The sequence below is a fragment of the Phoxinus phoxinus genome (assembly GCF_949152265.1).
Source record: "Phoxinus phoxinus genome assembly, chromosome: 9".
Taxonomy (NCBI): domain Eukaryota; kingdom Metazoa; phylum Chordata; class Actinopteri; order Cypriniformes; family Leuciscidae; genus Phoxinus; species Phoxinus phoxinus.
Genome location: NC_136884.1, coordinates 24,445,070 through 24,517,158, shown reverse-complemented (window position 1 = coordinate 24,517,158; position 72,089 = coordinate 24,445,070). Strand labels below are relative to the sequence as shown.

At 38.9% G+C, this 72,089-nt stretch overlaps 3 protein-coding genes and 1 long non-coding RNA gene across 13 annotated transcripts; all 4 read right to left on the bottom strand.

Annotated features, from left to right (window-relative positions):
* Nucleotides 1-14,867: 14,867 nt before the first annotated feature.
* LOC307004293 (uncharacterized protein) lies at nt 14,868-44,027 on the bottom strand. 4 transcript variants are annotated; one of them, XM_079623400.1, is made up of 5 exons: nt 37,431-37,603; nt 37,231-37,323; nt 36,747-36,820; nt 36,148-36,407; nt 14,868-16,576 (listed from the first exon to the last, which is right to left on the bottom strand). In XM_079623400.1, the coding sequence occupies exons 4-5, from the start codon at nt 36,344-36,346 to the stop codon at nt 15,096-15,098; spliced, it is 1,680 nt and encodes a 559-aa protein (XP_079479526.1). In that variant the 5' UTR covers nt 36,347-36,407; nt 36,747-36,820; nt 37,231-37,323; nt 37,431-37,603; the 3' UTR covers nt 14,868-15,095. The 4 variants fall into 4 exon arrangements, with proteins under 4 accessions (XP_079479526.1, XP_079479525.1, XP_079479524.1 ...); XM_079623399.1 differs by lacking the exons at nt 37,231-37,323; nt 37,431-37,603 and adding an exon at nt 43,988-44,027; XM_079623398.1 differs by lacking the exon at nt 37,231-37,323 and having other exon boundaries at nt 37,596-37,871.
* Nucleotides 43,942-47,172, bottom strand: LOC307004298 (uncharacterized protein). Of its 3 annotated transcripts, XR_013799000.1 has the most exons (10): nt 47,155-47,172; nt 45,838-46,209; nt 45,325-45,590; nt 45,098-45,234; nt 44,853-45,013; nt 44,642-44,728; nt 44,447-44,568; nt 44,324-44,374; nt 44,156-44,207; nt 43,942-44,039 (listed from the first exon to the last, which is right to left on the bottom strand). XR_013799000.1 is itself a non-coding variant. In XM_079623413.1 (8 exons), exons 3-7 carry the CDS (start codon nt 45,494-45,496, stop codon nt 44,463-44,465), a joined length of 663 nt encoding a protein of 220 aa, XP_079479539.1. In that variant the 5' UTR covers nt 45,497-45,590; nt 45,838-46,209; nt 47,155-47,172; the 3' UTR covers nt 44,266-44,374; nt 44,447-44,462. The 3 variants fall into 3 exon arrangements, 2 of the variants coding, with proteins under 2 accessions (XP_079479539.1, XP_079479538.1); XM_079623413.1 differs by lacking the exons at nt 43,942-44,039; nt 44,156-44,207 and having other exon boundaries at nt 44,266-44,374; XM_079623412.1 differs by lacking the exons at nt 43,942-44,039; nt 44,156-44,207 and having other exon boundaries at nt 44,266-44,568.
* A 2,718-nt stretch (nt 47,173-49,890) lies between these two features.
* On the bottom strand, nt 49,891-52,142 carry LOC307004301. Of its 2 annotated transcripts, none has more exons than XR_013799002.1 (3): nt 51,261-52,142; nt 50,913-51,056; nt 49,891-49,934 (listed from the first exon to the last, which is right to left on the bottom strand). It is a non-coding gene; the product is annotated as an uncharacterized lncRNA (long non-coding RNA). The 2 variants fall into 2 exon arrangements; XR_013799003.1 differs by lacking the exon at nt 49,891-49,934 and adding an exon at nt 50,590-50,786.
* A 4,490-nt stretch (nt 52,143-56,632) lies between these two features.
* On the bottom strand, nt 56,633-69,242 carry LOC307004296 (piggyBac transposable element-derived protein 4-like). Of its 4 annotated transcripts, none has more exons than XM_079623410.1 (4): nt 68,692-69,220; nt 67,913-68,132; nt 65,081-65,315; nt 56,797-57,993 (listed from the first exon to the last, which is right to left on the bottom strand). In XM_079623410.1, exons 2-4 carry the CDS (start codon nt 68,082-68,084, stop codon nt 57,954-57,956), a joined length of 447 nt encoding a protein of 148 aa, XP_079479536.1. In that variant the 5' UTR covers nt 68,085-68,132; nt 68,692-69,220; the 3' UTR covers nt 56,797-57,953. The 4 variants fall into 4 exon arrangements, with proteins under 4 accessions (XP_079479533.1, XP_079479536.1, XP_079479535.1 ...); XM_079623409.1 differs by lacking the exon at nt 68,692-69,220 and adding an exon at nt 65,478-66,210 and having other exon boundaries at nt 57,883-57,993; nt 67,913-68,050; XM_079623407.1 differs by lacking the exon at nt 65,081-65,315 and having other exon boundaries at nt 56,633-57,993; nt 68,692-69,242.
* Nucleotides 69,243-72,089: the final 2,847 nt, after the last annotated feature.

Below are 72,089 nucleotides of genomic sequence, written 5' to 3'. Positions count from 1 at the left end.
CGAGATAATCCTTAAGGGAAATGAATGTAATTATCAAATAGGTTTTTGTCCAGCAAACGACCATAAGATTAACCTATCAATTTCTCAATAAAGTTATCCCTTCTTATAAACTCCAAGAAATATTAACTTTCCGGCCGTGAACATTAATTTTCCTGTGTTTATAAAATTAAACTACTCAATGTAGTAAATAATAAGAGCTGGTAGCTCTTGGATCGCAAATCTCATTGACTTTGTATTTACGAGCATTTAAACAGAAACAGTCATGGGAATAATGGTTTTAATAAATGCAAAACTACAGAATATACGGACTACACAATATACACTGATTATATGTCTATGTACATAACTTACAGTTAAACAATACAAGACAAAACGGATAACAGATGAGAGAGGGAGATTTGGAGAGAGAGAGGATGAGAGCGAGGGCTAGGACGCGAGGAGAGCGCGTGCGGAGGTTTGAGCGAGCGAGAGAGAGAGAGAGAGAGAGAGAGAGAGAGAGAGAGAGAGAATGAGAGAGAGGGATCACAGAATGATCTCTGTAGTAAAATCACAGACCTTGTGAGAGCCAACAACGAATCAAACCTTACAACATTAAAACTCGGGAGTTATACTTGCATAGTTCGTTTGTGTGTGTGTCTGAGACTAGGGGAGCGCGCGTTCTCGTGCTGAACCGCGTTCTCTCGTGTTTTCGGAGCGCGCTGGTCGCGGGAGATTTGAAGACCTCTTGGAAGTGAAGTTCGTTTCACTCTTAGGTGGAAGCGAACAAAAGAGAATTTGAAAATGAAAACAAAAGACTAAGATAAAGAAAATAAAAGAAGCCGGAGGCAACTCCAAAGGAGTCAGGACCGGAGACCTCTCACATCATGACGAAGCCGGGATGAAGGGCGGAACAGGGAAGAGAGAGAGCAGACAGGAAAGATCCGTCTTTTGAGGGAATCCTGTCCCCACCCCGTTTTTCGGGAAGGGCAAATCATCTGCCGAGATTTGCAAGCGGGAAGATTCCTTTGTTTGCTTGGAACATCCTTCTGGAGGTTGCAAAAAGTATTTAATAAAAAGGGTGACAATAATTATGGCCAACGTGTTTTGGAGAAAAACATTTATTTCATAATGTGATTTAGCCCCACTTTCAATTCTCTTGCTTCAATGAAAGGTTAGAATTTTGGCAATTTTTTGAATGAAAGATCAAAACGATAAACAATGCAGATTTATTTTTTACAGCCAGTTTTGATCATATTTACCAGGGGTGACATTTATTCTGACCATGCCTGTATATTGGGGCGTTAGGACTCAGACCACAGGGTGAGCGCCCTCTGCTGGCCTCACTAACACCTCTTCAAGCAGCAACCTATTTTTCCCAGGTCTCCCATCCAGGTACTAACCAAGCTCAACCCTGCTTAGCTTGGGCTATGAATGTTATTGAATGTTACTTACCACAGGGTTGTTCCATAAAAGATGCTAAGAAAAGAAGGGATTAAACTCCAAAACCCGACTTGAATAAACCTAACAAATAAGATGGGGCTAAAGCAGTTTCATAAAAGGTAATTCAAGTTCACGCAATCCCACTAAGGATTTATCTAGGTTTATCTAGTCTAGATAACTGCGTGTGCACGCGTTTCTTAAGCAGCCCTAGAGGTCGATCATAGATCAAATCGATCCACCATCAAACTGCATATATTGTGTGCTGTTTAATGCGTTTGAGACATGGTGTTTGCAAAACTTACATTTCACAGGAATATTCTCCATCTGTAAATCTTAGAAAGTTGTGCAAATATTTCCATTTTGCTGCTAAACTTACGTGTTTAAAGATGTAAAAGGGAATGATTACGTAACATTTATGTGAGACACTGTTGCTGTGTGTGGATGCAGGAAAGACAACCAAGAAACATCAATTAAACGTTAAGAATGTTTATTCTCTATGAATGAAAGTTGGAGACATGTTCATTTGAATGGAATAACAGGTTCGTTAGAATACAAGTAGTATACGAAAAAAATTATGAAAATCAAGAGTGTCGCCAAATTATTGAAATAAGCAAAACATAACTGATATCTAATTTTAGCTGTACCTACTAAACTAACTACCACAATAAAAAATAGAAACAAAACCAAGTTCTTCAGCTTATCAAAACTCAGGTCAGGCAGAAGTGCTTACTCAAATCGTCAACAATAAAGTTATAAACATGAATAGTGATAGTGGTTTCGACAACGTGCTCAGAACGTGCAAGTTGGGTGAGATCTGTCGAGGATCTGTCTTCTTATTTGTGAATGGGCCTTTTAAACCCATGGCACAGTAGTGGATTGGTGGAACCGATGATGACGCGCCCACAATGACGACCACCTGAAATCAATGAAGGGAGACACAGAACAGAAACACACACACACAAATACACGTGGAACGTAACACTTCACATTGAACGAGCATTGCTGCAGAAGTAATTCAGGGGAGAATTTTAAGAAACCAAATATAATAAAGATACAAAATATAGTTTTGGGTTTAGGACCTAAACTACTTAATAAAGATGACTTATACTTATTTAGAATGCTGAGAATTTCAGCTTTTAAAGCAACAATTTTTTTTTTTTTTTGAGAAAGCAAGTAAGTTTGGTTAGATTTAGTTTATACTGTACATTATGGAGTCAAGTCATCTTCATTTATATAGCGCTTTTAACAATGTAGATTGTTTCAAAGCTGCTTTACAGAGATAAACGTATAATTTAAGGTAACAGATTGTTTTGGCTTTATAGCGGTTCTTGAATAATGTTATTTTCCAGCTAAAGTTAGTTTTGATTGATTCACTTCCATCGAAAGGATAATTTGTTATTAAATTAGGGGCCGCTAAGACGACATCGTTCTCTCTAACCAGACTTTAAACGCGTACCTGTGATAAACACCGATTGTAATTCTCTACAAACCAAGCCTTAAACTACTTGTCCTGCCAATAAATTTGATACAGAATGTTATTTTATTTTATCACTACGGGGTGGATACGCAAAATTTCCAGAATGCTTTATCTGTAGAGTGGTTAAGGGATCCTCCATAGGGAGAGGCTAGTTGGCACTTCAGCACTGCGTTGACATCGGGTCCAGGTGAAGGTCCTTAATCAGATCTGGATACGGCCTGGATCCGGCAGGCTGCGGGAAAACCTCGGGATAAACAAAGACACTAAAATTAGCGTAGATGCCATTCTTCTTATGATGTAACGAGTACATCAGGATTTTAGGGAAGTGTCCCCAGTTCCGGCTGACCTAATCTATGCAGCCTAACATTGAGTTATAGAAGTCTATAATGTGTTATATCATTTGCATATGATTATTCATCCACGTGATAACATGTTTAACGGTACAAGACATTAGGAAAATATGAAATACGGATGTGCCGTCACATTACATTAATAAAAATCATTTAGCCTATCCTTGCCTTGTTTTTGAATAGATCAAATAGTGTAAAATACATTTCAGAGAAAGTTTTTCTCAATCTTTTCCACTGACCAAATAGTATTTTTAATTGATTTATATTTTTAATGGAAACAGATAGACCTTGTTGTGCATTGTATTTGCACAATCTGCTATTATCATAGGCAGCAATTATCTCTGTAGTTAAAACATTAAAACACAGCATGCCAAAGGAAAAGTGTTCAAAAGCATTGCATCCACGACAAATATTTATAGGCTATTTATATATATAGGCTATTTTAACTTTTCAGTAAATTTCATGTAGCTAGTTTAAGTGTTTAACTTCATTAATGAGAATGTCATATTTAATCTAAATGTAGCCTAATATGACATAGTTTAGTAATCAGAAGTAAAACAGTTTAAATCATTATTTTATTTAAACAGTTATTGTGAACATGCACTGTAGCCTATTTATGATTAGGACTCATAATGAAGATTTACAGTTTTACTTCATCTGCCGTTAGATATGCGTAAACGGCCCAACGCGCTCGCTGGCGCGGACATTTAAGGTGTGGATATTTGCTTCAAGTGATAGGCTTGGTGAGTGAAATTATATTTTAATTATATTTCTGTATATATATAATTTTATTTCGATTTTCTGTCTAAAAGTGACCAAAAAGACATTTAACTCCAGCTCACCATCAGTGTCGCCAATTCCCTTTGTCTCCAGAATCTGCGTAGGCCTATGCACCGCTCAAAGTTCGCTTAAAGGTGCGCACATTCTCCCGTCAAGTTATTTTTTTATAGATCACAACCTTTGCGTGGGAACTGGCGTACGTACGTTTCCAGCCCCGTTTTGTGCATACGCACTCTTTATAAATGAGACCCCTGGGCTTTTGATGAACTCAAAAGTGCGGGCGCGCGCAATAAAAATAAATAAAAAATAACTGAGCGCACGGGTGGCGCGTTAACAGGCTAGCGAATTACTAGCGTGTTGTGCTAGTAGTAACGAAAGCTAGCGATGTCAGGTAAATGTGTGATGTTGGGTAAGCTGTATTTAGTAGTATAATCAACTAGAAATGATAGTAAATAATGGTTCAAAACAGAAAAATATACTAAGCTAATACGAGGCTTAGACAAAGTGTACAGCCACAAACCAACTCACAGCAGCAGCAGTCACAGCAAGGCAGACAGGAGCAATCGATCGGGAGCAACCATTCTACATTCAACCAATGTAATTATTTATGGTAATTACATCATTTTGCAGTTTTTCGAAACATCGTGCGTGCCATACAGTGAAGCATCCTGAGAAGTACAAATAATTTAATTAGTAAATGTCATTTGATTATTTCACAATTACAAACTGTTCAACATTCAAACTGGAATATCATTTAGTGTTATTCAAAATATCTATAAAAAAAATCCAGACAATTTAAAAATTACCTATACATTTGACTCCAAACCACTTTAGAGAGGAGAATGGTCCATGGCAAGCCAGACATTTCTCAAAAGAGGACAGTTGTTCAGATTTAATAGTGTGTTTCTTACAAACTGAAAGAAAGCAGAAAATAATAATTTTCACTTTTGAAATTGATTGATTCAGCTAATAAATCACACTGAGAGGTTGATTAAACTCTCAAATTTATTGAACACTAGGTGTGTGAACCTTCACTGATGTCACAATTTGATTCAAAATTACGATTATCATGTCAACGATTCGGTTCAATTCGATATCACAATGCATTGATGATGCATTGCATGATTTTGATTACTTAAACTGAATTTGCGTTGCATGAATTTGCGTTGCATGATTTTGACTACATTTAAAATGGGCTGGCTCACACTCTGGAGTGGCCTCATGGGCTGGATCACGCTCTGGAGTGGCCTCATGGGCTGGATCAGAAATTGTGTTGCATGATTTTGACTAAATTCAAAAGAGGGCTGCAAACCAACATCAGGAAAAGAAAATAAGAAAAGCGGTGCTCTTACCTAATGTACATGTGCTCATGTGTTGGAGCAGATTCTACAGTATGTTCTTTGGCAGAAGTGGGCTCTGGAGCTGATTCATGGGCAGGAGTGGGCTCTGGAGAGGAGTGTTTTCAAAATATATTCAAAAGTATATTCTTAATACATAATACCCAGATAGCAGACAGACGTCGATTCAACGTATATCGTTGTAAAGGTTGGTATCAGTCGTCAAACTTTTATAAACATACCTTGTTTTTTTACTTTGCATTAACACGCCACGGCAATCCAGTTCCTCCATAATCATATGTGACTTCTTCACATTCTTTTATGTCCATAATTGCAAATAAACATAAATGAGGGAGGCCATCAACTTCAAGTTTTTTCATTTTTGCGTTGGTTTTTGCATCATCATTGACACGTCTTCCTAGGTAGGGACCCATCATCCATTGAAGCATCAATACTGAAAAGGAGTAAATAATAAAACAATCAAATAAATAAATAAGAATGCTTCTTACTGTATTTCTGAATCATATGGCTGGTTAAAAATAATAATCTTCCAATTAATTACAATCTCCTTTTAATAATAATCTTAATAATAATTCCTAAAACTCCAAGATTATATATGATAATATAACACAAGTAGGAGCGTGATATTATGTTTATACAACAGTTTAACAGTACTGTATTAAACAATGGGGTGTTTTTAAAAACTCTCTTTTGTAAGGAACTACTTAAATTAAAAACTCAAATTGACAGTTTTATTTACCACAAGCCTCCATTAATAATTTAAAAAAGTCCCTTTAGAACTAGTAACAAAGAGGGAGAGATTGTTATTAGAGGAAAATCAACTAAGCAAAGAACTTGTTGCATATACAGGTAAACAGGCATTACAAAAAAGCAGTAACATTTTACTGAAAATGTGCCCAAATAAAATCTTACATTTATGGTCAACTTTTTCACAGATGAAAATACATATACTTAAAGAAGGAAGAGGCTTAAAGGATAATTCCGGCATTTAACACCTTGAGTCTATATTGTAGTTTGTTTTGGATAAACAAGAGTGGTGGACAACATTTTTTTGACAATGGTTCCTCTCTCGAGTTTTTGACTATAAAAGAATTGGCCATGGACCCATTTAACATTGGAGTCAATGGGCATGTCCGAAAATGTCATTAAAACAACCTTTAACATTAGTTTTCAAAACTGTGCAACTCACCGAGTGATTAGTGATGTTAGTTGATGTTCCAGAAACAAAAAGTGTTGCGAAATACAGTTTCTGTCGTGTTTTATTCGTCATTTTGTAAAATCCCATTGTTGAAAAAATAGTTCCACTATAGCAAAATAAACGGATTGGAATCATATATTGCGACGATATATTGTTTATAATCATCAACGAACACCACTAACCACTCGGTGAGTTTAACAGTTTTGTAAACGAACATTATTGGCTGTTTTAATGACATTTTCGGACATGCCCATTGACTCCAATGTTAAATGGGTCCATGGCCAATTCTATTATAGTCAAAAACTCGAGAGAGGAACCATTGTCAAAAAAATGTTGATTAGATTATTTTTTTATTTTTATGTTTTGGCCTTCCTTCCATACACATTTTTTATTTGTCCTGGACAAACGAGCTGCTTGGCAGCTCGTACCCAGCAGGCCAAGGAGCAACACTGGACTTCTTGCAGAGGTACGAAACGAGCAGTTAATTTCATACATCAAAACAGTAATGAAACACTCTCTCTAGCTACATCTACATTAATCCAGACACATTTGAAAACATTGTTTTAATTTTAAGATGTTCTCAGACCACACTATCATTCCAGCATTTTCCAAAAGTTTGTCGTTCACACTAAGATGTTGGAAGACTCTTAATTCATTTTTCTGCGCATGCTGTAAAATGTAATAAAAGCTGATGTAATAGTGATGATATGAGAGACCAGAAATAGCTATGTTTTCTCAGGACAAATAAAAAATGTGTATGGAAGGAAGGCCAAAACATAAAAATAAAAAAATAAAAAAAAATAAAAAAGCATTTTCAAAAGTATCTGGATTAATGTAGACGTAGTCCCTCTCGCATACATTCTACCACTCATTCTCTTGAAAACATTCTCTTGCAGACACAGTCTCTCTTGCAAACTCCCTCCAAAAACATGCTCTGCCAATTTCCGCTATTCTGATATTTTTACTGTTAATTTATTCAGTTATATAGTAGAGTCTGTTTCATTACTTAAGTTGTTTGTTTGACAGATGCCTTTTCAAGATAAACCCCAAGAGATCAAAAGTGGAGAAGAGCACTTCAAGAAAGCAGCTGACGGTCAGTCCACAGCATGTCAAATTACGCTCCTCCTGAGTACTTTTTGTTATCCGTGGACCAACTCATAGTTAACAGCCACATCATCAGGTTGATGTTTGCCTCATACAACTGCTTGAACATCAACTTCTAATCTACACGTTCCTGCAGACCACCGTCTATAACACAGATGCTGGAAAAACAAAAGTCTCCAAGAGTGAAAGAACTGCAAGCTAAAATGAATAACGCCTGAGCTGATGTCTGAATGAAAATTATGTTCTACCTCAGATGTGAAGCGCCGCATACACTGATTTCACATTTGAAGTTAGAACATGGCTTCTATCCCACCTCCAAGTGTAGACTTGTTTTCATTCAACAAGATTGCTGAATGCAGTTTCACATACTCTGGGTTTAGGAAACATTTGGACAATATTCATGTTACTAGTTCAGATTTTCCTCATACTAATCGTTTTACTCAGCCAGATACAGTACAGTCTGTACCATCGGACCAATAATCTCTTTTAGATGCTGTTTGTTTTGAAAGTGTTCCAGTTCCTTCTAAAGAACATGTAAAGGACGTGTGCATCAATTGTTGCAAAGTTGCGCTTCTAATATCATGGTTTCATCAATTATATGTGAGCTGGGAGAGTTTACCACAGAGTTACACTTACAAATGAAGCAGAATGTTGTCACACTAGACTTCCCCGAACCTTTTACAGAGAGTTTTGAAAATCTGTTTACCGGTTTTAATTCTGATGCTAAAAGAGCTAAGTTTTTCAGTGAAAGACGGGGGATTGGGGCACCTATTACCAGGTTCCAGTTGATGATACTTTTGTGTACATCCCCATTTTGGATACCCTCAAATTCATGTTTCCCAATTCAGTTATTTGTAAGCATTTTGAAAATGGGGGTTGACATTAGTCCTGATGTATACAACGATTTTAGTGATGGAAGTTACTTCAAAGGCCACCCATTGTTTACAAAACCCAATTCCTTACAAATCCAACTGTATTATGATAATTTTGAGACAAGCAATCCCTTGGGGTCAAAACATGGAATTCACAAGATTGGCTGTCTTTACTTTATTCTGCGAAATCTTCCACCGAAATTCAACTCTGCTGTACTAAACGTACACTTAGTTTCTCTCTTCCATTCCCAAGATGTTAAAAAGTATGTATTTGATGGCATCTTAGCACCTTAAATAAAGATAAATAAAAGATCAATTATGTTCTGAAAAGGTTTATGGTTCAATTTGTCAGATTTCTGGAGATAACTTGGGAATAAATGCTCTCCGTGGTTTTCCAGAGTCTTTTAACAGTCATTACTATTGTCACTTGTGTTTAACTGAAAAATCTGATGCCCAGAATGTTTATAGTGAGTTTACCTGTTCAGCGTGATGGCGTTTAATCTCTTCGACAGCCTCTGTAATCCCATTTAGCCACTTGTTCGAGACACGTAAAAAAAAATTACGAGTGGGGTACTATTGATGTATTATATGTCGTAGAATATTTTGTGTATTTTGGCCTACAAAGGGATGTCAAATCTGCACCACTCTATACACAGAAACTAATCTAACAAGCAACTACATGAAACTTACATGATACATTTCAATAAGTTCAACAAGAAATATAGTGACATCTGTCTGGTGTTTAAGATTTTAAATGGAAAAGCTCCACCACCACTTGGTACTTTTATTAAGCAGAAAAATGTCACCAACAGAACTACAAGATCAGCTCTAAGAGGAGATTGTGTAATCCCTTTTAGGTCCAGCACGTTTAGCCAATCATGTTTTTCTGTAAGAGCTTCTCAATTATGGAACACCATACCAATTGAAATAAGAATAGAAAACAACTACTATATTTTCACGCGAAGTCTTAAGGCCTGGCTTTTGAAAAATCAAACTTGTGAACATTTTAAATAAAAAAGTGCATTGCACATTTCATTCTGTAATACTTTAACCTGCTGCTAATACTTCCCAAGTTTTCTGCCCGTTGTCAGGTAACTGTACTGATGTTTTAATGTTTCTGGATGTTTTGTGTGGTTTTATGTTGTGCAAATTGTTATGTTTTACTTGCTGTTTTATTATGTCTTGATGTATGCTGTTTACTGTATATTTTAACATTTTAAAGGCTTCAAAACATCTTGCCAAAGGACTACAGTTGGAAATTAGCCAGTAGGCTAATACTGACACATTTACTGTAATGTTGATTAATGTGTGCTGTCCTTTATAAATAAATAAAATACAAACAAATACAAGTTGTACTTTTTAATATAGCTTCTAATGTTCATTCATGTTTATTTCATGCTGAGGAAGAGATGATCGGTTTGTGAGCAGCTACAGCAATCTGTGACGCCACATTAAAGATCGCACAAAAATATTTACTGTTTGAATTTTAAGATAAACATGTAAAAAATATTTTAGAATCTAGACTGATTCTTATCAAGTAAAAAAGTTTATTGTAATATTGGACAGTAGGCACACGACAAATAATGTTTAGTGAAGTGATTCTTAAACTGAAAACAGACCAAAAGATTGATCTTGTGATTTAAAAATTGATACTCATCATAATAAAGATTTAAGTATAAAGGGTTAGTTCACCCAAAAATGAAAATTCTGTCACCATTTACTCACCCTCATGTCCATAATCCATACGACTTTCGTTCATCTTCAAAACAAATATTTTTTGAAATACAGATATTTTTTAATGAGATTTCAGAATCAAGCGAGCATGCTTGATCTTCCGTTTCCCAAAACTGGTGTGTGTGTTTATCAACAACATGAGTAAATTAACATTAAATAATTTTTGGTTAAAAATATTACTAATTCATTCATACTATTTATAATGTTGTCAATCCAGACCTAGCAGCTGACATGTTCACCTGTTGATACTTGTCCATGTGCAGGAAATAGACAGGAACACTGTCATTTCAATAGCTCTTCTCTCTTTTGGCCATTTCGATAGCTCTTCTCTCTTTTGGCCATTTCGGTCAATGATTTCAGCTCTCCAAAACCATCTCAGCTAAAATTAAAAAATGTGTCTTTCCAAAACCAAAAATGAGTTTAACCCTTGTGCATTGTTCAAATTCCCATCCTTTCGTTATGTTCGTGGCTGAAAACAGCCACTACTTTAAACTGCTGTAAAAATTGATCAGATAAATATTTTTTTGCCATTTTTTTTGCATAAATCTATTAATCAACATCAGTCCTGTTCAAAACTACTAAATGTTTTAAAAAAAATCAAGATTTTAACTCTTTAATTGCCAAATTCATAAATTATGTCACTGATTTGGGAGGGGAAAAAACACAAAATTACTTATTTTCAATATAAAATGTGATTGTGGACTGGATTTTTTTTTACCTTTTATCACAGTCTTGGACATGTCAAAGATTAGAAACAACATTGGTTTTGATGCATTGTTAGTTTTTGTGCAGCATCAGATTTTTACTTTTTCTCCCTCATTTACTGTTCGTGGCTGTTTTTGCCCCATTGACTTCCATTATAACCACATTTTTTGATTGCAAAGCCATGACACCATAAAATCATGCATTTTTGATTGTTGGTGGTTTTCCCTGTTGGGAAGAGGTAAAATTTGTAATTTTTACTGTTGATAACCAGGTGGCACCATTAACCCTTTAGATAGGCCTGTGCAAAAAAAAGCTTAGTTTCTGGCTTTTACATGGAGTTATATGGAGTATAATAGCATAATAAAGTGTGTGTGTGTGTGTGTGTGTGTGTGTGTGTGTGTGTGTGTGTGTGTGTGAGAGAGAGAACTCACCTTGATGCGTCTGAGAAAATCAAAATATGCACCTCAGAACTACATGGAGTAAACAAAAACAAAGTAAGTGTATTTATGCATCTGCCTTTTGATAATGAGAAATGCAGACTAAACAAAAACAAAGCAAGTGGATTTGAACACTTGCATGCAAGCCTGCTGGTCATTTGATGGTGAGAAGAGCAGGCAACATGAGAAAGGGCTTGACTTGTAGTGAAGTTTTAGAGATGATCATGCAGCCCGACCCCTCCAGCGAGCTGCAGGATGTATTGTCTTCTCCCTCTGACACCACAGACTCAGGAGAGGCAGATCCTGATTTGGATGTGGCACCCTCATCATCCTCTCTAGCTTCCACTGAAGGCGAGGAGGATTCGGAGGATCCTGGGTCTGGGTGGATTGGGAGAAACGGCGAAGTGTGGTTTTCCACCAACGCGGAGACAACTCCCTTTCTTCAGCCTGCCAGAGGCGTGACTCCAGGGCCGACGAGATGATTGACCTCATTGTCAGCATGACCAACCTCCAAAACGCAGAGCTCTGCTGATTTCTTGAATCTTGAGAGGGACATGGTGGCTCTAAAAATCGCACGACCACTGCGATCATCCCACAGGCAACGTGTGGACTCCCCTCTGGACCTGTAGACGCCGGCCAAAATCAGTAGCCCCATGTATGCACGGAGATCTGTGGAGTCCACCCCGGTCCAGTTTCTCATTGTGCGGCGCCCGTAAAAAACAGATTGAACACAGAATCGATGTTATGGACCCTTGCGATGGCATAGCGCGTCGGCCATGAAGTCACGCCTCTGGCAGGCTGAAGAAAGGGAGTTGTCTCCGCGTTGGTGGAAAACCACACTTCGCCGTTTCTCCCAATCCACCCAGACCCAGGATCCTCCGAATCCTCCTCGCCTTCAGTGGAAGCTAGAGAGGATGATGAGGGTGCCACATCCAAATCAGGATCTGCCTCTCCTGAGTCTGTGGTGTCAGAGGGAGAAGACAATACATCCTGCAGCTCGCTGGAGGGGTCGGGCTGCAGAATCATCTCTAAAACTTCACTACAAGTCAAGCCCTTTCTCATGTTGCCTGCTCTTCTCACCATCAAATGACCAGCAGGCTTGCATGCAAGTGTTCAAATCCACTTGCTTTGTTTTTGTTTAGTCTGCATTTCTCATTATCAAAAGGCAGATGCATAAATACACTTACTTTGTTTTTGTTTACTCCATGTAGTTCTGAGGTGCATATTTTGATTTTCTCAGACGCATCAAGGTGAGTTCTCTCTCTCACACACACACACACACACACACACACACACACACACACACACACACACACACACACACACACACACACACACACACACACACACACACACACACACACACTTTATTATGCTATTATACTCCATATAACTCCATGTAAAAGCCAGAAACTAAGCTTTTTTTTGCACAGGCCTATCTAAAGGGTTAATGGTGCCACCTGGTTATCAACAGTAAAAATTACAAATTTGTACCTCTTCCCAACAGGGAAAACCACCAACAATCAAAAATGCATGATTTTATGGTGTCATGGCTTTGCAATCAAAAAATGTGGTTATAATGGAAGTCAATGGGGCAAAAACAGCCACGAACAGTAAATGAGGGAGAAAAAGTAAAAATCTGATGCTGCACAAAAACTAACAATGCATCAAAACCAATGTTGTTTCTAATCTTTGACATGTCCAAGACTGTGATAAAAGGTAAAAAAAATCCAGTCCACAATCACATTTTATATTGAAAATAAGTAATTTTGTGTTTTTTCCCCTCCCAAATCAGTGTCATAATTTATGAATTTGGCAATTAAAAAGTTAAAATCTTGATTTTTTTAAAACATTTAGTAGTTTTGAACAGGACTGATGTTGATTAATAGATTTATGAAAAAAAATGGCAAAAAAATATTTATCTGATCAATTTTTACAGCAGTTTAAAGTAGTGGCTGTTTTCAGCCACGAACATAACGAAAGGGTAGTGAATTTGCCCAGAGTGTACTGTTAAGTTTTTGAACATTTTCAAAGCATTTTCCTAAAATATGTGTAAAAATAAGCTTTGTCACCAAAAATCATTCCATTTGCTGAAACACGGAAAAAGTTATGGCCAAAATAAGACTCAAAAATACCCCATAGTGGCTGAAAACAGCCCCAACAGCACATAAGGGTTAAGGTACTCCACTGAGGCCGAGTTGCATTAAGAACCCATGTGCAGTTTATTTAACATAAACAAAATAAACAAACCTTACTTACAGGGCGACGAATCAGTATTCAAAGCGCTATTGTATCACATACACTGTACCGATGCTTGTATCGAAATGACAATACCACGTGATTGATGACGTTTGAAGCTTCAAACTTAATGCGTTATCGGGACAGCTGGTTTAAAAAAAAAATGGCGCTTTGCAACCCTACCTGATGCATAAAAAGGAAATTATTATCCTGTCACTTCGAGGTCTGTCAGTAGGAGATCAAGACATGCAAACGACTATATTTTGAGAGAGAGAGAGAGAGAGAGAGAGAGAGAGAGAGAGAGAGAGAGAGAGAGAATAATGTCTGCAGTGAACACAAGTTCAGACACTTTCACATTTTAATCTATGACATAAAATACATCAATAGTACCCCACTCATGATTTTTTTAAAATCCGTAACGCGTCTCGTGGCTAAATGGGACTACAGAGGCTGTCGAAGAGATTAAAGGTCATCATTTTTTCGTCCTGAAAAAAACCCCAAAAACTAAAAACCGTTGCACAAGCTTCGTCCCTCAAACATCCTTGTAAAATACGCCTTTCACCTTCGCACAGTTGCAAAAGCACATGGTGTTTGACTTTAGATTTACTTTGTTGTGTGTGTACACTTATTTGGCATTCAATAGAATAGTTTTGAGTCAACTGTAACCTCAACACCAGACAGAAACTGAATGCATGTCACACCTCTATTGCATTTAATCATGTTTTATAGCTGGGGTCTCAGAGACCCCGAACAGGACACTGCTCACACAAAATATTTTTTCAACTACTCGCTTATGATCACATACATGTATTTTATATTATTAAACATGTGATTCCATTGACCAGGCTACACATGACACGAGTTGTAGTCTCATTGGCACAAATTATTTAGATTAGATAAATTAGAAAGAATTGTATTGATCCCATGTTATGGACAAGAGTTCTTCCGAAGCTTTGACTGGTCACATACTTTTTCAAAATGTATATCCTCTGCTCCACGATGATGTTAGATATGGTGGAGAAAACAAGACCGACAACAAGATCTTGCTAATGCGCACTGAAAGCTCAGAGCAATCCTCAAATGCTTCAGAAAGCCTCGATTTCTCATCACTACCTCACTTGAAATATGAAATTAACATGAACTCAACTCGCCAACACAAACAACAAAGGTAGACAAAGGAACAATTAAACATGAGGGCAATATAACACAAGGTTTAATGACTAACAAGTTACACCTGAGAACAATTAAACAATGAGCCAATGACAAACATCTGAGTATCAGAGGTTAAATTTCCTTTAGATCAGAAACTCTTTCCTCAGTTATTGATCGATCGGCTTCTCTCCAATGTGAGCAATTACACGATTCAGGATTGTTTCCAGTCTGTGAAACTCATTCCACACTGATCACATATAAAAGAGTGCTCTCATAAGTGAATCCTCATGTGTTTATTAAGGAATATTTTACGTCTGAAACTATTTCCACACTGATTACATGTGAACGGCTTTTCTCCCGTGTGAATTCTCATGTGGACTATTAAGCCTCCTTTTTGAAGGAAACCCTTGCCACACTGAAGGCATGTGTAAGGCTTCTTTCCAGTGTGAACGCTCATGTGGAGGTCAAGACTTTGTTTTTTAGTGAAAATTTTTCCACATTGTTGGCAGATGTAAGGCTTCTCTCCAGTGTGAACTCTCATGTGGACTGTAAGGTTTCCTTGCTGATCGAAACTCTTTCCACACTGAGGGCATATGAATGGCTTTTCTCCAGTGTGAACTCTCATATGGACTTCAAGGTTTCCTTTTTTAGTGAAACTGTTTCCACACTGTTGGCAGGTGAAAGGCTTCTCTCCACTGTGAACTGTCATGTGAGCTTTAAGGTTTCTATGTTGATCAAAACTCTTCCCACAGAGAGAGCATGTGTAAGGTTTCTCTCCAGTGTGAATTCTCATGTGGACTTTAAGGGCTTCTTTTTTAATGAAACTTTTTCCACATTGTTGGCAGGTAAAAGGCTTCTCTCCAGTATGAATTCTCATGTGGACTATAAAGCTCGCTTGTTGACAGAAACTCTTTCCACACTGAGAGCAAGTGAAAGGCTTCTCTCCATTGTGAATTCTCATATGGCTTTGAAGTGCTCCATTTTGAATATAACTTTTTCCACATTGTTGGCAGGTAAAAGGCCTTTCTCCAGTGTGAAGTCTCATGTGGACGTCAAGGTTTCCTTTGCTAGTGTAACTCTTTCCACACTGTTGGCAGATGTAAGGACTCTCTCCAGTGTGAATTCTTATGTGTGCCTTAAGACTTTCTTTTAGAGTGTAACTCTTTCCACACTTCTGGCAAATGAAAGGCTTTTCTCCAGTGTGAGCTTGCATGTGGTTTTTAAGGCTTTGTTTTTGAGCGAAACTCTTTCCACACTGCTTGCAGGTGAATGGCTTTTCTCCAGTGTGAATTCTCATGTGCCTGTTAAGGCTTCCTTTTGTATTCATACTTGTTCCACACTGTTGGCAGGCGAAAGGCTTCTCTCCGCTGTGAACTCTCATGTGAGATTTAAGGTTTCCATGTTGATGATAACTCTTCCCACACTGTTGGCAGGTGTAAGGCTTCTCTCCAGTATGAATTCTCATGTGGACTATAAAGCGTTCTTGTTGACAGAAACTCTTGCCACACTGAGAGCATGTGTAAGGCTTCTTTCTAGAGTGAATACTCATGTGGCGTTTAAGGCATCCTTTCTTTTTGAAACTTTTTCCACATTGTTGGCAGGTAAAAGGTTTCTCTCCAATGTGAATTGTCATATGGGCTTTAAGGTTTCTATGTTGATCAAAACTCCTTCCACTATGAGAGCAAATAAAAAACATTTCTCCATCTTCCTTTTCATTTATTTCTGGACTCTCCTCTTTCAGCTGCATCAGTTCTAAGGTGAAAAGAGACCAATACAAGTTAACCCCAGTTTAATGGCACAAAGCAACAGACATCAGTTTACACATACATGGTTATTTTGAAAAAAACAGACATTGCCCTTCGTTTGTGCCCTTCGTTTACAATGAAACTGAGTATTCGCCTCTGAAACGGATTCTTTCTAAAAACTTTGGCCAGAGTGGAAATTTTGGAAAACTTTGTTTGCATTGAAACTGAGAAAAACTGAGTTTTAGGCAGCCGAAGTCACAGAATGTGACTTTTCGGGATTCTGATGGGCTAACGTGGGCTTGAGCTTCTCGTTACACTGCCACCTACACGTTTGGCATGCTCTTGACGGCATACACAGGTTCGTGTAAACAAACACTTTTCTGAAAACTGGCAGGTGTGCACGATGTTATCTTTGAAAACGGGTGAAATGTCTGTTATGAAAATAGCCGTCCACGTGTAAACGTAGCCTATTTCCTACACATTAAGCCAGAGATCCTAGAGAACCACTGTCCTATAGAGTTTAGCTCCGACCCTAATCAAACACACCTGAATCAGCTTATCAAGCTCTTCAGAATCACATAGACAAGTGTGCTGAAGCAGATTGGAAATAAACTGAGCAGGGTTGAAGATGTTTACACTACCTATTGAAAGCTGTTGCATATTATCTTAGAACCTCTTGTAAAAAAAAAGTTTAAATATTTGTTTTCTTTAGGAGATGTCCCTAATATTTTTAAGGTGGCAGATTTTAACCCCCTCATGAAAAAGCTTGACTTAGGAAAAATGGTTAATTATGGACCGATCAAAAATCTGCCATTTATGTCTGAAAAATTAAAAACATATCATCCCTCAACTAGGTTTAATTTAGCAGAAAAATATTTATTTGTGAAAAGTTTCAGACAGGATTTAAGCTCCATTGTAGTAAATAAATTGTGCTTATTAAAGTTACAAATTACCTGTTTTATGGCATTCTAGGCCTAATCTTTCTTCAGATGCCATTAGATTTTATGAAAACAAAGACCAATAAGCATTTTCTTGGATAGCTTGAGAATTATGTTGGGATTTGTGGACAAGAATTAGCATGGTTTATATCTCATATCTGACTGCGACCACTTTGCTTGTGCACACGAATACATTGGGTCCTCTGATTTTCTCCTGATATGTTGCCTCTGTGAGACATCATTAGATTTCACTGTTACACCAATGATACTCCGTTTTAGATTTTCTCAACCATAAAAACCTGCACAACTCTCCAAGTTGGCAGAGCATTGTCTTCCTGTTCCTGGAGCCCCGAGCACTGAACATTTTGAATGTCTATAGCTCATGTTCAGCAAGAGTTCAATACTGTTGGAACCTGTCCAATAGGTTGTGGTGGAAATGAAAAACTACATAGACCAAAAATCAATGAGGTATTTAGGAGCCCGAAGATGGAAGGAAGTATTTTTTTACGCAAATAAATTACGAAAGCACGCAAAATTACGTCAATAATGTAATTTTTGTCACGCAGTTAGATGATCTTAAAAGTCGAGAGCATTTACAATAAAGCAAGCACCTGTAACTCTGGTAGACTGACATTTTTATTCAAACCTTTTAAAGTCGGCATGAAATAAAAATTGACCCTATTTTGTTAGCGGATATTACTAGTCTTGTGGTGAACAATTAATCCGTGCAAATAAATACACAGGAAAAAATTGTTTGCCGAAGTTATCTTTAATCAAAGTCTGAAAAATTACTTCCGGGTCTGGAATGGCGTTCTTTTTCTGATGACGTAGGCTTGACGACTTGGGTTGGTTAATCGCTTAACCACTCCCCTCGAACCGTTACTCTGCTGTGGGCGAGAGATGGAGAGGAGGAGCGCTAAAGTAAAACCATGCCCTCTGTTCAATATTCCGTTTCACTCGGAAATGCGTCACAATACTTGAGAAAAGTCGTTGCAACTTCTGGTTCACGCGGACTTTAACTCAATTTCGCTTCTCTCAGATCAGCAATCAGATTATTTTAAGGCGCTAAACTCCGGGAAAGTTTTCAGTCCAATTCACTGTAAATGCAGTCAGCGTTTGTCCGTGGTTCAAAATCCTGCCGCACCACTAACCTAGTTTTCTATCAACTAGCATTTTTAGTCACTCACAAAAGTTTCATAGCCCCCCCAGAATATTTTGTTGTATGAATATCTGAACATGGAATACATCAAACAGATTCTCTATTTTATTCTAGCTTCATATTATCTTTTTTTATTAACACTTGAATGTGGGTAAGTTAAATATTTTTTTAATTTTTAGCAACGTTTTAAGAAAACGGCTGAAAAAATATTTTTGTCAAAGACTAATGGTCATATTCAGAAGTATGACCATATTAGCCCGGATCTGTCAACACTGCATTGGCTCCCTATTAAATATCGTATACATTTTAAAATATTGCCGATTGCTTACAAAGCACTAAATGGTTTAGCTCCCAATACTTGAGCGAGCTCTTAACGCATTATAGTCCTTCACGTCTATTGCGATATCAAAATTCTGGCCATGTTAATAATACCTAGAATATCAAAATCGACTGCTGGCGGTAGATCCTTTTCCTATTTAGCACTTAAAGGAGAACTCCGGCGCAAAATGAACCTTTCGTCTAATTACACATTGTTACCTAGTCAACCGTTATCTGAGATTTGTTTTCACCGCCAATCCAAATGCGCTGGACCATATGAGATTCTACACAGTTCAGCGCATTTGGATCGGCGGTTCGTAGATCGACTGATAGAGTTTTTTTTTCAAAGATGGCTTCTGCCTGTATTCGTGAAGTTGACTGTATGTATAAAATATCTTCTTATTAAACTGTCTGGACACTTACACAGTTCTCAATGCTTCGGTTTGCATGTAGGGACCCTCATTATGCTACCGTGTTAGTGTGGGGCTATTTTGAGCCTTGTTAGTGGTATTAACAAGCGATTTTTATTTGTCATTACTCCATGCCCCATATACTAGCGTTATACTAGCGTTATAGGCTAAACTGTTTTTAGAGATAAAACTATTTACATTCGATAATCATGAAAACAAATCTCAGATAACGGTTGACTAGGTAACAATGTGTAATTAGACCAAAGGTTCATTTTGCACCGGAGTTCTCCTTTAAACTTTAGAACAGTCTTCCTAACATTGTCTAGGAAGCAGACACACTCTGTCAGTTCAAATCTAGACTAAAATCTTTCTTTAGCCTGGCATACACATATTATATTATCAATTTCTTTATTCAAATCAGTTAAATAATTGTTAGGCTGCATAAAATAGGTCAACTGGAACTGGGAAAATGTCCTATAACACTCAATGTACTCGTTACATCATAAGAAGAATGACATCTACGCTAATATTAGTCTCTCTGTTTATCCCGAGGTTTGCTGGATCCAGGCCGTATCCAGATTAGATGGTGGACCTGCACCTACACCTGTGTTGTCGACACGACAGCCATCAGCACTTATCCTCAACAAACTCGTCTCCATACCCACGTGACTCCTTCAACTAGATGGAACTGGATAATATTCTGATTGTTCCAATCCAATTTGACCTATAATCATAATCATACACTGTTCATTCATTGGCCAGAGGAGAACTGGCCCCCCGACTAAGCCTGGGTTCTCCCAAGGTTTTCTTCTCCATTCTGTCACTCTTCTGGAAACAAAATTGTTGCATTATTTTCCTGTTTTCTCTGTAAAGCTGCTTTAAAACAATCTGTATTGTAAAAAGCGCTATATAAATACAGGTGACATGACTTGAAAACAAAATAGGGTTCACAAGCTGTATAAATGTTTACCGTGGCCCATTCATGTTTATAATAAATAGTATAAACTATAACTGCATCTTAGTAAGATATAAGTCAACATTTGATGTAGGGTGGGCGCTATGAATCCTCCATCACGATACAGTGCCGTAACTTTGTTTTAAAGAGTGGGTGGGACAGGAGTGGGGGGTTAATACAATATGAATAACAATAGCAAAAATACAAAATAACATTACAATGTCTAGAAATCAATTCCAATAGTGCATTAAGTTTAATTTATCGGCACGAGTATGAAACTATCACGTTAAACATGACTTCTGAGTCATCATGACGTATTGAGCAGAATCTGCACATATCTAGCTAAATTGAACATACTCGTCACTATGCAACAAATAACGGCGCACTTGTTCATTTGCATTGTCTTTTCTGTTAACCAAATGCTTTTTAATCTTCGCTATTGCTTCAGTGTTATTTTCCAACATTCTGCATATTTTATGTTCTTTGTACTGTATTGATCTGTCCACCTAAAACACATTTTTGGTAATTAGGATGAAAGAGGAAGGGAGGAGATGATTGGATTAGAGGTCTGCTACCCGACCCGAGCCCGACGGGTCCCGGAAAACTCACGGGTTTCGGGTCCGGTTCAGGTTAATGTTTAATGAATGGCCTCGGTTCGGGTCGTGTTTGTAACTGGTAAAAACTATATAGGGTATACATATAGTTTGCGTGCTGTGTTGTGATCGTAATATGAGCACGCGAGAGAGAAAGTGTATGCACAGTTTCAGCCATCCTCCTCTGATTGTGACTGAGATAGTGCGCACGGGAGCAAATGTGCAAAACAGTTTTGTAAAATATGAATCATTTTTATCTTATCATTTTACAAAACTGTTTTGCGCATGTCACAACACCGCAATCAGAGGACACGCTGAAACCATCAACTCTCGATGCTGTTCTCTTCCTTCACAACTCGTACTGAGAAGTAAATAGTTGTGCAACTGTGCAAACTTTGTTTTGAAGGTTAATATAATGTTTGAGTTCCAGAGGAATTTGTGACAGTTTCACCTGGTCAACCACAGAAAAGTTTTGTAATTAGTAAGTCCGTGCTTTTTCTCTCTTTTTTTTTCTTTCTTGTGTGCTGGCTGATGAGAGGGCTGCTGTGCCTTAGTGAAACGGTGTTTGTAGCCTACATGTAGCCTATTTTTTACATTTATTATAGTTGCAAGCAATCATAAAATACAGCATATTGCAAAAAAAAAAGAAAGAAGGTATTTACTGTAAGAAACAGACATCGGGTTCGGGGGCTCAGGCTTAAAATATAACCGTAATGTTTGGGTCGGGTTCAATTATTTCTGGTACGGGCCAGGTTTGGGCTTAAGTTTAAAGCCTGTGCAGACCTCTAGGTTGGATGATGACAGGATTTTGTTTGAATAAGAAATGAATGTATGAAAATCCATATGTGTATATGTGTGTGTAAACTGTGACGTAGTTAATTTCTCTTACTTTTTTTTTTTTTTTTTTTACTAGTAGATGTTTGTAATGAAAAGTAGAAGAATGACCGGTAACTTAATTTAGTAGCCAAATTGGCCGGTGAGTGAAAGTTAATTTCAAACCCAGTTTATTATTATTAAAGTTACAAAAGTGATTCTGTGAAGAGCAGTGAGAGATTCTCTTTTTTGTTATTGTTTGATCAACATTAATAATGACAGCAGGTACATTTTGATGCTGTCACTTTAAGACCGTTTTTTATTTGTTTGAACATTTGTTCCATTAGTTGTTTGAGTAAGCGGAAATCCAATACTTGCATTTAAAAGTGTAATATGACATTCACTTTTTTGCTCACCGGCCATTGTTGCTAACAGTTTTCCAAAGTTACTAGCCACTCAGCCTGTTTCACTGCCCACAAATTTGACATCGATACCATTGGGGGAAACTGTCATATAGATATCTTTTTAATATGATCTCATAATTTGGCAGCAGATATGTTAGGCTAACTGTGCGTTCACACCGGAAGTCATTAATTTTCAATGAGAGCCGGCGGTGAGCTCCGGCGAGGGTGGCGCGGCGCGGAGAGTCGGAAGTCAGGTCAACTTTATGGTAATGAGCTATGATGCGGTTTGGCGGCAATCAATCGGAATGTAGAAGTGCTCGGTTTGAGAGGATTCCAGGGAACGCAGTCCTGTAAACTTTGGTTTCGACCACATTAGTTCCCAAGCAAAATAGAGGAGAGGTTGCAACACTATTTATAGGCAAGATTTTTACGCTCGAACGCTTGTTTTTCAGCGGGAATGCAAATTAGAAAAGCACTTAACCATGAACACAAAAGCCACACCACACAAATGGCTTTTAATTGGTTTCTTTCGTTAGCAAACATGTCACTATAATTAAGTTCTTTCCATCGATGAATTTTCTGCAAAAATAACGATCAACACGCTTGTTTGCTTTGCGGCCCCTTTAAATAAAGTTTAAAAAGACAAAGCATTCGATCTACATCAGAGCATCCACAAATCTTCCCGCGGCATCGTTGACAGAGTGGCGAGAGCGAATTTTCCACCTCAAGGAGAAAACGATGCTTGATCCTTTAAATAGTTATTTCAGCTTAAAAAATAAAGCCGGCTTTTAGTTATAAAACTCACGGGGCAAAGGTTGAAAGCTCCTGAATGTTCGTGTGCGCACAATATCTTTCCTTTATAAAGTTTCCACCTCAATAAAAAGCTGTGAGCGAGCGCATACAGGCACGTCTGCCTCATAATGCAACATTAAAAAGCGATCTCTGTGGGCAAACTTGCCGTCCTTGCCTTTATGTAAATGGATCTCCCCCATGTTAAAATGCCCAACTTTACAGCAGAACAAAACATGTTTACAGCCTGGTTCTCTATGTGGCTTTGGAGAGAACAGCCAGCGGTGTATTTCAGTTGTTCTCCTCTGTGAACATGCACTAATGGATGTCTGACAATTTCGTTGCTTTTTGGAGTTTTCAGATTTAAAAGCGTCTATAGATATAAAGGCTACACTCGTTCTGCGGTGCCGTTGCTCTGGAACAGATTATAACATGCTTATGTAACGTTACAGATGAAATCCTGCAGGTGTCGGTGCTTTCTCCGTCCATGCAATAAATGCACATCCTTGAATGAGCGTGGATTTCTAGCGCATTTACTTGAACTTCATAGGTAATATATCTATGTTTTGACCCATTTGAGAATTGAGATGCGGCCAAAATCAGAATTTAAAATGGACTGAATAATAAAGCTCTATGAACTTGACGAGCGATATCCGCGCTGACGGACCAGAGACTGTAATAAAGAGTGACTGACATGTATGCACATAATCACGGTCACACACACTCTCTCAGAGTAATATTGTAAGTTACTGCATAATATAATACATTTCAAACTAGCAGAATAGCTGTACAGATTCACGATACACAGTCTCACTTGTAGCTATGTCTTTTAACTATTATAATATTTCGAAGGGCAAAAACAGGACCTTTTAATTGGCATTCTGATTTTAATCATCAACTGTCACTTTAGCGCGATGCCCTGTGGAGTCGCAGACTTGGTACTGCGAGTAGCATATAGCATTAGCTACCAAGCCTGCACTAACTCCATAACGTCGCGCTAGTTGGGCGTGGTTTCAGATAGCCAGGCTCCTCAGCTCCGCCTATTTGCCCATATTCTGTTTTCCGGGAGTGACGAGCAGTGATGCGAGGCCAAGATGGCGATGGCCGGCTCCTCCCACTTTAGGCTTCAAAAATGCTTTTCAGAAACTTACGAGTGACGTCACGAACACTACGTCCATATTTTTTTACAGTCAATGGTTTTACCTGACAGACTCCTGTCTGCTCTGCTGAGTTGCTGAGCTGCTATGTTGGTTTGCGTATTTCTATTTTGAATCTGTTTACTATCATTCACTGTTGTTTAAGCTAAATATAACTTACTCAACATCACATATAAACCTGTGATCGCTAGCTTCAATCGAATTAATTGCTAGCACAAAACGATAGTATTTCGCTACCCTGTTAGCGTGCCATCCGTGCGCTCATTTATTTAATTGACTCGCGCCAGTCAACAAACACGGTAAGTCATGTCTTCTCCTCTTATTGTCACTTGCACTTCATGTAACATGTATAGCATAGCTTTCTCTGTCAGCATAGGATTTACATGTGATAGATGCAGGGAGATAGTCAGGCTGACAGAGAAGATTTCAGAACTAGAGACACGCATCCAAACTTTAATTGAGGATAGTAAGAGTGCAAGGGCTTTAGATACTGCTTTGGATGCGACTAGTTTAGTGAACACTGTACACTGTTCGGTTCCGACTGAAGTATGAAGTAGAGCGCGTGCAGCAGGGCATTTGGGTGACGGTACGACACAATAGTCACGACAAAACACTGCTCTTCCGTTCCGATTAAGGCTGTCACATTTGAGAAAAACCTCATTCGAACGAATATCAAATACCAAACTATATATTCGAATATCTACCGCCACTTGTCTATATCTATTCACTATATCTGTCTATATCTGAATATCTATTCACTTTGATTTGCGATAGTTTGCAGGTTGGCTTGACGCTTGATGAATAGATCATCTGCGGTGATACGTGTTGCCGTCATATCTGACAATAAGATACAGCCTGTAACTTTGTAGCATGTAGCTTTTTTAAAATAAACAAATGATCTAAACAGACTGTAAAAAATGCGCTAGACATGGCACTTTAAAAACCGGATAGTTTATTTGTAGTTCGATTATGGATATTTCACGTCATGTTCGAATGCATATTCGAATATCGAATAAAAAGTGACAGCCCTAGTTCCGATTACCACAACATAAATTCTCCCCACTCAGTGAAACACCCACTGAGAATCCTGTTGAATGTGCCCTAGTTTTTGGCGATTCGATCACACGGAACGTGAAAATGGAGACACCAGCCACCATAGTCTCATGTTTGCCAGGAGCCAGAGCGCCTGACATCAAAGCAAATTTAAAAGTGCTGGCTAATGCTAAACGTAAACTCTCTAAGATTATTATTCACGTTGGCACTAATGATGTTCGATTCCAGGTGTGTAAACTCGCAAGTACGATGTCAGGCACTGTAATTTGCTCTGGCCCCATTCCTGTTCGCAGGAGTGATGAGATGGTTAGCAGATTGTCATCACTCAATGGCTGGCTGTCTAATTGGTAAATATTATCACATGTAATTTGATGCTCTTGAAATACTGCAGCAGAGCAACGACATCTCAGATCATTATCTAGTCTCATGTAAATTACATTTAGCCATGGCTGCAAAGCCAACTCTGTGGTATAAATATGTTAGACCTATCACTTCTGCCACTAAAGATTAGTGGTGGGAGAAAAAAATTGATGCATCGTGATTCTCTCTGCAACGATTTTGGATCGATTCTGAATTCTGAAAAGTTTTTAACCAGATGAGCCATGACGCCGAGTTTGCTTTAGAAACACCCGTATTCTGCTTGCTTCCAATTCCTCACACACAAACACCACTCGAACCTTCCGTAAAATAATATTTCATAAAGTTCGGAAAGGTTGAGGCGAATTACAAGGACATTCACAGGCTTCATTGCACCGGATGCGCGCGCTTTCTTTGTTACACTTGAAGTGTGCTGTCTCGCCCGTCTGTATTTTCCTTACCAATGCTCTAAGAATTCATCATTTATGTGGTTTGAAATGCAGTGGACTTAGGCCTATATATTTAAAATATGAACCTCACTAACAGAAGGCTGCTTTCAATTTCAAATGCTGACGCGTGCTTTGTTTGTGTAGACTGTGCGACTCCGTGTAAGTGGTTTAATGTACTTGTGCAAAATTAACGTAAACACAGCCAGTTATGTCTTAAAGGACAATTCCTTTAAGAAGCATTGAGAACTTTATAAAGTATCTTCTTATTAAACTGTCTGTACACTTACAAAGACAGTACATTATCATGAAAACGCATCCCAGAGAACGATCGACTCGATAACCATACGTGTAAATTACCCCTAGGTTCATAGATAATCGTTCTGGAATCGGATCGTGAGGTGACTAAAGATTCCCACCCCTACTAAAGATTGCTTTATCAATAATCTTCCTAATCAGTTTCATAATCTCAGCATCCCGGATAGCATAGAAGAACTTAATATTGCAACAGAAACTTTTAACTCTCTCTTTCCCAGAACTTTAGACACAATTGCTCCGTTGCGCTTAAAGAAGATTAAAGAACATAGTCCAACGCCGTGGCACAACGAGCACACTCTTAAAGGGCATATTGCAGGTTAGAGTACCCAGTGCGCCAATGTATAGAACAATAATGTAGGAACTAGATTTAAATATAAACATATACTTATAAAACGCTATTTAGGCTTCTGGAGTAATTTTTGTGAGAAAATTTTACTTCCGCATTTGAAAACCGCCAAACCGGAAGTGACGTAGCATGGGGGAGAGCGGTCAAAGTAAACAATAGGAAAGCAATGGATCGCAATGACAGTTCGGACGCTGTGGAAATTGTAGCCTAAATGTTTACTCGTATGATGGACCTCAGCCATATAATTATGTGCCTGATATGAAGCCAAGAGAGTAAACAGGCCAGGATTAGACAAAACAACGGTCAGAGGAGACGTGATGTGAGGAGAACAGGGCAGGGGTCTCGGTGAGAGAACAGTGTTAGCTTATAGATGTATTCACGTTAGCCGACGATATGTATAACACTATGCTCAGATCACAATATTGTAATTATGTGTCAGGCAATAGCAAAGTATTTAGACCCTTACCTGCATGTGTATGTCAGCCATTAGGAGACAGTTTCCAGAGAAAGAGGGACATTATAAAGGCTTTGAATGGCCCCACTTGGTGATAATGATTTAAAAAAAAAATCACAATCACAACTTTCTTACTGTATACAAATTTTATATGTAGAAACAGCCAACACAAACATTAAAACTCGGAGTACAGATTGAAAATGAACATAATTATATAATAATAATAATAAGTGTCGGCTGCAGACTTGCAAGATATTACAAGTTTATGGAGGATACGTTAATGAATTAAATTAAGACAAGGCACATTTTGTAAAACAAATGTACAATAAGTGATCTCTGACGGATCCGTGAGCGTCATGTTTCCCACCGGTGGCCGACCCACATGCTGACGGCAGACCGGGCGACCCGATGAAGAAGCCGGGACAGTGTGCACATATCGCCGTAACCAGGGATGTAGTGGAGGCTAAACGCACGTAAACGCCGTTTGGGCACCTCCCAAAATTCTGAAATAGCGTTTATCCACCTCCAAAGTGCGTTTATCCACCTCTAAACTGCGTTTATCCACCTCTAAATAGCATATAGTTCCTAAGCCATTTTAAATTAAGCAGGCTATGTCGTTTTAGTTTCATATTGTTCATTATTAGTTTCATAGGTTGTTAAACCTAAGACGAAGTCTTTCATATTGCGCTGCATTACTGTCAGTAGCCGCGCGGGTTAAACCATAATAATACAGGGCTAGCCTAAGATTATCACAAATAAACAAGATTTTGACGCATATCCAAGCGTTTGTGGAGCGGAGTGTGAGCGCGCACTGCATGGCACGGACGCGCGGGCGCGAACACTTATCAACAGTGAAACAATTTAAAATACTCTATCATTTCTGGTCATACAGAAAATAATAATACATTATTCGCAACTACTTTTATTTGTGTAAACTCGCAATAACAAGAAACGTTGTGCTTTTGTCAAATAAAATAAAACAATCAGGCGCGCTTTCATGATCTCCGTGAACTGGAGCGCAAGAACTGAAACTAAATATAGCCTATGTAGGCTAAAGCTTGAAATGTCCACTTCAAAACGAACAAATTCGAATCGAAAGCTAATACCTTCTGATTATGTAATCCGTATGAAAGGTGCATTTCTCTCTAAAAGCGCACCCGCTTAACAGCGGAGATGGAGATGTTTTTAACCGACACTGATTTAGAAAACAATAGTTTATTAATAAACAATTAAAATGCCTCGTTATTTTTTCAGACACATTTATTATCATTAGGCTAGCCTATAAATCACCTTTCTGTAGGCTGTGGTTCCAGATACATGCTCTTCTCATTCAGTACTGCGGGATTAATATCATTTCCAGGTTCTAATTTTGTCTCAGAAAAATAAATCAACAACAACAAAATCCATATTAATTTGTGAATATTTTAAATGTTTAATTAAGGGGCAACAAGTAATAAACAAAAATTCGTCAATATTTATTTTTTTGCGCAGCATTTGGTGTAGCCTACAGTTCAAATTAAAATTTTGGTGTTCAACTTTGCCTTTTAAAAATACAACAACCGTTTTTGTTTTGTAATTACGGGTTAAAAATATTTTTGTTCTCTCTGTTTTGTCATTTAGTAAACTTTATAGATTTCAACCATATTATTCCTTCTTGAGTCTTTTTAACAAGAATTTAGATTAATGTATGAATTGATTAGTGATTGTGAGACCTATGATGAGGGAACAACCAGTGATACCCTTGGTAGTACCATCAAATGATGCCTATAGCGATGTCATCAGGATAAAAAACACACACCGGTACGCAGTGGCCCACCTTACCGGGTGACCACGTCGTGGTTCACCAGAATTTATAGTTTACCCACCTCTTTTTTTACCACTACACCTCTGGCCGTAACGTTAACTCATCATATCGCCGGGATTATAATCATGCAGTCTATAGTGAACGCTAAAAGCAGACGCAGAAGCGAAGTCCCGTCTCTTACCCTGCACTAAACGCACACAAATGGTATTTTCTGTTCGGAAACCTGTGGACTCGATGTCCTGACAGGCCATAATTCACAGTCATTTATCACGATAATTATTCATTGAAATACAATAACCACCGAAAACACACTGAATCACGACCGCTTCAACATAATACCAGCCTATTCTGCACTGAGCGAACGCAGCGCCCGGCAAACGACTCCCCATTGTGACGTAATATGACGCGATGGTGAAAAAAAAGCGCTTTTTCAACACGGTCAAGGAAACTGTCACGTTTTCTACTAAATTTGTGTCCTTATGTCTGGCAAAACAATTTTTAATCATGCATTTACTCTTCATATGGTATTTTCATACAAGGTTATATATTAATTCTGAAAAAAAAAAAATACCTAGAGGTATTTCGGATTTCATGGAAGGAGAGCTCGATTGCTTACAGAGAGGCTTTAAAAGCTGCTAGATCTGCTTATTGATCAACCCTATTAGAACTTAGAAAATAAACAATCCTAGGTATTTATTTGAAACAGTGGCTAAACTAACGAAAAAGAAAGCTTCAAGCCCAGAAGTTTCCAAGCAACACAGCAGTAATGACTTTATGAACTTCACTTATAAGATTGATAATATCAGGGACAAAATTATAACTAGGCAAGCGTCTACTACAGTATCGCATCAGAAGTGCATTGTAGTCTCCCTGAGGGAAAATTTTTATTCATTATTCCTATAGGAGAGGAAGAATTTTCTAAACTCGTTAAATCGACAACATGTATGTTAGACCCTATACCGACTAAGCTAATGAAAGAGATGCTTCCAGATGTCATAGATCCTCTTCTTAAAATCATTCATTCGTCTTTGTCTCTACAAGTATACGTACAAAAAACCTTTAAGCTGGCTATGATTAAACCGCTTGTTAAAAAAACGCAACTTGATCATACAAAATTTGTCAATTACAGGCCGATCTCAAATCTGCCTTTTCTGTCAAAGATATTAGAAAAAGCAGTATCCTCACAACTATGTTCCTTTCTAGAAAGAAATTATATCTGCAAGGATTTTCAGTCCGGATTTAGACCGTACCACAGTACCGAGACAGCTCTCGTTAGAGTCACAAATGATTTGCTCTTATCATCCGATTGTGGTTGTGTCTCTCTATTAGTATTACTTGATCTTAGTGCTGCATTTGACACCATTGACCACAACATCCTTTTATATAGACTAGAAAACTATGTTGGCATTAGTGGAATTGCACTTGCATGGTTTAAATCATACTTATCTGACCGTTATCAGTTTGTAGCAGTAAATGAAGAGATGTCTTATCAATCACAAGTTCAGTATGGCGTACCACAAGGCTCAGTACCAGGACCGCTGCTGTTCACTCTGTACATGCTACCATTAGGAGATATCATTAGGAAACATGAAATTAGCTTTCACTGTTATGCCGATGATACTCAGCTGTATATTTCTTGAAAACCTAACAAAACTTACCAATTCATAAAATTAACGGAATGCATAGCTGATATAAAAAAATCGGATGACTAGTAATTTCCTACTACTAAATTCTAAAAAAAAAAAAAAACATTCTAATTATTGGAGAGAAAAACTTCCACACGTAATAACCTAGAATACTGTTTAAAACTTGATGGCTGCTCTGTTAAAGCCCCACTCCGATCATATTTTGAGCTATTTTTAAACATTCCCAGTGGTCTTTAAATTATGATTATGCCATTTTTAGGCAAAATCTCAAAACCTGTGCTGTTTTCTGGGACTGCTTCAGCAGAGCGGCAGTAGCTCATTAGCAATTCGCCTCTGCGTTGTGGGCGGAGCCGTTGGCACGGAGACGACCCTCCCTCTCCCCGTTGCTGAGAGCTCTGATCACCGATCATTATTTCACTCCGAGACGTCGCGGTAAAAAACAGCTCGACTTCGCCTCGATATTTCATCCCTCCCACAGTGATCAATAAGGACATATTTAGTATCAGTGGATTGCTCGGAATTTTGGGATTATTATGATGCTAATGTCACCGCTCTATCTGAAGAACTGACTGACTGATGTGATGGGCTTGACACACGAGGGGACAAACGACTGCGACAGGCGAAACTCAACGGTGAAAGTGACTTATTGTTACAGTATGTGTTCCAATTTCAGCGCCACTATCGGAGCTCTGTTCACAATGACATGCAATGGCTTGTGTGTGTGTATCTGACCCTGCTGCTGAGTAAAATTAAACACAAAACACAACTTCAAAAAAGCCCCTATAAAACGCATTACATTACATTACATTATAATCTACATCGTTTTAACACAGATGAAGTTAAGTTAACAGAGAGTTAACTTTTTTAACTAACTAGCCCCGCCCAGTGGAGTTACTACGTCACAACTCCAGTCTATTTTAGATGGCATTTTAGCGTCTGCTACTGATTCACAGTCATTTGAATGTAGAAATATTTAGAAATACAACTTTGAGCTTATTTTTCTCAAGATATGTCCTCTAACATCAGAAAAATGCCACAAGAACATGTTAACACCTAGAAAAACATGATTTTCATCGGAGTGGGTCTTTAAGTCTTCGTCGTCGGTTAGGAACCTGGATGTGCTCTTTGATACCAATCTTTCATTTGAAAGTCACATGTCTAGTATATGTAAAACCGCATTTTTCCATCTTAAAAATAAAAAATATATCTAAATTACGCCATATGCTTTCATTGACAAATGCGGAACAATTAGTTAATGCGTTCATGATTATTGTAATGCTCTACTGGGTGGTTGCCCTGCACGCTTAATAAACAAACTACAGCTAGTTCAAAACACAGCAGCTCGAGTTCTTACCAGAACCAGGAAGTATGACCATATTAGTCCCGTTCTGTCAACACTGCATTGGCTGCCTATTAAACATTGTATACATTTTAAAATATTGCTTATTACTTACAAAGCACTAAATGGTTTAGCTCCGCAGTACTTGAGTGAGCTCTTAACGCATTATAGCAGGGCTCGACATAAGCGATGGCCCGGGCCAGTAAAAGAGTATGTCGGGCTAGTTGATTGGCCAGTCACTGGCCCGTGCAGGCCAGTGACTGGCCATCAGCAAAATAAACAGCAATTCGTCACACAAAGTTGCGTGAAGAGTGTCAATGTTACTTCAGGTTATTTAATATTCCGGCTGTGAATTATAAGCTCTGCCTCTGATTGAGCTAAAATCAGCAAATCGTCGAGGTAGTTCAGTATTCGCATACTCCGTTGTTGGGGGGCGAGCACCGTGTCCATGCACTTCGTGAACGTGCGAGCCTGCGAGGTGCTAAGGACAGACCGAACGTCAGGACATTGTACTTATAAGCTCGACCCTCGGAGGCGAATATCAAGAATGGACTGTGACGGAATGCTATCTGTATCTGAAAGGAAGCGTCTTTCAGATCCACTGAGATAAACCATGCAATCTCACGGGCGAATTTGCGCGAGGATTGGTTGTCAGCAATTTGAACGAGCATTTCATAAGCGCTTGTTCAAACGTCTGAGGTCTATGATGAGTTTGAGACCACCACCCTTTTTGGGGACGAGAAAGTAGCGTCTGTAAAAGCCCGACTCGCTCTGCGTTAGAGGAACGTCTTTATAGCCCCTTTTCCCAGCAGTTTCGCTATTTCGGCGCGAAGAAGATGTGATAGCCCCTTTTCACCGTAGGGGCTGACTGGCCAATGTGGGCCGGCCCACTCGGAAGGCTACAAGAATATATTTAAAAAATGACGGAAATCATAATATTACATTTTCTACGCAAATGGATGAGTGAATCGATCGTGCGGGGGCGGCCGACAAGGAGTGTGTTTTGTGTGCATGTGAGTGTATTGCCCTCCCTCCCTGTTAATTAGTTTGGTCTACTCCATTGAGTATCTTGAAACACGCCCCCTTTCACGTTTACTTTTACAGCGAGAGAGAGAGAGATATTGATCCGTTACTGCGAATTTATCTGAGCAGATAATTACAAATAATTGTCTATGGATGAAAAGCTGGAAGAAAAGAAGCAAGTTTAATATCACATGATAGCCTAATAGTAGCCTATGCCATGAGGATTCATGTTAATGCAAAATGTTAATGTCTTGATAGCTTTATATTAATATTGTTGTGTGTCTTATGTTCTTCTGTTTGTTTCCCTTTGTTTTACAAATAGTATCTAATATGTGTTGTGTTATTTAAAATAAATGTTTAAAGAGCATTTATTTTTGTATTGTGTAATATTTTTATGCTATAAGTAGTGTTAAAAATTATTCTGCACATTAATGAGCCAATGTGTTATGATGTGGGATGTGGTGGGCTGCTGTGGGTCAGAAAGTCCAGGGCCACTTTTTGGTCCCAGTCCGCCCCTGCGCGGCAGTCTGCGAGCGAACTGCTGCGAGTAACCTCGTTTTATTATGTTTAGCACCCATTCTGATATGCCAGAAATGGTTTCCCATGCTTTTCCTTATATTTCTTTCAGGGCCAGTAAAAATATAGAAGGGGCCAGCAAAACTCTGATCTACTGGCCCCGGGGGCCAGTGGGGATTTTTTTTTTTATGTTGAGCCCTGCTATGACATCTGGAAGCATCTCTTTCAGCAGCTTAGCCTGTATAGGGATCTAACATGCACGTTGTCGATTTAGATGATTTGACGAATTTGGAAAATTCTTCCTCTCCTATAGCAATGGATGAATCAAAATTTCCCTCAGGGAGACTACAATGCACTTCCTGATGCGATACTGTATTAGACGGTTGCATAGTTATAATTTTGTCCCTGATATTATCGATCTTATAAGTGAAGAAGTTCATAAAGTCATTACTGCTGTGTTTCTTGGAAGCTTCTGACTCTCACTCATCGCGAAGTCTTGTTTTGCCCCGGCTAACATTACCAAGCGTTTATTCTAGGGCTGTAACGATTAATCGCGATTAATCAAAATTCAAAATAAAAGTTTTTGTTTACATAATAAATGTGTGTGTATTGTGTATAATTATTTTGTATATATAAATACACACACATGCATGTATATATTTAATAAAAATGTGTTATTTATATATAAAATAGTTCTATTTATATATAATATAAATCATATAAAAATATATATGCAGTATATAAATGCAAATATTTCTCAAATATATACATGCATGTGTATGTATTTATATATACAAAATAATTATACACAATACACACACATATATTATGTAAACACAAACTTTTATTTTGAATTTTGATTAATCGCGATTAATCGTTACAGCCCTATTCTGTCATTGATTCCCCATGTTCTGACCTGTGACTGTTTACTGATTCCTGTTTCTTCGTCTGCTGCCTGCCATGACCTTTTGCCTGTCATCGTTTGTGATTCTGAAAATTGCTGCCTGCCCTGATCTCTGCCTGGTATCGTTTATGATCTTGGATTTCCTTTGACATTGTCGACGCTGTTTTCTGATTACTGCCTGTTTGATTATTCTTATTAAACATACTGCAAATGGATCCGAACGTCTCTGACTCTGCATCACATAAACATTGTATACATTTTAAAATATTGGTGATTACTTACAAAGCACTAAATGGTTTAGCTCCGCAGTACTTGAGCGAGCTCTTAACGCATTATAGTCCTTCACGTCTACTGCGATCTCAAAATTCCGGCCAGTTAATAATACCTAGAATATCAAAATCGACTGCTGGCGGTAGATCCTTTTCCTATTTAGCACCAAAACTTTGGAACTTTTTTCTGACACTTTTTGTGAAAATCTCTTTGACCTAGCATTTACATAATGCATTGTAGACTTCTATAACTCAATGTTAGGCTGCATAGATTAGGTCAGCCGGAACTGGGTACACTTCCCTTAAATCCTGATGTACTCGTTACATCATAAGAATGGCATCTACGCTAATTTTAGTCTTATTGTTTATCCCCAGGTTTTCCCGCAGCCTGCCGGATCCAGATCTGACGAAGGACCTTCGCCTGGACCCGATGACAACGCAGTGCTGAAGTGCCAACTAGTCTCTCCCTATGGAGGATCCCTTTACCACTCTACAGATAAAGCGTTGTCGGGATAATTTCGGTTTCGTGTATCTACCCCGAAGTGATAAAATTCTGTCTAAAAATGTTTAAGGCCAGACAAGTAGTTTAAGGCTTGGTTTTTAGGGAAATACAAACCTGCGCACATATATTCAAATGCGCATAACTATAGAATTCATTCTTAATGCGCACGTGAGCGACATCAGCGTTTCTCACAGGTTCGCGTTTAAAGTCTGTGTAGAGAGAACAGTGTCGTCTTAGCGGTCTTTAATTTAATAACTAATGATCGTTGCGACGGAAGTGAATCAATCAAAACTAACTTTAGCTGGAAAATATCTTTATTCAAGAACCGCTATAAAGCCAAAACAGTTACCTTAAATTATCCGTTTATTACGGTAAAGCAGCTTTGAAACAATCTACATTGTTAAAAGCGCTTTTAAATGAAGATGACTTGACTTCAATTCTTTAAACATTAGCCTAATGATAATGCTGACATTTACACTCGCTTACATTTTAAGTGAGAAAACATTATTTAGTAAAAAGATTACTTTGTTATTCGCTCTTCAACATCTATCCAATCGCTCCGTGTTGTGCATATCAAATAAAATGTCATAATGAAATGTAATTTCTTTGGGGGTATTCTGTATCAGTATTTGATCCTTATTAGTTTCAAATACAGTTTCTGATTCAAATACCGTATTTAATGAATTATTTTATTTATTTTTTACCGTTGGTAACGTGAGGCAAAAGATGATAAAATGAAGGATAAAGGGAAATTCACAGCATTTCAACAGCTTCTGCTCACGTATTTGAAGCATTTTATGCAACTACGCATTACATTACGGAGAACTTACGACCTACTAGCTAGGCCTATGTTCTGCCTTAATAAAGTCTGCAACTGAATAAAGTACAGAGTTAGTTATAAACTAGCTAGTAGTTACTAAACCTCTGTGGACTTTCTGTTCCAATTTAGGAAAGAATGCAACCCTACCCAGGAGAGCAGACAGGGAACAAAAAAACCCTGCCAACAGCAAATTAACGGAGAACATGTACAGGACAAAATAGTTCAGCTTTGAGAATGAAACCAACCTGTTTGTTCCTCAGTATCTTCTTGTTTCACTCTGCATGCTCCTTTAATCCTCATGTCTTCCCTCTCTCTCTCTTTAATAAACACCGTCTTTGTTTGTTCCTCTATATCTTCTTGTTTCACTCTCAATGCTTCCTCAATCTTCATGTATTCACTTTCTCTCTCTTTAACAAATGCCATAAACGCGTTAATAAACGCCATCTTTATAATAGTGTCCCGTAGATCTCAGTCGCTCCACCAGCAGTTTTTCTGTGTTTGGACACTGTAATGATAAAGATGAGAATTACTAACAGAAAGAATAATAAATCTAAACTAAATCTCAATCAGCTCAGTTCAGTAGATTGTAAAGAGCGTCAGTCAGTGAAAGATCATGGAAAATAAACACCTCAAAACTAGCACAACAAATAAATAATAAGGAACATGAGAAAAAATTACAGTCACTTAATATTTATGATTAATATTATTTGAGTACACTTTTATGAAAGTTGAACACAATTATTTTAACTCTAAGTTGAAATAATGCGAGCTGACGACCAACAGAAGCAAATTCATAGATCACAGAAAGGCTGTCTTTAAAGTTATTGTTAAAATTCAGTATCACCTAGGATGGAGCAAATTAATGGAAATGTTGTCCAATGATGTGATGAAAAGAACAAGCAGTGAAGGATTGAGATTCTGTAAAAGAAAAAACGGTCATGTTTGAAACATTTTGCGAAAATCTCTCATTTCACTAATTGACAGTGACCTAATGCATATTACTGACAAATTGATTCACGATATGGAATGAAATAAGACACGTTTTCTGTTACTACTCGTGTGAATGCGCTTTTCTGACAAAAATAACGTCATAATAATAATAATAAATTTTATTTATAGTGCGCTTTTCTAAAACCCAAAGCACTACAGACAATAAAACAAGTAAAATGCAGTAGTACAAGAGTAATACAAAATAATCATTACAGTGCAACCCAGTAAAATACTAATCATGACAGTCTATGTAAGCAATTTTAAAAAGATGTGTTTTTAAAAACTTCTTGAAACTGGCTACTGTAGGAGCATCTCTAACAGTAAGAGGAAGTCATAACCTGGGTGCAGCAACAGAGAAAGCTCTCTCTCCCATAGATTTTAATCTAGAGAATCCGTAGACCGAAGGGAACGAGAAGGCGCAGACAGGCTGACTAAATCACAGATATAAGGAGTTATTTCATAGCTTTGTATGTTAGTGTGAGAGTTTTAAAAGCAATACGTGACTGGACAGGTAGCCAATGCAAACTATAAAGCACACCTGTAATATGCTGACGTTACATTAACTTTCGTTAATTTTAGGTCAAGCATTGCAATGGCATTACAAGGTTACATTCAATAATAATTAATTAAATTTATATCGTTTGTAAAAACTGTACAACCGGTTAGTTTAATTTATACTCTCTAAAAGCTTAACAATACTAACCTTTCCCCAACCGAATCACAGCGCGACGCAGCTTTTATGACGTCACGTAATCAAATCAAAATAAAAGTCCTGTGTGGCTCGGAGAAATTTAATTGCATAGAAAATTAAATGTAAAAACGTTTTACTCATGGTGAAATTATGTATATACACACTGTCCAAAAACTGTCATAAAAATATTATAGATTAATATTTTTTCCCACTTTCACTGATGTCATTTTTATAAACTAGCATCAGCTCTAATCATAATCACCAAAAACTCATTCATTTTCAGAATTTAACCCTTAAAATTCTGGTTTGTTTACATAATGTCACTGTTGTTGTTTTTATAAAATTTATAATAATAATAATTTTCTATATACTCAATTCTAAGCAGATTTTTTTTTTCTTTAAATGTTACAGCCTTGGATATGTCAATGATTAACAACAACATTATTTTTGATGCATTCATATTTTTAATGCAGTTTCAGATATAAAAAAAAACTACCACTCAGGCCCATAAAGGACAAAAATGTCCATGTCAAAAAAGTGTCATAAAAATATTATAGATTAATATTTTTTTCCACTTTCACTGACTTACATTTTTTACTAGCATCAGTTTGACTCATAATGACCATTCATTAACTTTCAGAATTATAACCCTTTAAACACTGGTTTCTCTACATAATGCCACTGTTGTTTTTTATAAAAATAAAAATAATAATAATTATTATTATTTACCACATACTGAATGCTAAGCAAGTGCCCAGCCATATGAGTGATTCTTTTAGAGTGAACACTGTGAATCTGACTGCATTAGATGTGAAAGATATGAATAAAAATGATATTATATCAGCCAGCGCACAGACCTGTATTTACATCCTGTTTGCGGTCGAAGTCCAAAGTAGTCGATTGCCGAGTTCACGCGCGTGATCATAGTGAACTAAACTATGCGCGTGAACTCGACAATCGACTACTTTGGACTTCGACCGAAAACAGGATGTATGTGCGCTGGCTGAAATAACATCATTTTATTTTATCATCTAACAAGGCTGGGCACTTCTATGACACACAAAGGATGTGTCATACAAAACTTGCCCCATTGAAGTCAACAGGGTGCAAATTTTAAAAAGAGGATAACACAGTGTAGGCAACACCGATTTTTGTTGTTCTCTGTATTGACAGCACTCCAAATTTACAAAAAAATTAGCTCAATGTTAAAATTGACCGGAGTTCTCCTTTAAAGTGATCTATTTTCGCACACTAATTTTGTACTTAATATACAAAAAAAAATATTCTTTAGTACTTCTTAAGATAATCTTAAGAACTTCTAAGTGTACTCAACAGTGCAATTTTTTGACATCATGAATATGAACTAAAATGTGCTTTTAACATATTATCTCTGTATTAAAGAAAATTAATTTAGGTACCACTTTTAGTAAAATTTAACCCATTTTGGTACCTTTATACATTTTTAGCTAATTTTAGTTTATATTATGGTGTCTCAAAATTGCACAGGTAAGTACACCTAGATGTTATGAAGAATTTTATATTAAGTACAAAATTAGTGTGCGAAAATAATGCACTTAAAGTACATTATGGAAGTGTACTTTTTCACCAGGGGAGAGTGGGTGTTGTCACACTTGACCTTATATTTATGGAAATCATGCTTTTTTTGATTAATTGGAGGCTCTTAAAAGAGCTGTTTAAAGGGATAGTTCACCCAAAAATTAAAATTCTGTCATCATTTACTCACCCTGTATGAGTTTCTTTCTTCTGTTGAACACAAAAGAAGATATTTTGAAGAATGTTGGTGACCAGACAGTTGCTGGACCCCATTGACTTCCATAGTATCTTTTTTTTTTCCTACTATGGAAGCCAATGGGGTCCAGCAACAGTCTGGTCACCAACATTCTTCAAAATATCTTCTTTTGTGTTCAACAGAAGAAAGAAACTCATACAGGTTTGAAACAACTTGAGGGTGAGTAAATGATGACAGAATAAAAATTTTAGGGTGAACTATCCCTTCAAAGCCATGTCTTATGCCACAGGTTGCCAGGGGACCACTCCCTCTGTGGAGAAATATGCCATAAATTTCTCCCGGACACGGATGTCCTCCCATGTGGCATTATTGCTGCCCACTCGTGTGACCCCCTGTAGGCCAGCAGCTTCTCTGTCTCCGGCAGATGGTTTGGGCATCCTAGTGATGCTAGTGGACCTCGGAGTGCCTGGCCAAAGGTGGAGTTAGCCAGCGCACCGCCAGCGCTTGTCCTCCCGTAGCTGCCGACATCCACTACCCGGAAGCAGTACTGGGCATCTACCACTGCCAGGAGCACAACAGAGTAAGTCCCCGTGTAGTTGAAGAACAGGGACCCTGAGTGGTCAGGGGCTCTGATTACCACGTTTGCCATTGATTGACCCAAGGCAGTTGGGAAAGTTCCACCGATGGAGGAAGTCGTGGCGATACTTGGCCAGTTCTCAGTGGTGGGGACTGGCATGACCTCCAGCACCATATTGCCCTGGCAACCTTTCCAACAATCCCTGCCACTGTGCTCAGTTCCACACGATAGCTGAAAGCTATGGTGCGGTAGGAGTCACTAGTGGCCAAGAATCTGCAAAAAAACAACTAATAATTTCTTAGGCAAAATGAGCAAACAAACAAATCTGTGGTGAACAGAAGCTAAGTACATTTACTGTAGACTACTTATGAACAACTTTTAGGTACTTGTATTTTACTCAAGTATATTTTTTCTATTCTACTTCTACACAACTGCATTTTCAGAGGGAAATATAGTACTTTTTACTTAACTTAATTTTTTCCATCTCAACGAACTTCCTCTATCAACTCCAAATTCTGCTTTTACATTAATACAGGAGTAATAATAATCTAATAGTATAATAGTCACTGTTCACTTTTACTCTAAGTAAATTTTCCAGAGGAACACGCCGACTTTTTGGGACTTTAGCTTATTCACCGTATTCCTAGCACCGAGTTAGATAAGTCCATAAATACCAGTGATGATCCAAAGTGATCGGGTGCCTGCGGTCATCCGCGGTTACGAGTCATCCAAAAATATTTTTTAATGATATTCGGGTCGCGGTCTGTCGGGTCGTTTGAAATAAAGATGCCAATTTAACCTTTGTAATTTATATAGTACTAGACACAATTTTCTATGAAATACATAGGCCTACGCTTGAATAACTGCGCGAAGATGACGCACGAGCTCAGTCTGCAGGCAGAGATGAAAGTGGGAAATCCTTATTTACCTTTTGAATGTTGAGCACATTATTAACTTTTGAATAAAAGCTGACGCGGGACAAAATGCCCTATTTCCCAACGCGTTGAACTGAGCATTGCTATTGTGCTATTTTAATAGGCTACTTTTAAACGCATATAGCTCAGTAATGTCAATTTTATGTATTTTCTGAGAGGGGGGCGGGATTTTTGTTGTGAAAGTCAGGGGAGAGACGCACACTTCGATTAGACTGGATAAACACATGCAGTATCTTAATTGTTAAGAAAATGGAACGAAATAAATGAATAAATCAAGCCTTTATTACATAACACTAGGCGATATCATACAGCATTCAGAAAAATGCTGCAGCCCTAGTTCCTACGTCTATGGCCCAATGACGCTATGATGAGCATTTACTAGCTACTTTTAAAAAATGCAGGTTAGGAAGCGGGTCGGGTACAATATTTTCTTTATTTTTTTTGCGGTCCGAGTTGCGGGCGGGTTAGTTGAAAACGTCGGTCGGGTGCGTGTTGTTTATACATTGACCCGCGCATCACTGATACATACCCTTCTCATCTATATGCGTGCCGTAACTCTGTCTGACGCACCCACTGGTGGCTATCACTGTGCAAGGAGTGCACAACCACTTTCAAAATATAAAAATTATAGTCTTAATGGTATTCGGCCTGTTGTCAACCTGACATTTACATTTAAATGGGAACATGTGCGAGCAATATATGTACACTATAAAGGATACAACTTTGTAAATGTTACATGTTTTTTTTTGTCTTCATTTATGAATATACTATGCATCCTGATAAATTTCCCTTGGCCTTTGTAATTAAAATACCCCCACATCATCACATACCCTTCACCATACCTAGAGATTGGAATGGTTTTATTTCAGTAAGCCTAATAGCTGGTTTGATTTGCATTGAGAGATGATCTTATGGAAAGTACCCCATGCCAATCTCTAGGTATGGTGAAGGGTATGTGATGATGTGGGGGTATTTTAATTACAAAGGCCAAGGGAACTTTATCAGGATGCATAGTATCCTGGATCCATGAAATACCTTGCCTTGAAAAATACAAATCTGCCTGTCTTTATGAGACAGGCATGAAAACTGGTCAGGGGTAAAAAAGGTGAGAAGAATACGGCAGCAAAAAAATCCAATCCAATCAACTTAATATATATATATATATATAGCACATTTTAATTTTTCACATTAATTTCACATTTGCTGCACAAAGAATAAATTGAAAATATAATAACACATAAAACATACAAAATGTGGAGGTCATTTTAATGTGTGGAGGCAGGTATTTACACAAAACACACAGCATAAGATTATTTTTTCTTTTTCGCCTGAACCAGAATCTCAAGGGCCCGTTTTCTCTGTTTAACAGCATGTCTCAGCCTTGCCCTCTTCTCTTCTTCAGCTGCCTGTTTTTTGAGATCCTGAGCACTACTGGATCCTTTGGAGCCCCCAGTCGAGTCTCTTTTCAAGCAGACTCTGCTGTTGCTGGTTTTTGTTGGTGGTTCCTGCTGAACGGATGTTCTTGCAGAGTGTGCGATCCACCTCCCCATATTTGTAATCATCTCGTCTAAAGTACTCGACTGCTGTCTTCTCCCTGGATTGGAGGGTGTACTTGACGGTCTGAATGGCATTGAATGTTGAAACATTCATGTTCCCACTTCTGTGGTCGATTATGTCATTCATCAGACTGAAAGAGGATTCCACTCTTGGACCATGAAAAATAGAGAGACCACATTTTACCAATGCACTGAGGGCTGGATATTTCTCTCTCTTCTCAAAGACATGACCCCACCACTCCACCAAGCAATCCCCATTCTTGAAACTGGGCAGAGACAGATCAACATTGTATCTCAGGATTTCTTGGTGGGTGTCACTGCCAGCTGGTAGGAGGTGGCCCAGCATACCACTCAACCTCTTCAGTTGGATGGTTGCTTGAGAGTGGCCTCTCAGAAGTGGATCCAAAGCAGACAGCGCCTTCAGTGTCTGGCTGACCAAGGGAAGTTTCCTCTGCATATATGCAGCTGTAGTTGTGTAGGCTGTTTTCAGCTTTTCCATGAATGGCTTCAGCAGCTGAAGTATAGAACATTACAAAATTGGCAATTAATGCATGTGTCACGGGGTGACGAAAGGGAAGCGGAACTAAGTCCCGCTGGAATTGTGTTCCCCCCGGGACGGTGTTGCTGTAACACCGGTTCATTTCCGGGTTGCGCATGATGTCACCATAACAACGCTAACGACGGATTGACATCTGGTGCGGAGAGTTTGATGTTGGGATCTGTGCGAGGATTATGGAGGCGGAGTAACCATATAAAAAGGAAGTACAGAGACCAGGAAGTTGGTGATTCCTACTGGTTGTTCGTTCTCCCGGTTGTTCTTCCTGGTTGTCCTTTCTTCGGATGTGTTCCCCTGAGAGAAGTGGATTCCTTTGACGGTTGGGCTGGCGTGCGAAGGTATTTGAAGATTGTTGTGGGGTTCGGCCGTTCGGCTGTGCGACAGATGTAACAGCGATCGAGTGGAGATATTGGGGACTGGAAAAGAGTGAGATGAGTGATTGACAAATTGAATCTCTTAAACGCATGTTTTCTACACTAAATTGGATACTGGTTTGGAGTGCTTGGATCACGTTGTATACATCGCACTGAGTGAAATATACTGATTCTTTGTCGATCTCTTGCCTCTTACTTGACCATTGGAAACAGCGAATTGAAGCCCGCTTGTAGTGGTGAGGAAATTATTCACCACATCTGTCCCAACTCTGACTATCATCGGCTCTTCAGATCGAGACCTCTGGGTGAGTGTTGGCCTTATTTTACACTTGAAGAGTGGATTTGTAGTGCTGGAATTGACGTTTCCCATCACGTTGCATGTTTGGAGTTGGACTGTCGTGTGTGTGTGTGGAAGATTTATCTTTTATCGCCGTGCACTCCCCATGTGTCATGCTGGTCTACCGTTCATCATAAGAGCCTAGTAAGATCGACTGTAGTCACCTGTTGGATGTCAGAAGAAAAAGCCCCCGTGTGCACGTGAGAACTGTTAACCTCTGCTTGAAGTTTTATGCTGTCTGTTCCAGTAAAAACCCAGGCGTTCAGTGTGAAGATTCTCCCTACCTGCTGGAAGATTGTGTGTACATGTATTAACTTACCCTGCTGTGCAGATTGAAGGATCCTCCTGGCCAAGCGCCGTATGTGATGTCGCTGTGAAGAGAGGTGGACATCAGAGTTATTCCTTTCCTCGTCTGGATCGAAGCATCTTCCAGCCGTAAGCCCCATCACTCATTCAAAGAACAGATACCTGTTGTTGAATTACTTACTCTGCTGTGCAGATTGAAGGATCCTCCTGGCCAAGCGCCGTATGTGATGTCGCTGTGAAGAGAGGTGGACATCAGAGTTATTCCTTTCCTCGTCTGGACCGAAGCATCTTCCAGCCGTAAGCCCCATCACTCATTCCAAGAACATATACCTGTTGTTGAACTACTTACCCTGCTGTGCAGATTGAAGGACCCTCCTGGCCAACGCCGTATGTGATGTCGCTGTGAAGAGAGGTGGACATAAGAAATATTCCTTGCATCATCTTGACTAAAGCAACTACAACTTCTACTTACCAGGATACTCCCCCACTTAGTGGACGGGTGGCCGACTCCTCTTTTCCCTTACCGGCCACGTACAGGCACGAGCTGCCGAAGAGAACTCCACGCCCTCCCGGCGTCCGAGGTCCGATCTCGTTCTGGTTGGGAGATACAGAATTAGCATTGAGACTTTTAATTGATTTTAACTAAATAAATCTTGTCAACTTTTACTCTCTCGTCTGTCTGGTTTTTCTGGTACGCTCCTCGAGGTGGTCCTGGGTTTCAGGGGTGGGTGCAGTCTGGCTTGACCCCCCCGACCTGTGACACATGTTCTCTCAAACAATTAGGGAAAATGTCAAGATAAATGATATTATGTTGTAGAGTACTAACAGCATGATTAGGATTTTTGGTCCTGAATTCATCTGCCTCCTGTCCAACATACATCTCCTTTGCAGGCAGTAGCATATCATCCTCTAGCACCATCTCTACAAGAGCCCTGGGTGACACTTGAATAAAGTGTTCCCCCTTTACAAAGCAAGTCAGGAAAGCCAGAAACAGCTCAAGCTGCTTGTCATGGAGTTTGTGAACCAATGTCTGGCTACCCTGAGTATGAAAAACTTTGAGATATTAAACAAACACTTTACACGGAATACACAAGTACAGTCAAAAATTATGTCCAACACCCACCTGGAAAACCATGACATATTGCTTCATGATAGCCAGTACACCTATGTAAGCGCTAAGCTGAAGTCGTGTTGTTGTCTCCTCATGCCACAGCTTTTGACAGACCCTCTTCCTCCGATCTTTGCCCTGCTGTGTCATGCCTGTGAAAACAGAATCAGACCAAATTTGAATGTAAATATAGTTATTATCGCTCATCATTGGTATCTATAATATACATGACTGATCTTTACCTTTTTGGCTGAGGTCCTCATGTATGGACCGAATTCTTGCTTTTGCTGTCTGACTGGCACTATACTGTGTGTAAAGATTTTCCAGAGGTTCTTTGTAAAGTTTCTGGTCTTCTGTGCTGAGGTATCCAAAATAGAGGATATTGTATGCTGGCAACATTGTGTATGTTGACATGCTGGCATCATATGCTGACAGCCATCGATGGTACACAAACCCCCTTGGAGGCAGGGATTTTCAGAATGTGGCATACCTCCTTAAGGTGCATGACCTGACAAAAAAGAGAGTCTGAAATTATGCATTTCAATTACAGCGAGATGTCATTACTAACTGCAGTTTCACTAACTCGCCCAACACTGGCTGTCCCCATATTCTCATAACCTAAACATAATTATTACCGCAGAGGACCTGAACTGGTACCAAAAAGGAGGGTGCTAAAATAAGGATTGGGCATTGGGTATCAAATTAGATAATGTGTAAGGAGAGTGCAAAGAGGCTGCCATTTCAGTTCTTTTTACCTGATCTGGGCACCATTGGTGGTCCGTCTGCAGATCATTGAACAGCTGCTCAAGATAGCGGTCAAACGGCTCTGTAAACTTCTTTGCCGCATTGTGTATATGGTGACACGAGTCTCCATCGATGTCAAGCAGAGTTGAACAGTGCTGTTGAATTCTCTTCTCGAGGCCGGTCTTGCTACCCCTCATGACAGCACATGAATCCATCAAAATATTCACCAGGTGTTTCCATGGTATTTTATTCTGGTCAAAAAACTCGCAGAGCACTTTCTCCAAGGTGGCAGCTGTCCCTTTTATCATCTCCAGGGACCCCAGATGCTCAACCATTACTTTCCTAAAATCATCATGGTAGTAACTGACAAGCATGGAGAGGACCTTCAAATCAAACCAAATGTAAAAAAAAGATATCAGGGTTTATTTGCCACATGCAGAAGATACATTTTGACTGGAGAGCAAAAAATGTTTCTCTACAATGTAAGGCTGAACAATTAAAATATTAGTAAAGACCGCATTATGGCCATGTTACATCTCAATTTGTATCTTTTTTTTTTGAAGCGGTGATGAAACATAAGAGGTCATCATACTATAAGAATATCCTGAAAGTTTTAGAACTGAAAACTGCCTTGTTAGTCCAATAAAAGCTTTTATTGACATCAGGCTCAGCGAACGACAGGTTTTTCAAAGTGGGTATCTATGACGTCAAAGGGGATAAAACACCGCCTCCGCAGAAGAAGATCAACACCTACTTCAACACCGCCTGTTTAGCCGGTGTTGAAAACATGTAGAATAAACATGTTTATTCTAATGCCTGATCAGTGATTTCTGATGTGTAATTACTCAAGTTCAGATAGATTATCTTTCTCTCAAAATCGTTCAATTCTGTTTATGCATCAGTGAAACGATCAACTTCACATTGTTTCTCTTAGTAAGATGAAAATAATCTTATTTAAATTGCGATTATATTATACAGAAAGCGATCAAAGAACGCTCCCTTTCCAATCGCCCAAGCTGTCAATCAACGCAAGTTTATCTGGACATTTGCCAAAACTAGTTATGAAATCAACGACAAATATAAATGAGCTCAAATGGAACAAAACCAATAGGACAGATTGCATATATCTTGTAATGTCGTATATCTTGTAATGTGATGTCGATTACTTTCTTCCTGTGCACCTCAGTTTTGCAGTGTGCCAGCTAAGCATGGCTGCCTTTGTTGGCATAATTTATTTCTTTGTGGCACAGAATACATCTCACATGGCCCTTCTTATTAATTTTCTTGAACACATTTGATAAAGGGAATGTAAGCTCTTCTCCTTTAACCTCAATCTTATATTCCAGTTTAAGCCATGACCAGTTCCAGGTGCACTTTAGGCCTGCATCCAACTGCTTCACTAGCAGTGCATCGCTCTCTCCTAAATAACTCATTCTGAAATTAAAGCATAAAACAGTTAAGGTTACACATTATGGGTAATTTTCGTATGGCATTTACCTAGTACCATAATAGCGCACATACAAATCAGGTGTGTGTACGTAATACGAGCGCACACAGGGTTTCTGCATGGTTTATTCAGTCAAATTTAAGACTTTTTATGACCTTTTTATGACCATTGTGATTTGAAATTTATGACCTACACGAATTACGAAAAATAACTTCATTAAAATTAAAATCATTAAAATTCCTTTCAAAAGTCATTTTTTATTAGTGACTTTCATTGAAAGTAACAAGTTCCAATTTCTTAAAAGTTCGAAACTGAAGGCTTCGCCTTCTTTTTCTTGAGTATCAAGAAGAACACAGGAACAACAGTTAACAATTGTAACATTGTAAAGTAACATTGTAATTTAACAATTATTTTATGGCATTACTTTCCAAAATAACAAGTCAGTCAGTCAGTGTCTATCTACATTTTTCTCAGTTCATCCCCTTTAATGGTGATCTCCTCCTCAACCTTTTTCAGCTCAGCCAATTTCTCCTTGCTTGCCCGCCTGAGGGCGTTTGATTTTGAAAGGAGCTGGGCCATCTTTGAACCCGATTTGCCCTCTGCTTCCTCTGCCAGCATGTCGGCCTCTCTAGCGAGACAGGTGGAAACCTCTTGAACAGTGGTTTTCTTTCTCTTAAAGGGGTCATGACATGGTTTTTTTTATTTCATTATTATGTTCCCTTAGGTGCAAATATAGTATTACTATAGTTTTTTTTACAAAAAACTTTTAAAATGTAGTGATTTATGACCTTTTCCCACCCTGTTTCTCATCCTCTGATTCAAACAGTCTGTTTTGGGGGTGTTTCCCCTTTAAGAGTTCAGTGTTAACGCCCACTGTTATGATTGGCTAACGTCAGTGCCTATGCATCAATTATTAACGCCCCCAGCCAGAACATTTGCGGATTCGGCGCAACTGTTTAATAGCGGGTGATGCATGCGAAGCGATGGCTCTTGCAATGATAAAACCTTATTATGTTTGAGCCAGAATCAGAGGAAAATGAACGATCACCACAACAACGAAGACTGGATCAGCCCGTGTTCACATGGAAAGTGAAACTATTTTGAATTAATAAAAAAAAATTAACCCGAGACACTTGAAAACGGATTAGCTAACAGTTTAACATTATTTAACTAATTCCAATGAAATGATAGGGTGTACCACGGACAAAAATGCATGCACAGGCCATATTTGAAGATGCAGCATTGATAAAGGCAACATTTTTAATTTTCTATCACATGTAGGCCTACTAGAAAGGCGACATATTTTCAAGATTCTCTTATACAAATGTGTTTATATTAGCCATGATAAAAAGTAAGTTTGCGTCGTCGTTGTTGAGCCCAGAATAGTCGGCACGGACTTATCTTTGAGCAACAGTTTTCTGGCAAAGCCAAGCATCATATTGGGATTTTTTCCTCAAAACAGTCATCCTTAAATGTATAGAACAAACGCTTAAACTAACACTGCCGTGACTGGGACGTCCGCAAAAAATAAAGTGCATCCATTTTTCCCTGACGACTGGATCTTTCAGCGTATTTAAAAAGTAGTTTAAAGTTTTAAATACATTACTTACAGTTTGCGTCGTCGATGTTGAGCCCAGAATAGTCGGCACGGACTTATCTTTGAGCAACAGTTTTCTGGCAAAGCTCAAAACAGTCATCCTTCAAATGTATAGAACACACGCTTAAACTAACACTGCCGTGACTGAGACGTCTGCAAAAAATAAAGTGCATCCATTTTTCCCTGACGTCTGGATCTTTCGCAGCATATTCAAATATGTTGTTTGTCCACATCCAGGAAAAGCACATCTGCGTGGCATCGTAATTTCCCTGTACACAGACCCACTCGCTGTCCGTCGACTGAACGCTTGTGAGGCGCGCAGCGCGCGGGCGCGACAATGATACGAAATGAGCGTAGTTGCCTTGCGCTTAAAGCGTAGTTGTCTTGTGCTGGAGGCGGTCTATATGCAAACGCTGGTACGTCACTTCGTACCGTGACGTCACTTCTTACCATGGATCCATAACGAGCTGTATTTAGAGCTTGATTAAATAAATGATTCGTTTATAATGGGGAGGACGTCTTAAGCTATGAAACTTGCAGGACGTTTTAATGGTACAAAGACCTCTTATATACCAAAAGATCAAGGCAAATTTGGTTTCTCATGTCATGACCCCTTTAAGGTCGGTCAAATACTCCTCTGCCAGCTTTTATTTTCTGTGTCCGTGCTTCACTCTCCTTCCTTGCACGCTGCTGATCAAGGGAAATGCGGTACCTCGACCTGGCTGCACCCACCGATACCAGCAGTTCTTTTGTGAGGGGAACTTTGGTCACCCCACCGTGCAAATCTACATAATCACACACAAGTCTGTGTGCAATCATTGTCTCTTCCTGCATATTGTCAGTCTCAACCTCTTTGTTCACAGAGAACCCCCTTTCAACTGAAGCTTGCCCATGAGAAAGGAGGAGCAGCTTCTGGCAAAATGCCCAAGCCACTGGATAGGCACGGCTTAAAAAGCCGCACAAGAAGGTGTCCAGCCGTTTTACCATTGGCTGGAAAGAGAGAAACTCTTCATTCCTACACTCAAGAGTCAGGAGAGCCTCAAACTGTTGTAGAATGACATCCCCTAAAAAAAATAAAAATGTTACAAAGGGAATTAGTTAGAATTATATTGATATATTGATCCACTTTAACCATAAAGACTACAATAACATTTGGTTATGATGGTTTAAATTCATTTTTTTTCCTAAGATTTCAGAGGACACAGAAACTCCACTAAACTCAGATAAATACAAATTTAAACTCATGACCAGACAATTTGTTAATCTGCAACATTCGCTCATCCAGTTTGTTTTGCACTGTTGTCAGGATACCTTTCCATTTGAGACTAAGTTACCTTCTGATTTGTGTGTGTTAACACTTAGGTTTATGTGCTTCCTAAAAACACTTAGGTGATGCACCTAAACTTTATATTGTAAGCACCCTATGTAAAATAATCCTAAATCATGAGCCACTGCACACAGAACAGGTGCAGGACCATTACAAGAGGAAATGACATAAGCTAGAGAACCACACTAAAAAATACCCCTGATGGGAAAAGAGAAAAGGTATATAAATGTAGCAAATGTCTGCAAGATGGCACAGTTAAGTATAATGCTGTAAACAGTCTAATAAACATTTAGAGTATAATTCAGCGTGGTACTCTAACTTTGGTCAAAGCCCCTTCCAAACTACTCCTACCAGCAGATACACCTCCTGCCAGCTGCTTGGCCTGTAGAAAGGTCTGCACCAGACATTTAATTTGTTGCTTGCACCTGTCTGGGTCTCTGAACATGTTAGAGGGGTCCAGACAGGCCATCTGCCTAACAGTGGCGTATTTGAGTGGGCTCTTCTCCTGCACTTTTCTGACTATATTAGTCAGCCCCTGCATGCAGTTCCTTTTAAATTCAAGGACTCTGAGATCTGATATTTTAGTGTCCTGAAGAGGGATGTACAATAAAAACACAAGTAAGTAGAATGTACAACACAGTGATTCCTGCTTCTTCTATCCTGACCACAATTTCTAAAATCACTTCAACTACAACTTCAAAATTGACCACAATACCTTCAGGGCTTTATCTGCACCTAGGCCAATGTCAATTTTCTGTGGGAGGAGCAAATTCTTCTTCTCACTCAAGTCCAGCTTGGTGAGCTGTAGTTTTGTAATGTCCTGCAGGACTTATCGCTTCACAAACCGCCTCAGTACACTCTGTCAGAAGAAAAATCCAGATGAAAAATGTAAGTGCCCTACATCCATATTTTTCATGCAGTGAAGTCACAGTTTTAACAAAGAAAAAAATAAACAGGTTGAAGAATTGTAATACATCATAATACATAATACATCATACTCATACACATATATAATTATAGTAGCTGAGGAGCCAGACAAGCACAAAAGTTATTTTTAAATTACCTTTATCAACTCAGCCAAGTCTTTGGCAAGGAATGGCATTACTGGCTCATCCGTCTGGTACCTCTTCAGGAAGGGGTCAAAGGTACGGGCGATTGTCGCGAAAAAGTGGAACTTTGCCAAGATCAGGGGATCCTTTTGAGCGGCCTCTATTGTATCATACGAGCCTGTACCAGGGTTTGGCAGGTGCTTTCTTTTCACCGCATCCACATACAGCTGAAGTGAAGGCCAGACCTCCAGAGCTCTCTCTACCACAGGCAGTTCTCTAACCATCGATGGCCACAGAATGATAGCGGGAACACTGATGACTTTGTGACTGTCACGTAGTCTTCCCTCCTCGCTGGAACATTGTTAAAGAGTGTGTGCATTGCTCTTAACAGCTTTTCCATCTGCCACATGGAGAAACCTGCCTTGAAAGCATTGTGCAGAGTATGAAGCCCACAGCTCCCCACGGACACTATTTGAGCACCCCCATACATTTCATTTAAGTCGGATTGGAGAAGCTCAAAGAATTTTAAATTTACATTGGGCCCATCCATCGATACAGAGACCAGCCTGCTGAGATTCAGCTGCTGCACACACTCCTTGAGGGAAAACAATAAAAAGATGAGGATAAATAAATATACATTACCACTTAATTGATAACATACACACATGCACATACACACACACACTTTTGCACTTTTCTAGTTCAAGCAAGTATCACCATGTTTGACTAGGCCTACATGTCTGTTTCTATTCAAGTTCTATTCATTTATGTGGGCTGTTTCTTAAAATACAACCACGCCATGCAATTGATGAAACAAATTAAACGATTTAGATTATATATAGTTATTTTTCTATTTTCTCAAAAGAGTATGGCTAGAGTGGTGCAGAGTACAGACCATTAACGTACATTATATAACGGTTTCCCTACTCTCCAAATGGTTTGAATAAATGGATCAAACACAGGTTTTAGGCTATTCATAGTCGTAGGTTTGAAGATGAAATTATTTCAAATATTACATGCAGCATTAGAAATCATATTTGTTTTAAATATTAAAATTTAATTACTTACTTTAAAGTGCTTTAGCAAATCCTGGGCCGTGGAATGGCCAATGAAGTGGAAGTGTGATCCCAGGTACCGGGAATGCACCTTGTCGTCATTCCAGAACCGAACGTGTATGTCCAGCTGTTTCTTCTTGCTTGTGTGATTTAAGCTTTCATCAAACATGAGAACATAAGGCCCAGAGACCTTGGAGACGAGGTCTTTTTTTATATACTCTGCCAAGCCAAACCGGGTGATGTATGAGGTCTTATCTTTCCCGCACGTAAAGGTTTTGGCTATGTCCGAGTCTGGGAACATTGTTCGGAAAAGTTTGGCAATATCTTCGTTCCCGTTGTACGACTGGTGTTTGGTAACAGTATTCAACACCCACAGGACCTCTGCTTTTAGTGTGGAGGTTGATCCGAAATCCCTGTGTGTGGCACTGGATGCGACAGAAACGGAATCCCGCGCTGTACTTGGACCGGGTAACGTTAGTGACGGAGCCGAACAAAACTGACTGATCGCCTGCACTCGCTGCAGGCCTTTTACAGCAACGATATGCTTTTCCGACTTTGCATGCGACTTCAAGGCTTTTATGCCTAAACTAGAAAGCTCCAATGCCTTCTTGCACAGTGTGCAATAGGCTTTATAACGATTGTTTGCGACGGGATTGAGCCAACCACTAAATGCACCGTCTTCGAGCCATAGATCGTTAAAGGTACATTTTCCAATTGTGATAGCCAGGATGATTTCAGTTAAACTAAGCAGTAGGGCTGTAACGATACACCAAACCCACGATTCGATTCGTATCACGATTTTTGACCCACGACACGATACAAACCTCGATATGGGGGGGGGGATATGAAAAACCGGTATAAACTGAACACCAAAAAACAATATTAACTATGCAAATTATTAACAATATACACCTAAGTAAAATAAATTATTTAGCCAAAGCTATAACACTTCTGTTTTCTTTGTAATAAAATACTGTTGAAAAACAAAAAGTTAAAAAAGTAAAGTCCATAGTGGAGATGATTCAAGTTGAAAATTCTTCTTCAATCAATCTTACATTTACAAAGAAAATTAAATGTTAACTGTTTTTTCACACTGAGGTAACTGAGCTTACTGTCTGTGCTGTAAACCACAAATCAAGTAAGTATACATTAAACAAATAAACAACTTCTTTCTCTTAAAGGGATACTCCACCGTCTTTTCATATTAAACTATGTTATTCCCTTAACTAAGACGAGTTGATACATACCTCTCTCGTCTCTCAGTGCGTGCACTCAATCGCTCTGGCGCGCCGCGACACTTTGTTCACTCAGTTCATTCAATATGGGCCAAGCAGAGAAGCTACCAAACACCTCCACGGTTTCCCTATTTAAATACAGTTACTCGCGTAGTGTAACTCGACCTAGGACGGTGACACAAAACAAAACGTTGCGCTTTTCTAAGCGTGTAAAATGGATAACTATATTGTATGGCGGAATACCATAGCAAGTGCTTATGAGCACTTCGACTTGGCGGAGTAATATCTTCACTAGAGGGAGCGGGGGCCAGTGAGAGGATTTTTCACGAGTGAAGATATTACTCCGCCAAGTCAAAGTGCTCTTAAGCACTTGCTATGGTATTCCGCCATACAATATAGTTATCCATTTTACACGCTTAGAAAAGCGCAACGTTTTGTTTGAAACACTTACGGCAAATTGTGTGGGTCTTGTCAACTACACGATTACCATCTTTGTTCTCCACCGGGTAGCCGAAATGTTGCCATACTGCTGACTTAAAAGTATTAGGAGGGTCCGCGATCTCTGGATTGTTTGCCATGATGTTTCCTCACATTCTTCAACTAGCTCACGTGACGCGTCACATGATTGGAAAGCTTAACTTAAGGTAGCACACGTAATTGGAGGACGCTTTTTATAATGTCAACGAATTTTATAATGTTAACTTCAAATAATAGGCTACTAATAATACTAATAGTAATTTAAAGATGTGGTAGCATTGGATCTGGACAGGAAGGATAACTCTGGGAGCTGGAAGGGGTGTGTCGCGATTCTGCCTTCTCACATCGCGATACAGGTTCGTGGACCTGCGTATCGCGATTTCGATTTAATATCGCAAATCGTTACAGCCTTACTAAGCAGTGACTCAGTATGATACAGTATGTTCGGAGTTCGCGCGGGTTTCTGTGAAAGACCTACCACCCAGATTCCTCAGACAGAACTACAACCGGCGAAACAAATTAATGCCATTGCCGCCGCCAGCGCATTTTGATAGAAGAACAAATGAATGGAAGAGCATATCAATTTAAGACGTGGCTAAGTGTAATTTATGACCTTGTATGGAAAATCTGGACGTTTTTTTTTTTTTTTTTATGGCCTAAAATTCTTATTGTTAAATTTATGACTTTTTATGACCCCGCGGAAACCCTGGCACAGAACCGTATCTGCGGGCGTAAAACCGTCCTCGCAAGGGAGCATTTCTGCTCCAGGCTCAAACAAATTGAATTATTATGATGGTTCATGTACATTGTCTACAAACCGGAAGGTTGGTGGTTCAATCCCCGGTTCCACCTGACCAAGTGTCGAGGTGTCCTTGAGCAAGACACCTAACCCCAGCTGCTCCCGACGAGCTGGATCGCCTTGCATGGCTGACACCGCCGTCGGTGTATGAATGAGTGAGTGAATGGGTGAATGTGAGGCAATATTGTAAAGCGCTTTGGTGGGCATTGGGTCTGTGAAAGCGCTATATAAATGCAGTCCATTTACCATTAATGCAGAACGGATCATTGTTAATTTATCATTAGCCTACTGCTTCGCTAAAAATGGAAAATTCAGCATTTAAAGCATGCCATAAGTTAGGGTTGGGCAATTGCCAAAGAAATCTGAGTTTTTGGGCTAAATGGCGATGGTATAATCTCAGTATTTAACTTTTTTTTTCTATTTGAATTTTTAAAAATCTGTATTTAATTTAAACAAAAAAAAAGTTAGGCTATTTCATATCCTGGTCAATATTGTCCAACAAACAATGTTCATATTGAAGGCTATGAACACAAACATAGTGAATGCAACCTTGCAGTCTAAAAAGGGGTCAAATCACATTACACTCTAACATATCAAACATTGCGATCTAAAAACAAAATAATGCTTTTTAAAGTAGTAAAATTTACTAATCTTAAAAATTAAAATAAAAACAAAACTGATATCATAAAAATACACTTGTAGGTTTGAAATTCTCTAGCACATTTATGTTCAATATCAACAACAAATATTCAACAACAAATATATTAGCAAAATATATTTATAATTTAGTGTTAATGTATATTTTAGTCAGAATTATTGCGCTCCTATTCTTGCATGCGCGCACGTCTGTTAGGCGCGCATGCGCACGGCGGTGCTTGTTCACGGAAGTTTAGCCTGCTGAAGGCTCGTCCACTCATGACAGCAAAATGGAAATATTTGCTTGACTTTCTAACATTTACAGATGGAGAATATGTATGTGGAATGTAAGTTATGCACTGAGGAAATTATTGGAAGTCACTTCAGCTTAAAGATTATTAATAGAGGTATATTTGTTTCCACCAATCGCTGCACAAGTTAAGGTCACATATGATGACGAAAGCACGTTAGTGCGAGCCCTCCCGGAACCCATTGAGAATGCAGATAACATTGTAAGTTAACTTAGCTCAGGCTTTTCGACGTGCAGAACGGTCTTTGTTCGGTAGTGTGTCCAGTTATCAGACTTGCGGTGTGGTGTCCAGTTGTCAGATTCGCGGTGTGACTTTGAAAAAAATTATGCCCTACTCTGACTCGGATTGGCTGTCAGGTTTCGGCATTAGGAATGATTATTGTTTTTTAAAGCCGCGAAGTTTATGGTAACTATAGAGATAATATACATCACCCCCCCCCCCCCCCCCCTTCCTCAAATGTTTTTTCATCGGATCTGCACGAGTCACGTAGGTAACCCATTTTGTTTTTAAAACGGCGAATTTCGCCTAAAGGTGAGGAGTTTTCATGCCTGACTGAGAATTTAACATAGGGGTGTCCTGACTTATGCACCCTGTGTTTTAAGGAAGGACATTTATTTATTTACGATATATTATTCATTCACAAAGAAAATTGGTGTCCTTTGAAGGCTGGAATTTTCCTAATTTTTTTAATTAAGCCATTAATATAAATTTCCAAAAGATGAGTTTTTATTCCTTTTTTTAGTCAACTTTAGCATGGGTGTGTTCACTTATGCTAAGCACTGTATGTATTATGTATAGCGTAATCCTTATATGTATGTATTATGTATTTATCATGTATAGTTTATTTCTTTTTTATGTCTATGTTTATATCTTAGGGTGACAATTTTACCACCAGTCCACAACTACAGATGTACAATAGCGGTGCAAATTGTACATTTATGTATTATTGATGTGCATTGTCCCTGTCAAATAAACCTGAAATAAATAAATAAACAGGAAAGCTCAATTAAACAATACAACAACAAAAAAACAGACTGACTCTCCTTAGCGACCCTATATATGTAATAGTGTAAGTATATATTTTATCTGTGTAACAATCATTTAATCTAATGACTCAATAAGTGCAATTCACTTTATTTCACTCAAAATTACCACAGGCATAAAACATAAGAGAATACACAAGTATCAATTCATTTTACAATGACCGTGACAGAATATGAAAACTGAGACTTTAAGTAGGGGGAAAAAGTAAAATATAGTCTTTTCAAAAAAGTAAAGCTTATTGAAACAGAAATCTCGCAGATTTCATTAAAATATCTCTTAAATAGTCTTAAATAGTTTAGAACAACAGGAGGGCGAGTGCAATCTGAAACTCTTTCCTCAGTGATGACAGGTTTAAGGCTTCTCTCAAATGTGAATTCTCATGTGCCTGTTAAAGCTTCCTTTTTGAGCAAAACTCTTCCCACACTGAAAGCATGTGTAAGGCTTCTCTCCAGTATGTATTCTCATGTGACTCTCAAGGCTTCCTTTTTTAGTGAAACCTTTTTCACATTGTTGGCAGGTGAAAGGCTTATCTCCCGTATGAATTCTCATGTGAACTACAAGATTTCCTTGTTGATCAAAACTCTTTCCACACTGAGGGCATATGAATGGCTTTTCTCCAGTGTGAACTCTCATATGGACTTCAAGGTTTCCTTTTTTAGTGAAACTCTTCTCACACTGTTGGCAGGTGAAAGGCTTCTCTCCAGTGTGAACTCTTATGTGGACTATTAGGTTTCTATTTTGATCAAAACATTTTCCACACTGAGGGCATATGAAAGGCTTTTCTCCAGTGTGAACTCTCATGTGCCTGTCAAGGCTACCTTTTTGAATAAAACTTCTTCCACACTGATCACATGTGAAAGGCTTCTCTCCAGTATGAAGTCTCATGTGCCTTTTAAGGGTTCCTTTTTGAACAAAACTCGTTCCACACTGAGTGCAAATGAATGGCCTCTCTCCAGTGTGAATTCTCATGTGGACTCGAAGGTTTATGTTTCGAATAAAACTCTTTTCACAGTGTTGGCAGGTGAAATGACTTTTAGCTCCTGTCTGTTGAGCTCTTTTTTGTGAGGAAGTTTTTTCAGTCTGTGAGCAACTAAACAAGTCTCCAGTTATGAAATCATGATGTGTCTCATAATGATCTTTCTCATCAATTTCATTCAGTTCTTGACTCTCCTCTTTCAGCGGCATCAGGTCTACGGCAAAAAGAGACCAGTTAATGGCACCAAGTAATAGACATCAAAACAATTAGACATGTAAAACATCAAAACAAAAAACATATAGGCTAGATTCTACCAACTAAAGCCAAGAACAAACTACATCTGTGACAAGGGGTCACACATTAGACAAAATTTTCAATAGGAAGAATCATCCACAACTCTGTCTGGTCTACAAAGTACGTTTCACAACCAAACACGTGATACAGGAGTGATAGTGATACAGGAAATAACGAAAGAAGATCAAGAGACTGGATTTCATTCCTGTTAAAAAGGTAGTCTTCAAGAAACTTGTGACCCAAAGTTGTCTGTGCGCTGATATGCAGCGAAAAAGAATGAGGAGATGATTAGTTGCTTGCAAAAGCCATGCTTGCTGATGTTCTTTTGCAGGTCTATGACTCTTCTCCCCATGAACATTCCCTTGCCCTGTATCTTGCACTCTTATGGCTCGTTTCCACCAAGCGGTACGATATGCAAATTTTTCTGTTTTGATTGTCAGAAGTTGTGAATGGTACCAAAATACCAAACCGTACCGTACCACTTTTTTTGGGACCCTTCCGTTCCTGAAGAACGTTGATTGGTTTGACAGAGAATCATTACTTGTGGGTGATACAAAGGGAATGACAGCACAAGAGGCCCCATTTTTTTTTATTACAGATGAAACACAATACCGTTGCAACAGTCTTCTTCTTGTGACAAACAGCCACATGCCGAGAAGCAAGAACAAGATCTGCTGTATGTCCTCCATTGTTGTTTACGGTTTCGGTTTCTTTTTCATGTGAGAATTACGTAAATCACTACACCACACCTCAAGTAAGGGTACTGTTGGCGGTGGAAACGCAAGCCGGATCAGGGTTTACCGTCCCGCATTGTATTGTACCGCTTGGTGGAAACGTGCCATTATTGGCTCTAGGTCGTCGCAATGTAATTTCCAGTCAAAACACATTTTACAGATATTTATTGGCATACTAAATATTTAATGGGAATCAACAACAGATCAACGCTTCGCTCAGATCGTGTCTTTGATCGTAAACATTATGCGATTTTCAGTCACTTGAACAAGAGCCGATTTGCCTCAGATCCAGGGCATGTGTCAGTGATTTCAACAAAACTTTCTATTAGTGAAAATTGGGGATAAAATCTTGCCTTGTGTACGCGGTATAAGATCCTGAAAGTGGTGTTACATGTTATATTCTCAGAACCTCTCGTCAAAATTGTTAACTCTTTGCTTTCTTTAGGACATGGGTGTGCAATCCCGCTTCTGGAGGCCCACTCTCCTGCAAAGTTTAGCTCCATCCCCATTAAACACACCTGAACCAGCTAATCAAGGTCTTACTAGGCATAGTAGAAATGCCCAGGCTGGTGAGTTGAGGCAAGTTGGAGCTAATCTCAGCAGGACAGTGGCCCTCCAGCACCAAGTTTAGACACCCCAACTTTAGGAGATGTTCCAATTACTTTAAATTGGCAGTTATCAAACCCCTTATAAACCAGTTCTCCTGAATCAAGCTTTTTATATCTAAAATATGTTCAGTTTTGCAGGGTTAGTAGCCTGACAAGCCAGACCCACATCAAGATATTAGGTCTAGGAACTCACCATTGGCATCGTTCAATCCGAGGGGCGGGATAAACGGTTGTCTTTCAAATTACCTCTGCACGCAATAGGCTCTATGCACGATCGCTTCCGCGTTTTGTCTCAGCCTGCCCAGTTACATCTAATGCTGCGTCAGAAGCCGTTTTTGCATTAGGTGGAGATCATGGCAAATGGCACTCGCTGTTTACAAAAAAATTCCAACGGTTAACGTGAATGATTTTACAATATTGTGAGGAAGTTAGCTGTCACACCTAAGAGTAAGAAAGAGAAGGGCTTTAAATTATATATTTCGAGATACATTGACAACTTTTAGGGTGAGTATTCTCTCATATCATGCGTAATCTGGTGAATCAGTTTCTAAAATCATTGTCTCCGTTTCTGAGAAAATTTATTTTATTACGTTTTGCCACTAGTACACTTCGCTATAGAACGCGCTATGCGGAAGTAAAGACGCTGGTTGAGATTCTACCGGAAATACGTCAGCAGCGTTCGTGCATAGAGCCTATAGGATAGCACTACAACCAACCTGAGCAATGAAGAAGTCAGAGCTACGGAATGACTTATGCTTTTCTTTGAGAAAGAACAAAGAACGACACTTAAGGCGAGACACGGCAGGCAAAACCATTGTTTTTTGTTTTTTATTTTTAGATTTTTGGAAATAATTTCTAAAAAGCTGACATCAGTTCATGAATCGTGATCTCATACATCTCTGTTATTATCAATGAAGCTGACTGCATAATGAATCTTTCATAATATCTTTTATAATTTTTGCCAGCATGCAGAATTCAGCACTGAACAAAAAGTCCGTTTTGAGCAGTGAGGGGAATCTGTCTTAAATGCTTCTGATTGGCTATTGTGTTCAAGAAATCAACACATATGTCTGTGATTGGCTACATCACTCAACGCTGCAAACATGTTACAAATAGAAACTCTGGCCTGTAAATCGTTTCTATTTTGTTTTAGTTGTTCTTGTTGCTTTTCTGCAACAGATTAATAACAATTTATTAGTTGTTATATGTTTTATTCTCCCACAGCCCACACACACAGAGTGAGTGCATTAGACTACCGCCCGCGCTCGCACTCGGCCATCAAATCTAGTCCCGCGCCGCACGTCTCTAGATCACGGGTCCGGCCCGAGTATAGCGGCGGGAAATATCGGACTCGGGCAGAGAATCTAAGCTCTAAACAGGACAGAGTAACACGGCGGATATCGCTCATATAAAAAATTTTGACGACGTAGTTAAGGCGGCAGGCGTGTGTTGCTTAGGCGGCCGCCTTTGTTCCAAAGTGCTGCGGGAAACCCTGATGACTGTTACGTTAACATGCCGGACACCTATTCAGCCTGTTGTTCTGTGTGCTGTTGTGGAGCTGAATAACTTGCCTTTCCAGATTAAATGTCTGTTCTTGGTCTTGGATTTTGTGAAATAAATTTCTAAATAAATGCGACTTAATAGTCCAGTGCGACTTATATGTTTTTTTCCTCTTCATGACGCATTTTTTGACTGATGCGACTTATACTCCGGAGCGACTTATAGTCCGGAAAATACAGTAATTTATTTTTGTTTTGATGATAAATGGAGCCAGCTTCCAAAAGTAATTAACCTGTCCTGTGATTTTTTTCAATCACACAACACTGTCCAGACACGAACTATGTTCTTATACACTAAAGTATGTTGGTTGTTTTTACATTAGAACAATAATGTTTCATATAATCTAGATTTAGATATGGAATAAATAGCATTCAATACAAAATTAATGTCTTGTATATTGAAATCAAGTTTTTACGTGATAAAATATTTGCTTTGTTGTGCATTAGAACCACACCAGGCATTTAGTCATACTACAAAATAATTTATTGAGGCCAAAAATATAACACAAGTTATTGAGTTATTATTGAATGAGTGACTCCGGGCGGGCCTGTCCCCATTTATCATGCCACAGCAAGGAGGCTTCTGACCGGTTAACGCGGCGCGACGCCAATTTGATTTCTCAACTCGGCGTCAGACACGAATTCGATTTAAACACGTGAATGCACAAAAAGCACCAAATAAAATCACTCACGCGTATTACGCCAGACGCTCAATTCGCCTCATTCATGCGAACTGGAAGCGCGAATGAGGCGAAATCGTGTCCACGCAAAGCGCGTCTATCGCGCCACAGGACCTCCAGACGTGCGTAAACGCGTCTTTACATTGACTTAACATTGAAATCACTCGCTCCAGATGCTCGATTCGCGTTTGGTGTGAAGGCAGCATGAGAGTAGCTAGACGGCATTCCAGCTGGATTTAATGATTTAGAGGAGCTCATTTTTGGCCAGGCAATTTGCACTACATCCAGGCAGTATGCGTCATCCCTGGATGTCGACCAATCCGAACAGTCTAACTCAACTCAGGGGCTTATCGCAGGGTATATACAGAAATCCTGGAGGTAAATTCAATACGTTTTAATACCATTTTTAATACCTTCTCAATATTTTTTAAAAACCAACCCGGCATTTAGTTGCAGGTTTATACGGCAACACGTTTCTAACCATTAAACAGAGTTTGAGATTTATAAAACCACACCCTTGTTCAGAGAGTGGTGTTTGACCAGTGTACAGACACCACAGAACCGTTGGTGTGGCGCCCATCATTACGTAGTCGATGCTGTAGCAGTAAAGTTGGTTTGGACGGAAAACAGATTGGTTCTGTTGGTTTTGCAGAAACTGTAGATTGATAACTGTTCTCTGCATATTGCATATCGAAGAGCTTTTCATCCAAGTTATACTGATGTTTTTTTTACAAACCGAACAGTAAGCCTGTCGGTCTTTCCCCTCTACAGGCCTGACCCAGTCTTTAGACGCCAGGTCCTCTAGCCATTTATCGGAAAATTTGCATTTACCCATGTTCTGATCCTATTGCGTGCAGAGGGAATTTGAAAGACAACCGTTTATCCCGTAGTTTGCAAAAAAATAATAAACAAATGAATACCTTGTAAAATGGCGATTAATACATTTTAATGGCCTTAATCTTTATTCATTTGATTTACTAACTTTTAATACTTTTTAAAACTTCGCAGACACCCTGAGTTGGTGCTGCAAGTGTGGACGAGTCTCCTCCTCCTTTGGAGACATGGATAAAAGACGACTTGAGGAGGAATTGGTCAAGATTTCTGTTGAATGACTTGAAATGACCGCCTTTCCGTTGGATTCTTTCAAAGGGCCTGAGCATCCAATCGGGTCAATTAGTGGACTGCCAACGTTTGGGGAGTTAGCCAGGGAAGTGTGCGAGCGTAAAGCATTCAGCTACCCCCACACTTTTCGGGAGGGCAACAGAGATGGTGACATCGATGAGTTTGGATCCCGTCCATTGCTTGGTTAGCCAAATTCAAGTTCTTCCCACACATAAAATACTGGGATGGAACGTAAAGCATATCATAGAGCTGTACCGTCCCAGTCATGTTCCATCCGCAGCAGCTCGGGCAGCAACCTACCGCGGAGATGTGTGTGAGCAAATTGAGGAGTTGGACCTGTCCTTCTCCCGGAACCTCACTAAATGTCGCGAGCATGGGATGCTGTGGCTGGAGACTTGTATTGACCGTCTACAAAAGGGCATGCCGAAAGAGAGAATGATGACTGTTCTGGCCTTCCTCAGCTGCATGTGGATAATCCAGAATGCCGACTACGTGTCATTCCAAAATTTGGCAGAGCTTTATTTTTTCACTCAACATTGTTTCAGTAGCTGAAGCTATGCGAAAACTAAGCGAAGCCAACAATGCACAATAAATCTCTTACTTACATCATGTCTACACTTTAGCTGCGTCCCAAATGACGCACTATGTACTAATCTGTGTAGTATATGAATTTTATAAGGTTATTTTGTCACTCAACATCGGAGTCTGATGCCCCTCCCCCTTCGCTACGCAATTAAAGCTGCGACAGTTGAGTGCATTAAGTGTCAAACATTCCACACTTTGTTTTTTCCCCATTCATTTAGTGCATCATTCGGGTATTTAAAGTGCACTTTTTCTTTTTTGAATTTTCAGTGTGAACAATACATACTTAAAAACATCATAGAATATGATGCATAAGTATGCGAATTGGGATGCACCATTTGTTTGTTAATGAGAGGTTTCGCGAGCCTGCATAACTCAACACTGAATGCTCCAAAGTTTTGAGCGGTGAAATCAACAACTATGTCTGCGATTTACTACATTGTTCACCACTGCAAATAGATTCATTTGACGTTCTCCAGAGCGCAAATACAAATGCACAGGAGCGTTTTCCTAATCTGTTTTGCCAATATATTATTACATTATCAGCTGAGGGTTCTCTTGCTTGTGTTGGAGGGTGCTTAGCATCCCCATAGAACCGAGCCTGGCTAAAGCTGTGTGTGAATAAGGCACGGCTGTAGAGTGTGAGTTGCCCCCGTCTCACACAAAGCCTCAGAGGGACAGAAATTCTCCGGTACAAAAACAGAATTGATAACGTCGGAGCTTATCTATACAACGCAGGCTACTATAATAATTTAGCCGCTGGGCTTGTTACCGGGTTTTGTTTTTTCACGTGTTTCATAACAACGCTTAGCTTCTCGCAGATGCGCTTGCCTATTAATCATCCTAATTTGCAGCACAATCGTCCGATGCCGATTAATAAAAGTATGCCAGAATTCGGCCCGATCAATCAGTCGATCTCCTATTTAAAATCTCACAAAATGAACTGCAAACATTTATAAACTATTAAAAAAAACATAACTTAACACTTTATGCAGACTTTTTATTTAACTTTTACTTGCCCTGCATTACATGAGCATACGAGGACTAGTTGGCGAGTAAATGTTTAAGTTTAGAATCTACCCAAATAATTTGTAGACATGCATAGACTATAAAAATGCATTAACAAAACGTAATTGTAATTCACTGACATCAGAGTTTTTGTTGTTGTACTAACTTAATATTGTAATAGTGTGCTTTTGTACTATTTTGGTGAATCTGATCAACACATTGCTATGGACGTCAGCTAATGTTACATTTTTCGTGTGCACAGTTTCAGGTTTGGTTTTTTCTTTTGTATTTTCACAGATTGTTGTAGCACAAGCATAACACAAGTTGTATCTTTTACTTATTCACCATTAGCTGCTCAAATGCATTCAAATAAAGGGAAAGAGTATACATGATGTCAAATATACGCTGTGGGTTGCTTTGCTTTGTTAGTAACAAGCATAATATTATATTCAGTTGTATTACAAACACTGAAAAGAGAAACGCACAATGCATGAAATGGTGACTATGTTCATTTAATGTCAACTATTTTAACATAGGGAACAAAACTATTTGTATAAAAACTGCATAAACTAAATGATTGATGAATGTCAAAGTATTTACATGTGTAGTAAAACAATATCAGTAGTAAAATTCTTTCAGTAATTTTTTAGAGTGTGGTACTCCTCGAAACATGGAGTAACACACAAGGGAGTGTTGCATGGCAAACACATGTACTTTGTGAGATGCCTCTTCTTGGTCTTCCGAGAGCTGGAGAGGCAGACCTTGCAGTGGCGTCTGGTCCTGCTGCCCTGAGCGATGGTCTGCGGGACTTTGGTAGGGAAATGCCTCGCTGTTAACCGCAGAGTAGTGTCCAGAGCAGGGCGGCCCCGTTTGGGTGGACACCGGGTTGTGTCAAACTCCTCCAGCAGCATCAGGTTTGCCCTGAACTCCAGGGAAGAGATGACCTCTCCTGTTGATAGTAAAATACATTTGTGGGGAGTTAGAAATAATGTACAGTGTAAGTATATGACAGTATGCTTGTGGACTTGAACACACCACTTTAATGTGTATTGTAAATATGTGCATGACATATAAGATATGGTTATTTTAGATGGCTGTGTAAATTTCTAACCTGACAGTTGGCGGTGAACAATGTGGCTGTTCAGCACAGCAGTGTCAAGTAGATAAAAGAAGATCTTCTTGTACCACTTTGTTGTTTTCCACTCAAGAAAGCCAGTGAGGCTTGACCTTCCTCTCACCAGTGTAAGAACATCTCTCTGATCATGCCATTTTATCACTAGCCGTGTTCTGTTCTGTCTGCACTCAACTTGCCCTTTCGTCATTTCCCCCCCCCAAGGAAAACTGGCATTCCTCTCCTGTTCTGGAGTAACGGTCGGTGGTTCCCATCAGTAGAATTGCCACCAGGAACGAGTACATTTCTTTGATGGTAGTTGACACCCACCTTGCCATCTTTCCCTGCACTCCTGGTGCATCTTCTTCTGGAGTTCTGAGGGAAACCGGTTCATTTCCTCCATAATTTCTCCAACAAGCTCCTCTGTAAAAAAACCATCTTGAAGCTCTGGACCTTAATGGGAGATGCAGGAGAGCGGTTGTGCATCATTTTGCAGTCCAGAATTCAAGCTGTCAAAGCTGATACCCGGTACAGGAGGGGTAAAGTTACTGGTATCTGTCCAGGTAGAGCTCCCCTTCTTTCTGGTTACCAGTTGTGGCAGAGAGACCAACATCATCACCCTTTTCCAAGAGACTTGAGGTTGGATGGGAGCTCATTGTCAGAATCGCTCTCACTCGCCTCACTGTCAAAATCTACCTCTTCATCAGAAAGATCTCATCTGTCCGCTTTATTCCTAAACATTTTGACAGAAATTTTGAGGTTCTGATATTTTGGGTCAAATATATTTCCTCTGGTAATTGCACCATTGACTCGCACATTGTTGACGCGAGTCTGACTGAGCTGAAGTAAACCACAAAAATAGCGTTGATTTTGCTAAATTTAAAGGCACACTGCAAGATTTCCGTTTTTGTCAAACAACGACCCCTAGAGTCGCTGTGGAGTACTTGTATTTAACGTTACTGTCGTAAATACCACTCACGCAGAGCCGTTTTTGCACTAACGGCCTAATCCCCTCCCCCCTGTATACCTGTACCTGTTCAGTAGGATGGAAGCGTCGGACATTGAACAGGCACAGATAGACTCCGAAGATGTCTACTGACCAGGTAATGTTTCATACAAACATTACTGCATAATTGTATATGTTGTGCCGTAAAGCAAGTCGTGATTCTCGCGAGATTTGGTGGGGCGCCACCTCTCAAACTTCTATCGGGATGATTGGCCCTACTACGAGTTTGTTTACCATCGAAATTACTTTGAAGCTATTATATTAAGGTTCAAATCTTGCATAGTGTGACTTTAACATTTATTTTAATATTCAACAAAATTAATGATCTGCCTGCATTGACACCATTATATGAGAACTGAACTGAGCTGGACAATTACATCACTGTTTTCTCCAGAGCGGCTATATATATAAATTATTATTATTAAAAGGTAAACATTTATTTTAAATTCATATTTTTAGTACATTTCAATTAACATTAAATTAAATTACATAAAAAAAAACATTAAATATAATCATAATACAATTCATGAATATACATTTTAAATTTATATTGTTATTATCTAAAGTAAGGGAGGGCTAAAGTTATAACCAGTTATGTTTGTTCACATTGCCATGTAGTGCGAGTGTCACGCACCGATAGCTTAAGTTGTTCAAGGTTTCGCCATGTACGTTAACAGAAAAATTCATTGTGGTGTCACATCACGATCAGAGCAACCATGCCTATAATAAATTGGCCATCATGGCTTGTATAAAAGTGATTTGAGTGTTTAGTCTTATGTCTAAAATCTTCGATTGATTGAAAATAAAAACATGATGAATGACTGAATTAACACAGTAGCATCTTGAACGTTTTTATAATGATCATGTTAGTAAATCTATAATATGCGATGGGCGCCGCCATGTTAGTTTGTACCGCAATTCAGATAATAATATCTGTCGGATTTATAACACGTAAATTCATGCACTTCTCCCAAAATACATGAAATATGTGTTCGTGTTGGAGACTCATTGTCCATGGAAGAGAATTTGTGCCATGCATAAATTCATAAAATTACATAGGAATGATGATCCAGTTTTTAGGCAGTGTTTGTTGAGGTGCAATTACATGAAATTCGTTTTGTGTTCCATTCCACATTCGTTTTAAGGTATTCGACACAGGCTTTACACAATCACAGTTAGATGCATATTAAATTAGTTTCTCTAGATTTTAAGCAGGATTTTTTTTATTTAAGCTGAATTTTTTCCACCCCAAAGAAATCGCTGTCATACCGGGACACCATTGAAATAAAGCCCCTGCCCTTACAAATGAGCCATGGCTGTTTTGATGTAAAAATTCTGTTCACATCATATGAGCATAAAAAGGAAAAAAACAGATGCATGACAACTTCAAATAAAGTCGAAATCATGCAGCTTTGAGAATGAAACCAACCTGTTTGTTCCTCAGCATCTTCATGATTCACTCTGAATGTTTCTTCAATCTTTATGTCTTCACTCTCCTCTTTAATAAACGCCATCTTTGTTTGTTCCTCAGTATCTTCTTGTTTCACTCTGAATACTTCTTCAATCCTGATGTCTCCCCTCTCCTCTTTAAGAAATGCCATCTTTATAATAGTGTCACGTGGATCTCAGTTGCTTCCCCAGGTGTTTTTCTGTGTTTGGACAATTAAGATGAGAATAATTAACAGAAAGAAAAATAATATCAGCTCTAGTTCAGTAGTTCAGTTCACTGCTAAGAGTCAGTCAGAGTGAAAGTTAATGGACTTAAATGACCTGATAAAAAAAACTTTTAAAAAACTAACACAAATTAATAAAAGAACAAATTGCAAAGACACTTTATTTTTTATTATTTATTAATGATTTGTATATTACATTTAACAGTCTACAGTTTCAGGAAACATTGCAGTTGTTTTAACAGTCTACAGTTTCAGGAAACATTGCAGTTGTTTGTGTTTTTCGTTGGATTTACAGTTTTGACCAGCATAGTGCGCTTTGAAACAGTAAATAACAAAGCTCCGTTTCTCCATTAATACTTGCCCACCGGCCGATTCGCTATATAGGGAGCTAAATGACATGCACATTTTCTGTTAAGCTTAACTCATATAAAAAATAACGTTCATTAATGTGAAAGCATTTTGGACTTAATAATAAGTAATTCATTTCTCTGTAAAACAGTCTAAAATGTTTATATCGATTTAAACACTTTCAAACCTTTCTTCATTTGAATCACAGACGCAGGAACGAGACCCGGTGCAGCCTTATGACGTCATGTCATCATACCAAAATAAAAGTCTTCCATACACAATCATAGGAAATTAACACATAGAAAACAATATATTCGAATTGTTTTTCACCGATTCCCAAAGCAACCAATACCTCTGAGTTCCCCTGCAAATATCCAGTTTTAAAAAATCAAGATTACATTTTTCAAAATGAAGAAGAAATGCATTACTTCAAATTCAGTTTGCTAAAACATTTTCTGACATTACATTTATTTATTTCATTAACATTGAGTATCAATTGATGTCAAACAAAACGGTCTGTGTTATTTTCTCTGCCAACTAAACTTCCATAGCAAAGTCATTGTGCGTTCTCTCCACACAGCTTTTTCTCACAGATTTTGAGAGTTGGCCAGCTAAACAAAATAGACCAAAGAAGTAGACTAACGATAGTGTCTGGGAGAAGCGAGGTACATTCATATTTCTGAAATAAACACTTATAATAGCCTAGCCTAAATTTATCTTACATGTGAAGTAAGCCATAAGTGAATTTGTCGACACCAAAATAAATTTCCATGGATCCCCTAATAATAACAACATTGATTAAGGTCAAAATGAATGTAGGTGGGGGTAATGAACGCAATGTTTTTTTTATTTTTATTTTTATTTTTGCACAAATGGTCTCCACTCTATGCATTTTGTAGTAATACAGCAAAATTTTATAATTGATTGTATTTGCCAGAAAATAAGTTGCATGTAGCTAATCTGAGTGTAAGTCATGTCACATTATCATGTTGAGAGAGAAACGCGCGTAAGTCACATTGTTGTAAAAAAATATATATATATATATTATTAGCCTATACAGAAATAGTGTAAAATACCGGTAAATAAAACACAACCCTAACCCAAACACTATTAATATGTAGGATATGCGTATTTTACTTCCCCTTACTCCATTAATGGTATTCAGAATCCAACAAGAATGAAAAATAAGTAGCCATGTAGGCTATAATAAAAAAATATACATAGTAGCCTATAAAAGTAGCCTATGTGCCCTTTATTACAAACAACATTTAGCCTATTTTAAATGCCAAGCCTAAACATATTTATTTGATTTGAAAATAACTTTTTATATGTTTGGTTGACTGTGTTTCATTTTGATATTGAACAGACTGCGATGTCAAGTTAGCAATGCCAGAAGTGAACTGATATATGTCGTAACGCCATCACTTGGATTTGTTCCTCAGCCGGGGAAATAATTTAATACTCTGGGTGCTTCTCAATTCTTATTTGTGCATCCTCGTTCCTTTCCTCACTTCCTTTCCTCGCGTCACAGCTCCACCCACTGGAGGATGCGAGGGAAGGCTGCAAGGAAAGAAAAGGAGGACGGAGGAATCGAATGAAAGCTTTTTAATACATTGGAATACTTGATTACTCGAGCGTCACTTTACAGCGTCATCAGCAGCGCTCAAAAGATCTGCCCTTATGTTGTTGAAGTTTGGTTATTTAAGAAATTCATAATAAATAATAAAGCAAGATTGAAATATGTGACGTGTGGTTTATATAAACTGCGATAAAATTATATAACTATAAAATTATTGTGACCGATGTGAAGGGGGAGGAGAATTTACACGTGCGTGACGTTTAGTCAATAAAACACGTCCGCATAGGATACACCTGTGTGTCCTCGCTCATAGCTCCTCTGGAAGCCTCCTCACTCCGCGATCCTCGCCTCCTCACGGTGCAATTAGAGAATTGAGATGTCCTTCAAGATGGCTGAGCTCGATCGGTTTCCGGGTCATAGGATGGAGGACGGAGGAGAGAGGAGACGAGGAGGGATATTGAGAAGCACCCTCTGTCTGTCACGGTTTGGATTTTGTTCCCTGTTCTGGTCTGTCATGTGATCCCCTGTTATAGTCATGTGATCCTGCCTTGTGTTCCAATAGGCTTGTTTGAAATGCGCCTTGCCTCGCCTGAAATCTAGTCGAGAGTAGGCGGCTGCAGTGAGGGGAGGAGTGAAAAAAGTGCAGGCAAGACGGTAGTGATGTATGTCTCGAGACCGGTCTTGACTTTTATGTGGTCTCTGTCTTGTCACAGCCTTGACGGTCTTTGGTCTTGTCTTGTCTTGGTCTCGGCCTCTCGGTCTTGTCTAGGTCTCGCTGTCTCAGACCGACATAGTGGTCGGGGGATTTAGCAATACACAATACTACAATATCCACGACGACACAACGTTCGATAATGCAATATTATTATTATTTCGCGCGCCCTTCAAATGCAACCAATCACATGCATGTATTTTTTTGTGAGACAGCGGTTTCGCCTATTTGATCGATGTATATCTTAATGGTCCAGCGGTAAAACTTTCGCCTACTGTGTCAGAGGTTCTGGATTCGAATCCGTACTCGTATAGTTTTTTTCTCTCATCAAAACCGATTATGTTCATCAGTGGTTGTATATCAAGCAGGGACACGTTTGTGTACATTAAGTTTTGTGATTTCAGCAGAATGAATAGAGAGTATCCGCAACGGATTTGAAGCGCGCGTCCGAGTGAAGGAAGTGCGGCGTGTGCGCGAGCCACACGAGAAAACACTGTATCCGCGCCACTGATCGCAGCGCAACGAGCACTTTGATCAGTTGATTTAAAAAACACATATCAGTGACATGTGATTTTGACTGACTTTGAGCGCACCGCCAACGGTGTGTGTGTGTTGTTTGATTACAGTATTGTATTTAAGATGGTGTTAGGCTAAATAAATGGTCTTTTAAATATCATCTGCATATCTCCGTTGTGTTGACTAAACATTATGCCTAATCCAAGTTTATAATTGTGTATCTTTAATTTGATGTTACGATTTCATCTACACATTAAGTATAATTTCAATTGGTTACATATTTCTCATTCTTTAGACAGTTGTTGGAGGAGCAAGATGGTGTTGGAGGTGTTTGATGTTTTGTCAGATGAACCAGTCATGTCAGTCCTCAACAGTACACAAAAGTTAAGGGAGTCTCAATCCTCTAATAGTGCAGTAACAGCCGTCATGCAATTGCTACACATAGTTGATCTCACCCAGTCTGCAAAAACATTTACAGTGAGCTCACAGTCACACACACGATGGTCTGTCTCTGTATTGTTCTGCCTGTGTAGTTGAAGTAATACCGTCTAATATGTATTGATTGTAAACTGCGGCTGAACCCTGGTATGCTGCTGTTCTTGAATTCATACAAGTTATTGCTTAGCTTCAACACTACTCTGTTTTTCCCCCCCCTCCGGTCTCAACTTTTGGTCTTGGTCTTGAGTTGACTTGGTCTGTCTTGGTCTCTATACCCTCTTGTCTTGGTAGTGTCTTGGTCTCGGTTTAGGCGGTCTAACAACTTGACTACAAGTCTACA

Excerpts from the sequence above, each read along its gene's own strand:
- LOC307004293 (XM_079623399.1), bottom strand. The coding sequence starts at position 36,346 with ATGGCGTTTATTAACGCGTTTATGGCATTTGTTAAAGAGAGAGAAAGT. Across the intron at positions 16,577-36,147 it reads AGATACTGAGGAACAAACAG|AACTGATGCAGCTGAAAGAG; the intron begins GTTGGTTTCATT and ends TTTTCACCTTAG.
- LOC307004298 (XM_079623412.1), bottom strand. The coding sequence starts at position 45,496 with ATGTCAACATACACAATGTTGCCAGCATACAATATCCTCTATTTTGGA. Across the intron at positions 45,235-45,324 it reads TGAGGACCTCAGCCAAAAAG|GCATGACACAGCAGGGCAAA; the intron begins GTAAAGATCAGT and ends CTGTTTTCACAG. Across the intron at positions 44,729-44,852 it reads CTACTGCCTGCAAAGGAGAT|GTCGGGGGGGTCAAGCCAGA; the intron begins GTATGTTGGACA and ends CATGTGTCACAG.
- LOC307004296 (XM_079623407.1), bottom strand. The coding sequence starts at position 68,084 with ATGGCATTTCTTAAAGAGGAGAGGGGAGACATCAGGATTGAAGAAGTA. Across the intron at positions 57,994-67,912 it reads AGATGCTGAGGAACAAACAG|ACCTGATGCCGCTGAAAGAG; the intron begins GTTGGTTTCATT and ends TTTTTGCCGTAG.